The sequence below is a fragment of the Crinia signifera genome, unplaced genomic scaffold (assembly GCF_055691185.1).
Source record: "Crinia signifera unplaced genomic scaffold, ASM5569118v1 HAP2_SCAFFOLD_87, whole genome shotgun sequence".
Classification (NCBI taxonomy): Eukaryota; Metazoa; Chordata; class Amphibia; order Anura; family Myobatrachidae; genus Crinia; species Crinia signifera.
The window spans coordinates 384,212-456,300 of NW_028142785.1; the positions used below are offsets into that span (position 1 = coordinate 384,212).

Genomic DNA, 72,089 nt, shown 5'->3' on the forward strand with positions numbered 1-72,089 from the left:
TTTAAGAGGACACCTATGTTAGGTGAGTGGATGGCGAATTTCTTTTGCTATGTTAGTCAATCTAAATAAATTTTTTTGACCAGCAATTTTTTTTTTTTTTTTTTTTTTTTTTATATAAAAGAGAGTACCCCTGGTGTTAGAGAAAATAATGAGGGAAAAAGACTTTGTCAGCATACAAACATTATCTTATTTTCTGTAAGTCAATTTTTTCGTGTGGTGATCTCACAAGGTCTGCTGCTCTATATCACTTCAAAGAAGTGGAATATGCATAATAGACATAGATTAGTCAAGACTGGAAAATAGATTTAGGTTAGATAGAGATGTGTCAGTTTATCCCTGCAAGATGGTTTTTGCACGGGAACTGCTGCTGATTGTCGTAAATGGATTGGTTTTCCCAATCCCCACAATTGAGCGAGTTTAATCCGTGCTTCAGTTGCAGATATGGATAAGAAAAAATGGGTTATTTCTATCCACGTTAGGGAAGGGACCTCCCTGATTGGCCAATGCCCTTGCAGGGAAATGTCCCCTCGATCGTGGGTAGGTGTACCCAGAAGGTGATGATAGAATAGTAATCAGATAGGTGGCACTTATGGATTACCCCACATGCTGCTTTCTCCCATGTGCTCTTGGCATTGATGGGCGATGAGCGATGTGTCTCGTCTTTTTGTGCCACCAGAAAATTTAATTCTAAGTCAGTTGTTGTGTTAGGTGACTGCCTCATCTTTAAAAGCCATAAGGCACTTGGCAGGTGAGCTTTAAACCAAGAAAAAACACATGTCCACTTTAGCTATGATGTGTCAGCAGTTGGCAGGCTCTTGAGAGACAATTGTTAGTGTAGGACTTGCAGTGAAATGGGGTCCCTTGGCGATGGGCTGCAAGCTTAAATGCATTGATCAATTCATGAACTAAACCCCCATTATTTATTTGATTAATTATATACTAAGGTGAGTTAGTTCATTATGGAGAGTGTTGAGTCCCTGTATTTGTATTTATTAGAGCATGTGGTCACAGGCCACTTCACCCCAACCTGGGAATGGCGAGTGCTGCTTGCACCCCATTCGCAGGGATGGCGAGTGTTGTGGTACTCTGTATGTGTATAAATATATATATAAATATACAGCGCTATTTTTGAGGCGGAACGCCTTTCCTAAAGTTCTGATGAAAAATTACCTCATCAGGAATGGCGTTCCGGAAGTTGTAATCAGCGGCGTTATAACTTCCACATTCTCCGCGGCGGCTGGGTGAATGGAGTTGCAGCGACACCCTCACATCGCTGTGCAGTGCGCACGGCGCTTCCATGGTGAATCCCTGCCCGCAGCCCGCTTGAGACACGCGCTCTCCTGGCCGCTTGCCTACCTGCCCTGTAAGAATAATTACGCTGGACTGACCTCCGCACTCCACAGGCACATTAGTGCTGTTAGTGGAAGCTGAAAGTCTGGAGACCTTCATAAGCAGTGGCTGAGCTGGAGAAGAGGTGCTGTTGGACGTTCCTCAGACGTACTGGAACTGCTGATAATTCTGCACCCATTTTATTTTTGCAATCGAAAATCACAGTGTGTGGCATATGAATAATGGGCATCTCCGTGTGTGGCACATGAATAATGGGCATTACAGTGTGTGGCATATGAATAATGGGCATCTCTGTGTGTGTCATATGTATAGTGGCCATCACAGTGTGTGGCATAGGAATAATGGGCATCACAGTGTGTGGCATATGAATAATGGGCATCTCTGTGTGTGGCATATGTATAATGGGCATCACGGTGCATGGCATATGTATAGTGGCCATCACGGTGTCTGACATATGTATAATGGGCATCATGGTCTGTGGTATATGTATAATGGGCATCACGGTGTGTGGTATATGTATAATGGTCATCACAGTGTGTGGCATATGCATAATGGGCATCACGGTGTGGGGCATATGTATAATGGGCATCACGGTGTGAGGCATATGTATAATGGAGCATAATGGTGTGTGGCATATGTATAATGGGCATCACTGTGTGTGGCATATGTATAATGGAGCATCACGGTGTGCGGCATATGTATAATCGAAATCACGGTATTTGGCATATGAATAATGGGCATCACGGTGTGTGGCATATGAATAATGGGCATCACGGTGCATGCCATATGTATAGTGGCCATCACGGTGTCTGGCATATGTATAATGGGCATCATGGTCTGTGGTATATGTATAATGGGCATCACGGTGTGTGGTAGGTATATGTATAATGGGCAGCACGGTGTGGCATATGTATAATGGGAATCACGGTGTGGGGCATATGTATAATGGGCATCACGGTGTGTGTCATATGTATAATAGAGCATAACGGTGTGTGGCATATGTATAATAGCATCATGGTGTGTGGCATATGTATAATGGGCATCACGGTGTGTGGCATATGTATAGATCAATGTTTGACCAGATAGCATGCCTGAAATCAAACATTAATGTGATAGCTATGTGTATTGTAGCCATTTTCAGAGATAATGTTAGGACCTGCAGAAAAGTGGGGTCCCGTGAAGGGGGCTGCAGGCTTAAATGCATTGATCAATTCATGAACCAAATCTCCACTATTTATTATCAGTTAATTTAGTGTGTGCAGAGCCCCTACAATGTCTGTTTAAACAATGTGGTCACAAGCCATAGGGCACCCCAAAACTAGGAAAGGTGAGTGCCGATGTTACGTGTACATATTGTTTATTAGATTAGTTTTTAATATTAGTCTTATTGTGGTCACATTCTCTCATGCACCCTGTTTAACTAAGATTCCATAGCTTATGTTAACTATTTCCCTAGATGATTAGTGACAGGTGTGTTGGTAGCTGCTCACCTATAAAAGCAAAGTGTGCTGTGAGCTTCAGACCAGATAGCATGCCTGGAATCAAACATTGATGTGATAGCTATGTGTATTGTAGCCATTTTCAGCGATAGTGTTAGGACCTGCAGAAAAGTGGGGTCCCGTGAAGGGGGCTGCAGGCTTAAATGCATTGATCAATTCATGAACCGAATCTCCACTATTTATTATCAGTTAATTTAGTGTGTGCGTGTGTGTGTTAATTTAGTGAGAGCCCCTACAATGTCTGTTTAAACAAATTGGTCACAAGCCATAGGGCACCCCAAAACTAGGAAAGGTGAGTGCCGATGTTAAGTGTGTATATAAATATATATATATATACTAGGTGATTCATCGCGCCCTACGGGCGCTCTTCACACCGTCGTAAGGGGCTCCGCCCCCTTAACATGTGAACGCCTTTATGTAGAGGTGGGTGTGGGTGTACTGCAGGATGGAGAGGGTCGGGTAGCGTGTTTCTGCAGGTAGATGCGGTGTGCTATATGTGGTGGAGGGGTAGGTGCTGTGGTGTTGCCGGTGGGTGGGTGTGTGAGGGTCGGGTGCAAGCGTGCTTGGGAGTGTTGTGGGTGGGGGAGTGGTGGGTGCAGGGATACTGTGGATGGTGGAGTTGCAGGTACGGGGGTGGTCTATGTGGGTTGGTTAGGGGCAGGGGTGCACCGATTAAGTGAGGGGTAGTCTTGGGGTTGCTGTGGGTGTGTGAGCGGGGGTGGTGTGGATGGGGGAGGAATGGACGCGTGGCTATAGCAGGTGGGGGATGGGTGGGGTGGGTGTTGTGTTGTCTTGGCTGGGTGCCGAGGTTCCTGCAGGTTGAGAAGGTCCGGGTTGGGGGGTGCCATGGGTGGGTGCATTAGTACCACAGGTGGGAGTTAGTGGCAGGGGGGTTGCCACAGGTGGATGCGAGTGTCTGGTGGTGGTGTGGGAGGGGCGGGTGTGGTGTGGGTAGTACAGTTGCAGTTGCGGGGGTGGTGTCGGTGGAGTAGATGCATGGGTGCAGCACTTGCGTGGGGGAGGGTGGCGGTGCAGCAGGGATTAGAATGGTGGGCTCGGGGTTGGCGTGGGTGAGGGACAGTGTGTAAGCGTGCTGTTGATGGTAGAGAAGCCGGTGTGCCGTGGGTCGGGGAGGGCCGGGTGTGCATCTAGCAGTACACAGGCTAAATGTTGCTATAAGGTTGGCCATGAAGATAATATGTTAGCAAGGCGGTGGACGGGGGTGTGCTGTGGGGGTGCATAGGTGTTGAATGTGAGGTTGCGTTTGGTGGGTGCGGGTTAGGTGCAAGGGCTGTATGGTTGGGTGAATGTGTTTGGGGGGTGTGTGTGTGTGTGTGTCAGGGATAGTGGTGGTGGTTGAGTTGCAGGTGCAGGCCATGTGTGTTGTGTTGGTTAGGTGATGGAGGGGTGGGTGCAGTGATGCAGCAGTTGAGTGGTGGATGGTTGTGTGTGGGGTGTACCTGGGTGACGGACAGGTTGTGGGTGTGCTGTGGAAATGGGTGAGTTCGTGGGGCATGGGTGGTGGATGGGCAGTGTGGGTGTGTTGGGGTGTGAGATGGTGATGGTTTTGCGTGTGGTGAGGGTGGGGTAGTGTGATTGGTGGTGTTGTGGGTGGGGAAGTTGCAGGTTGGCGAATACTGTTTGGTGGAGTTATAGGTGGGTTTTATCCCCTTGTGGGTAGTGTGTGCTGTGTAGCTATATGTTAGTTTGGAGGTGGATGGTGGTAAGCCGTGGATGGTTGTGGTGTGGCTGCAGGCGTGTTGAAAGTGAGGGTGTATTGGGTGGGTGAGGGACAGCTGCAAAGGATGGATGGTTGAGTGAAGGTGTTTGGGGGTTGTGTGGGTGGGTTGTTTGGATACTGGTGGTGGTTGAGATGCAGATGTGAGGGTGGGGGAGGGGGAGCTGCACACCGGCTGCATTAACCCCCTGCACACTGAGCTGTGCGGGGGGTGTGGAGATGGATGCTCCCGTGAACTAGAGAGGGGAGATGCTGGAGGGAGATGGGGGGGGGGGGGGGGTTATGCTGCCGGCAAAGCGCAGGAGTGCGGGCATGGATGCTGGCAGGGGGGGTGTTTTGCGGCGATGTCCTGTGCCGCTCCCACTACACAGGCGGCGGCGGGTGGCGGCGGGGCGATGTGTGCAGCTGGGGGCATCAGGCACGGGCTTCCGGTGGTCAGGGTAATGTTGATGATCAGAGCGGGTGTGGGGGGTCGTACCTTGCACGTGTGGGCAGTAAGGGGCAAGGAGGGTGGGCGGGGCTAAAGTGCCTGTACAGAGTGCTGTGCAGCCGTGGGGCGGTGTTTGGGGTGTGCTTGGGTGGACATGGGGTGGAGGGGGCGGGAGCTTGCTGTGTAGGACGTAGCCTGTTTAGAACGGAAGTGTCCAGGTTCTGCAGTGTGGATAACGGTGGACGGGCCTGTCAATCACCCGTGGAACCCCGCCCACCGTTCCCTACACTGCTTTTGAGTGACGGATCTGGCTAAATATATATGAGATTAAATTCTGTAAGGGCGGCACTCCCAGTGTGCAATACTGATATAATACAATATAACGTCGGTGCCCTCCGGTAAGCATCGTGCCCGCTGCTAATATATGTGTACTAAAAACCCAACATTAAGATCAATTTCCATCAATTTGAAATTGATTAAATTCATTATTAGGCCAAAAATGTGCTCTTCTCTACCCTGCACGCCTTCGCGTGTTCCATGGAAATACCTTCCGGGACTTTAACACGCCGGCTGATGCAGAGGCTTACCTTCTGGTATCACCCTGGATGACATCAATGAGGACTGATCTATGCACTCACTCTGTGGGACAGCGTATTTTGTCCTTAACCTTCCATAGGTTTTTCAACCTCTACAGTACAGGTTGTGCCCCTCTTGCAGCCTCATAGGTAACGCTGACGCTTCCCTGGAGAAATGTCCCTGTTGTGCTACATTTAATAGCTACTACATATTTATGTTCAAGTGTTCTTTCTTAGTTAATAATAATAAAAATGGGTAATAGGGCCAGGAGCCAATTTAGCTCCATGTTGTCACGGCCTTATTTTGTTTCTCACCGTGAAGTCTATAGACTCAAGGAGACGGTGATTCCTTTTTGTGAATCCCCTCTGGAATGTTACTTTGTTGTATGTGAGTGTGCTGTGTGCTTGCTTCCCTTCCCCCTTTCTCATCACCCCTTCTTTTATGTTATCTTTGTACTTATTGTTGCCTCAATTATAATATATAGAGTATGGTGTTACTTGTTGGAGGGGGTCTCTGATCGCCATTTCTCTTTCATTTTTAAATGATGGCTACCATTAAAGTTGGTTCCTGGAATATTGGAGGTATACATTCTCCGATAAAAAGGAAGAAGTGCCTCTTGTATCTTAAAAAACTGGGTATGGATCTGGTTTACCTTCAACAGACTCATCGTCTCCCCGCGGAAGCACAAAAATTAAATACCCTGGGATGGCGTGTGCTGCCACCGCCTCCTACAATTCGAAAGCCCGAGGGGTGATGATATTGGCCAGGGGCAACCTTCCGATTGAGGTTACAAATACCATTACTGACCCAGAGGGGCGTTGCCTAATTTTAGAAATTTCTCTTTACAGCTGTAATTATGTTTTGTGTTCAGTGTATGCACCCAACTTCTATTCTAAGGCCTTCATGACCGATATATTATCTAAATTGTACCTGTTCTCATCTAAGCCCTTAATTGTTGGGGGCAATTTCAACATAATAACCTCCCCTTATCTAGATACCTCCTCCCGTGCTTCAAAGCGCCTAACCCCCAGGCTTGGCATCCCTCACCTATCACACCAACTCAAAATCACAGATGTGTGGAGATTTTTGCCCCCTACTGACAGTACACGTGCCTGTCGGCGGCCCACGGCTCCCTTTCTAGAATAGATTATCTATTATTGTCTGACTCTATTATCCCCAATGCTAGCCAAGCCGAAATTGAACCCATGGCACTTTCGGACCATGGATTGATTTGGACCACTATTGCCTTAAATGTAGATGTGGAAGCTTTTAAACGATGGCAATTCCCTACTTCTTTTGTCTCCTCAGTCCCTTTTCGCAAGCAGCTTAGACTTTGCTGGGAGGACTACCTCGCTAACAATATACAGTCAGCACACTCAGACCCTTTGGAGTTTTGGCAGGCCGCTAAAGCTGTATTACGAGGCCAACTTATTGAGTATGTGTCTCGGCGTAAAAAGAGGTTTGTCTCAACTTTCATAGTGTCGCAACAGAAACTGACGGCGACAGACAGTCTCCGACCCCCCTCTAATAGACAGAAATATTCTGCAGCTAAATCGCATTTTGATTCAATTATGACCACTATGGGTAATAAACACTCTTTCCACAAAAATCATAGATTTTATCGGTTTGGCAACAAAACTGGTCGTCTTCTTTCTAATTTATTGAAAGGGACTGCACCAAATTCCCTTATCCAGTCGCTCAAATCCCCAGAAGGCTCATACCCTCCAACATTTGAAGGGGTGAATTCGGTACAACTGGAAAAAAGGGGTGTGGCCATGGGAAGGGGGCGTGGTCATACCTCGTTTTCTATACGTTCAATGGTACTGGAGTGGAACATAAAATTATACTAATGCTGCTGCTGCTATGGTACAGTGTCCCCGCATTGGCCCGCTCACATAAGCACACGCGGCAACCGCAACGCAGCCGGCGGTGTAGGAAACTACATCTCCCAGAGTCCCCTTGGCCACCTCGGGGGAGGAAGCGCAGTGCTACTGTATTAAAAATGAAAAAAAAAAACGGTACAATCGGTACAAGGATTTTTAGCCGGTACAGGCCGTTAAAAAACGGTACTGTACCGGCTAAAACGGTACAGTTGGAGGGTATGAAGGCTCCCTAATGACTAAATCTAGTGACATAGCAAAGGTGTTATCAGACTTTTACACAGATATCTTCTCCCAACCCTCCATAAATACCCAGGCTAAATCTACTTTCTGGAACTCTGTTACCCTACCCACTATTAGTGCAGAGGCTGCTGATTCAGTTTGCGCCCCTATTACCTCTCAGGAGGTGGAACAAGTTATTTCTCAACTTAAATCCTTCAAATCACCGGGCCCTGGTGGATATTTCGGTGAATTTTACAAACTCCTCTCCCCTAAGATTATTGACCCCTTGGTACAGGTATTTAATACAATTTTGACTTCTCATACCATCCCACAATATTTCACTCAGTGGCGTCACTAGGCAGGTGCGGGGGGTTGCGGGCCGCGCTGGGTGTCACCAGTCTCTGGGCTGACACCACCTTCTGCAGGCAGCCAGTGCAGTGTTAGTGCACAGCCCTGAGATATCATATGAGCCTTGCAGGGGCGGATTGGTATGCTTGGACACCGGGTAGTTTCCCGGCAGGCCGGTCCCTCACCCCACTTATGAGGCTGCCTGTCAGGCTGCAGTAGAGATGGGTCGTTCGCGAACGAACTGGATCTTTTGAACGGCTCCCACCCAAGAACGAATGATCCGCCGATCCCAAAAAGGTGATCCGTTTCAGTTTACAGTGCATTTTCCTGATCTCAGTGCTGCCACCTGTGGCAGCTGAGATGTCCTACCTCTGGAGACTGAGTACAGTGCTGTGATTACAAGTGATAGAAAGATTAGCTGCTGCAGCCAGGGATGGCCATCGGTGCAGATGCCATCGATGGTTGACATCGATGGTGATTCTACACCCAGCCATCGGTCAGTGTTTTTTACTCGGTCATGTATATTCCCCCTTTTTTTATTAAAAGTGAGCCGAGGTCCCTGTCTAAAAGATACGTATCTTTTCACTTAACGATCCGGCGGATCCCGACTCATACTAATGCGCCGTTTTGCCCATCTCTAGGCTGCACTGCAGTGCCTGAGACTCGGCGGGGGGCGGAGCTACACGGACTTGGCTGGGGGCGGGGCTACACGGACATGGCGGGTGGCGGAGCTACAAGGACAACAAACAAAGGAGAGAAGAGTGCTGCAGTTACTGCTGACTGCAGTACTGCCAGGAGCCACTGGATGTCCCCATATCCATGGAGCCATCTCATCACCTGCCATGAACAATAGAGAGACTGCCCTGGACCAGTACAGAGGAACTAAGTGAGTTTAGTGATTATCTGTCTGTCTGTCTGTCTATTATCTATATGTCTCTGTCTCTGTCTATCTATCATCTACCTATGTATCTCTGTCTATCTATCATATATGTGTCTCTGTATATCTATCTTCTATGTGTCTGTCTATCATCTATCTATGTGTCTCTGTCTATCTATCATCTATGTGTCTCTGTATATCTATCTTCTATGTGTCTGTCTATCATCTATCTATGTGTCTCTGTCTGTCTGTCTGTCTATCTATCTATCTATCTATCTATCTATCTATCTATCTATCTATCTATCTATCTATCTATGTGTCTATATCAATCTACATATATGTAATGATGGATATCTATCTGTTTGTGTGTGTATATATCAGGGTTGCCGACTTTCAGAAAATCCTCTTCGGGAGAAGCCCGGAGAGGAATCTTTCATTACGATTTTTGGGGGCGGGGCTTAACCGTGACATCATTAAGCCCCGCCCCCATTCAGGGAAATAGACTAAATAACTGATATCCATGTAGGGGGCGGGGCTAAAACGTCACGATTGTGCCGTTTTAGCTCCGCCCCCTCCCCTGAGACCCGCGGATTGCGGCATATAAATGCCGCGATCGGGGGGCTCAGTGGGGGTCCCCCTGATTCCGGGAGGGTTGCCCACCCTTCCGGGGGCCGGGAGGAAGGACCCGATTTTCGGGAGACTCCCGCAAATTCCGGGAGGGTCGGCAACCCTGGTATATATTTATAGTGTTCCCAGTAGCCTTGTTTTGTTGTTTTGCAGGGCGCAGCGCCCTGCCCATTTTATAATGTACTGAAATCTCCCTGCCCTTATGACTGTGCCCTGCCAGAGACCTAAGCAGCGCATATGACCAGAGGTGGATTGGCAGCCATCCAATGCGTCTACCAGCGACCCCACAAAAGGCACATGTGTCAGCTCTTTCATTCTGGTGCCCCTCCCCCCGCTAACACAACTCTGATATCTACTGATGGACCGGCTTAGCCGTAAGAACTTCACTGACAGCCGCTCTCATCAGAGGGGAAGTGCGGCATGTCAGCACGGCAGGGTACACACACGGGAACAGCTAACAGCCACTGTGCTGCAGAGGGGATCAGTGGCCACTCGCCTACTTGAGCCAGGTAGAGACTCGGGGCATCCAGCAGGGCTTGCGGTTACCATGCAGCAAGATGAGCTGACAGCCGGTGTAAGCAGAAGGGGGTGGGTGCACCTGGATGATCTGACAAGTGCTTAACGCTGTAAAGCGGCTGTCAGTTCTAGTTCCAGGTGCGCCCTGACACGCTGCTGATCTCCTCTGCTTATAGCAGCTGTCAGCTCTAGTTCCAGGTGACCCCTGCCGCCCTGACACGCCGCTGATCTCCTCTGCTTACAGCAGCTGTCAGCTCTAGTTCCAGGTGACCCCTGCCGCCCTGACACGCCGCTGATCTCCTCTGCTTACAGCAGCTGTCAGCTCTAGTTCCAGGTGACCCCTGCCGCCCTGACACGCCGCTGATCTCCTCTGCTTACAGCAGCTGTCAGCTCTAGTTCCAGGTGACCCCTGCCACCCTGACACGCTGCTGATCTCCTCTGCTTACAGCAGCTGTCAGCTCTAGTTCCAGGTGACCCCTGCCACCCTTACACGCCGCTGATCTCCTCTGCTTAGAGCAGCTGTCAGCTCTAGTTCCAGGTGACCCCTGCCACCCTGACACACTGCTGATCTCCTCTGCTTACAGCAGCTGTCAGCTCTAGTTCTAGGTGACCCCTGCCACCCATGATTCGGCGCCCATAGCCCCTTTGTCAAACATTGGCCGTATATATATATATATATATATATATATATATATTATCCTCCACACTGTTCCCCTTCGACGCTCTAAACCACAACCCTGGCACAAAAATGTGCTGAACGCCTCTGGAGGAAATCTCACTCTGGAAGACTTCCTCCATTTCAAGTTTATTCTCTCCTCCTACAGCGCTGCTCTCTCCTATACCAAACAATCTTTCTTCAAATCTCTCATCTCTTCCCATTCCTCCAATCCCCGACGTCTCTTTGAAACTTTCAACACTCTACTTCGCCCTGCACCACCCCTCCTCCCTTCATCCCTCACTGCCACTGACTTTGCCTCCTTCTTCCTCTCTAAAATTGAGGTAATCCGACATGATATCTCCTTCCATACCCCCTCTGCTGCCCACCCACCCCAATCATCCTCCCCTACCAACTACCCCACTCTGTCATACTTCTGCCCTACTACAGCTGAGGAAGTCCACTCCCTCATCTCATCCTCTCCCCCCTCTACCTGTCCCTTGGACCCTCTCCCCTCCCGTCTCCTCAGTTCCCTCTCCCCCACTGGCTGCTCCCACCTTGCTCACCTCTTTAACCTATCTCTTTCTACTGGCATCTTTCCCTCACCCTTCAAACACGCTCTGGTCTCGCCTATTCTTTAAAAACCTAACCTGGACCCTTTTTCTCCCACAAGCTACCGCCCTATCTCTCTTCTCCCATTTGCCTCTAAAATACTAGAACGGCTGGTTTACAGGCGTCTCACCAGCTACCTGTCTGACCACTCCATCCTAGATCCCCTTCAATCTGGCTTTCGCCCACTTCATTCCACTGAGACTGCCCTAGTGAAAGTCACCAATGAACTGCTGTCAGCCAAATCCAAGGGTCACTTCTCCCTGCTTATCCTTTTGGACCTATCTGCTGCCTTTGACACTGTGGATCACCCTCTCCTCCTCCACACACTCCAAAACATTGGCCTCTCTGGCACAGTCTTCAACTGGTTTTCCTCTTACCTCTTCAACCGTTCCTTCTCAGTCTCTGCCTCTGGCTCTACCTCACCACCTTCTATCCTTCCTGTCGGGGTCCCTCAGGGTTCGTCCTTGGCCCCATTCTGTTCTCTCTGTACACCTCCTCTCTGGGTGCACTCATTAACTCCTTTGGCTTCCAATATCACCTCTATGCAGATGACACCCAAATCTACCTCTCCTCTCCTGATCTGTCCCCCACTGTTTTCTCTCAAGTTTCCAACTGCCTCGCTGCCATCTCTACCTGGATGTCTGAGCGATTTCTGAAGCTGAATATGGACAAAACCGAACTTATTATCTTTCCCCCACCCAGAGCTAGGCCCCCTACTAATTTCTCTATCACTGTTAACAACACCATCATCTCCCCTGTTCCCCAACTCCGCTGCCTGTGTGTCACTCTTGACTCCTCCCTCTCCTTTGCACCCCACATCCAAGGCCTGGCCCATTCTTGCCGGTTCCAGTTACGCAACATTGCTCGCATCAGGCCCTTTCTCTCACAGAGTGCAACTAAGCTGATCATCCACTCATTAGTCATCTCACGGCTTGACTACTGTAATGCTCTTCTCACCGGCCTCGCTCAATCCCAACTAGCTCCTCTCCAATCTGTCCTCAATGCTGCAGCCAGGCTTATCTTCCTCTCCCGCCGCTCTAACTCTGCTACTCCCCTTCAACAAAATCTGCACTGGCTTCCATTCCCCTACATAATCCTCTTCAAACACCTCACACTCACATACAGGGCCATCTCTAATTCCATTGCTCCATATATCTCTAACCTCATCTTCATTCATACACCCTCCCGCCCTCTACGGTCAGCTGACGACTGTCGTCTCTCCTCCACCCTGATCACTGCTTCCCATGCTAGAGTACAGGACTTTGCCCGTGCTGCACCCCTTCAGTGGAACGCACTCCTTCGCTCCATTAGACTCTCCCCGACCTTGCAAAGCTTCAAACGGGCACTGAAAACTCACCTATTCATCAAAGCGTACCCTTCCACTGCATAAACCAGCTGGTTCTCCGACCCCTTGCCTGTTTACATCCTGCTATCTAACCACCACCCCCTCGCTTGCACCTCTTGTAATCTGTCTGTCTCCCCTTCCTACTAGATTGTAAGCTCCTCCGAGTAGGGCCCTCTTCCCTCCTGTTGTCAAAGCCCACTTCTCTTCACATTTCACTCACAGCTCTCCTTTACTCCAACACTCAGTGACCCTCTTCATACTCATCTCCATCATTGGCCTCAAGCCTCTAGTTGTATGTTGATTGGGTCCTCACTACTTACATTTAAGCTGTAATGTGTATTGAACTGTGGTGCTCTTTATTTGTACTGTATTTTTGTTATTTATTCAATGTTATGCCAAGTTTTGTCTCCCTGTATTGTTCCTTTGTACGGCGCTGCGAAACACTTGTGGCGCCTTATAAATAAAATAATAATAATAATTATATATATATATATATATATATATATATATATAGTGGGGCATTATACAGTGGTATGTTATACCGCTACTTCGAGCACTGGAGGGTCACCTATAGTGGGAAGATTTTCTGTGGGGATACTTGTCACTTGTGGCCCCATCCCCTAAGCGCGTTACCCATCACAGCTTTCTTGCATTACAGAAAGCCTGCGGGTACAACTGAAGAGGCTTCAAGCCCCCACCCAGCAGAAGGAAGCTCCACTACACACACCAGTGATGCCGTGCACGTCGGATGCAGAACAGGCCCATGTGCGGCAGTACAGTAAGTTAAGCACTGCACTCCCAGCTGTCAGCCTGCCAAATTTGTTACAAGACAGATTTTGTATGATTTACCGATGTTCAGAAACCAAGCGGTTAGGAGACCGATGTGGGAATCCAGACATTGAGTGCCCTGTGTGCGCTATGTGCTGTGTAATGTGAACAAGATTGTGCTACTGAGTCATTTGAATTGGTACTATTGTATGGCCATACCTCCTTTTTTTTTGCGGTATGCGGTGGGCATTGTCCCTTTATTAAGTATGGGAGAGGAAGCACAAATTTATAGTGTGCAGGAGGGCACCAAACATCCTTGCACCGGCCCTGGGCGGAGCTACACAGAACTGGCCTGATTCCACAGCAAGAGGGAGAGAAGTGGCTGCCCAGAGTGTATGTGTGTGTCAGTATCTACAGGGAGAGGCACAACTGGCTTTGCACTGCTGCCACATTGGGTTTTGTTGTGTCTGCGTTAATAAACTAAACTAGTGTGCGGCACATGTAAATCAGCCAAGGGTGTTGAATTAGGATGCAGTCAGGCTTAGGCTGCAGGGAGGGTGGGTAAGGTGGTGGAGTAAGTTAAGGTTAGGGACTGCGTGACAGAGTGCATGCCTCAAAGGGAGGGAGTGCATCAGTGTGACAGATCACAGGCCATAGGGTGATGGAGCACGTCAGTGTGATAGAGCGCAGGATGAGGGAGCAAGTGAGTGTGATAAAGCTCAGGGGGTGTGATAAAGCGTACGTCTCGGGGAGAGGGAGCGTGCCAGTGTGATAGAGCGTACAACTTGGGGAGAGGGAGCGTGTAAGTGTAGGTAAAGGCCGGAAGGTGAAGGAGAACATCAGTGTAATAAAGCACAGACCGCAGGGGGTGGGAGTGTGTGAGAACACAAGCCATGGGCGAGGGAGTGTATCAGTGTAATAGAGTACAGAATTCAGGGTGAGTGACAGTGACGTAACTAAAAGTAAATAAATTCTGGTGCCATCCCCCTCCTAAACACAGTGACAGAGCAGGTACACACTGACAGCGCAGGTACAGAATGAACAGTACCTGTGCTGCTTTAATCCGTCAGTGAGGCCCGGGAGGAGAGTATCCTGAATTGAGCAGCAGGCTCTCTCCAGTGGCTGACGGACACTCTCTCCATCACGCAGTGAGGAAGGGGGAGCGGCGGGCAGGGTAGAAGTGGGAGCTCTCTGGCTGTCTGTGTGAGGACGCTCAGTGACCCACTCATCAGCGGGTCATGGGGCGGGTCACTGAGAGCCCTCACACAGACAGCCAGAGGCGGACAAGTCTGCGTTTCCTTATTGGCTGCAGCTGCAGAGCTCACACAGGACTCCTGGCCTTTGGCAGCCTCTGTGAGAGCGCTGTGAACCTGCGCCCCGGTGGCGCAGGCACCCTCTGCCACCGTTGGGGCTGCGGAGCCCTAGTTACGCCACTGGTGTGTGATATAGCACAGGGCGAGGGAGTGTGATATAGCGCAGGGGGAGGGAGTGTGTGATAGAGTGCAGGCCGCAGGTGAGGAAGTGTGATATAGCGCAGGGGGAGGGAGTGTGATATAGTGCAGTGGAAGGGAGTGTGTGATAGAGTGCAGGCCGCAGGTGAGGGAGTGTGATATAGCGCAGGGGGAGGGAGTGTGATATAGTGCAGTGGAAGGGAGTGTGTGATAGAGTGCAGGCCGCAGGTGAGGGAGTGTGATATAGCGCAGGGGGAGGGAGTGTGATATAGTGCAGGGGGAGGGAGTGTGATATAGCGCAGGGGGAGGGAGTGTGATATAGCGCAGGGGGAGGGAGTGTGATATAGCGCAGTGGGAGGTAGAGTGTAATAGAGTACAGGATGCAATGGGAGGGAGTGTGATATAGCGCAGGGGGAGGGAGTGTGATATAGCGCAGTGGGAGGTAGAGTGTAATAGAGTACAGGATGCAATGGGAGGGAGTGTGATATAGCGCAGGGGGAGGGAGTGTGATATAGCGCAGGGGGAGGGAGTGTGATATAGCGCAGGGGGAGGGTGTGTGATATAGTGCAGTGGAAGGGAGTGTGTGATAGAGTGCAGGCCGCAGGTGAGGGAGTGTGATATAGCGCAGTGGGAGGTAGAGTGTAATAGAGTACAGGATGCAATGGGAGGGAGTGTGATATAGCGCAGGGGGAGGGAGTGTGATATAGTGCAGGGGGAGGTAGAGTGTAATAGAGTACAGGATGCAGTGGGAGGGAGTGTGATATAGCGCAGGGGGAGGGAGTGTGATATAGCGCAGTGGAAGGGAGTGTGTGATAGAGTGCAGGCCGCAGGTGAGGGAGTGTGATATAGCGCAGTGGGAGGTAGAGTGTAATAGAGTGCAGGATGCAGTGGGAGGGAGTGTGATATAGCGCAGGGGGAGGGAGTGTGATATAGCGCAGGGGGAGGGAGTGTGATATAGCGCAGGGGGTGGGAGTCTGTGAGAACACAAGCCATGGGCGAGGGAGTGTATCAGTGTAATAGAGTACAGAATTCAGGGTGAGTGACAGTGATGTAACTAGAAAAGTAGCTCCACCCAGCCAAAATAAATTCTGGTGCCATCCCCCTCCTAAACACACTGACAGAGCAGGTACACACTGACAGCGCAGGTACAGAATGAACAGTACCTGTGCTGCTTTAATCCGTCAGTGAGGCCCGAGAGGAGAGTATCCTGAATTGAGCAGCAGGCTCTCTCCAGTGGCTGACGGACACTCTCTCCATCACGCAGTGAGGAAGGGGGAGCGGCGGGCAGGGTAGAAGTGGGAGCTCTCTGGCTGTCTGTGTGAGGACGCTCAGTGACCCACTAATCAGCGGGTCATGGGGCGGGTCACTGAGAGCCCTCACACAGACAGCCAGAGGCGGACAAGTCTGCGTTTCCTTATTGGCTGCAGCTGCAGAGCTCACACAGGACTCCTGGCCTTTGGCAGCCTCTGTGAGAGCGCTGTGAACCTGCGCCCCGGTGGCGCAGGCACCCTCTGCCACCGTTGGGGCTGCGGAGCCCTAGTTACGCCACTGGTGTGTGATATAGCACAGGGCGAGGGAGTGTGATATAGTGCATTGGAAGGGAGTGTGTGATAGAGTGCAGGCCGCAGGTGAGGGAGTGTGATATAGCGCAGGGGGAGGGAGTGTGATATAGTGCAGTGGAAGGGAGTGTGTGATAGAGTGCAGGCCGCAGGTGAGGGAGTGTGATATAGCGCAGGGGGAGAGAGTGTGATATAGTGCAGTGGAAGGGAGTGTGTGATAGAGTGCAGGCCGCAGGTGAGGGAGTGTGATATAGTGCAGTGGGAGGTAGAGTGTAATAGAGTACAGGATGCAATGGGAGGGAGTGTGATATAGCGCAGGGGGAGGGAGTGTGATATAGCGCAGGGGGAGGTAGAGTGTAATAGAGTACAGGATGCAGTGGGAGGGAGTGTGATATAGCGCAGGGGGAGGTAGAGTGTAATAGAGTACAGGATGCAGTGGGAGGGAGTGTGATATAGCGCAGGGGGAGGGAGTGTGATATAGCGCAGGGGGAGGGAGTGTGATATAGTGCAGTGGAAGGGAGTGTGTGATAGAGTGCAGGCCGCAGGTGAGGGAGTGTGATATAGCGCAGTGGGAGGTAGAGTGTAATAGAGTACAGGATGCAATAGGAGGGAGTGTGATATAGCGCAGGGGGAGGGAGTGTGATATAGCACAGGGGGAGGTAGAGTGTAATAGAGTACAGGATGCAGTGGGAGGGAGTGTGATATAGCGCAGGGGGAGGGAGTGTGATAGAGTGCAGGCCGCAGGTGAGGGAGTGTGATATAGCGCAGGGGGAGGGAGTGTGATATAGTGCAGGGGGAGGGAGTGTGATATAGCACAGGGGGAGGGAGTGTGATATAGTGCAGTGGAAGGGAGTGTGTGATAGAGTGCAGGCCGCAGGTGAGGGAGTGTGATATAGCGCAGGGGGAGGGAGTGTGATATAGTGCAGGGGGAGGGAGTGTGATATAGCACAGGGGGAGGGAGTGTGATATAGTGCAGTGGAAGGGAGTGTGTGATAGAGTGCAGGCCGCAGGTGAGGGAGTGTGATATAGCGCAGGGGGAGAGAGTGTGATATAGTGCAGTGGAAGGGAGTGTGTGATAGAGTGCAGGCCGCAGGTGAGGGAGTGTGATATAGCGCAGTGGGAGGTAGAGTGTAATAGAGTACAGGATGCAGTGGGAGGGAGTGTGATATAGCGCAGGGGGAGGGAGTGTGATATAGTGCAGTGGAAGGGAGTGTGTGATAGAGTGCAGGCCACAGGTGAGTGTGTGTGATATAGCGCAGGGGGAGGAAAAGTCATATATCGCAGTGGGATGGAGTGTGTGATAGAGTTCAGGCTTCAAAGGGAGGGAGTGTGATCTAGCGCAGTGGGAGGTAGTGTGTAATAGAGTACAGGATGCAGTGGGAGGGAGTGTGATATATAGTAGAACAGGGGACAGAGTGTGGGGCCGATATGTTTTAATCATTCCAGTAGGGACCAATGGGACCAAGGTGTTTTATTTTACCTGTAGGGGCCAATATTTTTATTTGTAATTTCCTTCCGGGTGCCAGTGTGTATTATTTATTCCTTTTAAGGCCAATATATCTGTTTATTTTTCCTGTATCAGCAAATTGTTTTTTCCCATGGAGGGACATTGCGTGTGACATGGGGCGTGTCAGGGAAGAGTTTAGTAGCAGCATTATCATAGTAACATACTGTATGCAACTGCAGCAAAAGATGCTAGGACAGCTGCGACTGTGTCCAACAAAGGCCACATGAGGAGGGATCCCGCTCCTCGTGACAAACCCCACACCTAAACAGATCCCGCCTCCATTAGGGCTGCTCCCAGAAATTTCCCGGGCTGGTTTTTCATCCCAATCCGCCCCTGCATCACGGTGTGCAGCTTATTGTGTAATTGGCATCACGGTGTGTGGCATAATGTGTAATTGGCATCACGGTGTGTGGCGTAATGGGCATCACGGTATGCGGTGTAATGGGCATCACGGTGTGCAGCTTATTGTGTAATTGGCATCACGGTGTGCGGCATAATGTGTAATTGGCATCACGGTGTGTGGCGTAATGGGCATCACGGTATGCAGCTTATTGTGTAATTGGCATCACGGTGTGTGGCATAATGTGTAATTGGCATCACGGTGTGTGGCGTATGGGCATCACGGTATGCGGTGTAATGGGCATCACGGTGTGCAGCTTATTGTGTAATTGGCATCACGGTATGCGGCATAATGTGTGATTGGCATTACGGATAAACAGTATTTTATGATTTATAGCCAATGCAGGGTAGAACTAAGCTGAACTGATCAATCAATTCATCTATAAACTGGAAGATTAGAATAGGTGCGCTGGCACAATCTGCAGTTACACAATACAATCACGTTACAGGCTACACCCCCTTCTGATAGGCCACACCCCAATTTTTCAGCATGCACAAGCATCCTATCTCCAACTTATGGAAAGTTGGGGGGGGTGACACCATGAGTTACTACACCGGGTGACACCAACCCTAGTGACGCCACTGATTTCACTGATGCATTCATTCATCTCCTCCCCAAACTGGGAAGAGACCCACACTTGCCGGGATCATACAGACCCATATCACTTCTCAACGTTGATTATAAGTTGTATACCAAAATTCTGGCAGATAGGTTGAAGTTAATTCTTCCTTCTGTGGTCCACTCAGATCAGACGGGCTTCATTAACCCCTTACCGACGCAGCATGTTTTTGCCTTCCTGACAGAGGCCTTTTTTTTTCAAATCTGACAGGTATCACTTAAGTGGGGATAACTTTTTTTTGCTTTTACTTATCCCAGTGATTTTGAGATTGTTTTCCCGTGACACATTGTACTTTAAGTTAGTGATAAATTTTGGTCGATACAGTTTTTTTTTTTTGTGAAAAATACCAAAATGTCGTAAAAAAAATGAACATTTTGCAATTTGCAAAATGTTACATTTTCTGCTTGTGAGACAAATAATCATACCACTCAAAATAGTTAATAACTAACAAAAGACCATATCTAAACTTTATTATTACATCATTATTTCAACTTTCTTTTATTTTTTTTTGGACGCTAGGGGGCAGCAGAGTCTAAATTTTACACATAACACAGTAAACGCTGCTTTTGGCTGTTCACGTTTGAACAGCCAATCGCATCGATCGCCCATGACGGGGGGCATCGCTGCCCCCCCTGGGCAATGAGGGAAGATGTCTGCTGTCAGGGACAGCAGACATCGTCCCTCTGTCACCGCGTCTCTAGACGCGGTGACAGTTACAAGTCATGACGTACATTTATGCCATGTGTCGGGAAGTACATCCCGACCATGACGTAAATGTACGTCAAATGTCGGGAAGGGGTTAAGGGTCGTCATTCCACAGGGAACATTAGAAAGGTTCTGGCTGCTTCACACTGGCCGAACTCCACGGCTAACCCAGACGCACATTTCATTCTTTCTCTCGATGCAGAGAAAGCCTTTGATTATGTCAGTTGGGACCATCTGTACACCACGCTCACACGTTCTGGGTTTCCGCCGGGCTTCTCCAGTGTCTTAAACGCTTTATATACAGCCTCTAGTTCTCGGATTATATGCAATGGGTATATATCTGATCCAGGAATTCTAAAAAGAGGTACCAGACAGGGCTGCCCACTCTCGCCCCTATTATTTTCCCTTGCTATTGAACCATTAACGATTTCCCTAAGACAATTGTAGTCGTTTACAGGGGTTCACGTTTATTTGCGGACGACATGCTCCTTTTTGTATCCGACCCTTTAACCCCTTCATGACAGAGCCAGTTTGTGCCTTCATGACAGAGCCCTTTTTTTCAAATCTGACATGTCTCACTTAAGTGGGGATAACTTTTTTTTGCTTTTACTTATCCCAGTGATTTTGAGATTGTTTTCTCGTGACACATTGTACTTCAAGTTAGTGGTAAATTTTGGTCAATACAGTCTGTGTTTTTTTGTGAAAAATACCAAAATATCGTGAAAAAATGGAAAATTTAGCAATATGCAAAATGTCACATTTTCTGCTTGTGAGACAAATAATCATACCACTCAAAATAGTTAATAACTAACAAAGACCATATGTCTACTTTATGTTGCAATCATTATTTCAACCTCCTTTTCATTTTTTGGGACACTAGGAGGCTTCAAATATGACTAGCAAATTCTCAAATTTTCAAGAAAATTTCAAACACTGATTTTTTTAGGGACCAGTTCAGTTCTGATGTGACTTTGAGGGACTTGTATGTGAGACACCCCCATAAATGATGCCATTTCAAAAACTGCACCCCTCACAGTATTCAAAACAGCATTTTGGAAGTTTGTTAACCCTTTAGGTGTTTCACAGGAATTAAAACAAAGTGTAGGTGAAATTTCAAAATTTCTTTTTTTTTGCAGAGTTTCAATTTTAATACATTTTTCTAACGAATACAGTAGATTTTACTAGAGAAATGTGACTAAAAATTGATTCCCCCAATTCTTCTGTTTTCAAAAATATCCTATATGTGGCCCTAGTGTGCACGTTGACCAAACCACAGGCTTCATAATAGAAGGAGCACCTACTTGATTTTGGAGCCTCCTTTTTATGAGATTTTTTTTTAGGCACCATGTAGGTTTCTAGGCACCATAAGTGCTAAAAGTTAGGAACCTCCCCCACAAGTCACCCCATTTTGCAATCTACACCCCTCAGGGAATTCATCTAGGGGTATAGTGTACATTTCAAACCCCCAGGGGTTTCACCAATTTTGGTACAACTGGGATGTGAAAATGGAAAATTAAATTTTTTTACACAAACATGCAGTTCTGGCTCAAAATTTTTCATTTTCACAAGGAATGAAGGAGACAAAGCACCCCAAAGTCTGTGCCCCAATTTCTCCCGAGTACGGCAATGCCTCACATGTGACCAAAAAATACCAGTTGGGCGCATGGCAGGACTCAGAAGGGAAGGAGTGATTTTTGGATTTGGCAGCACAGATTTTGGTGGAATGAATGGTGGGTGCCATGTTGCATTAGCAAGACTCCCAAAGCACCAATACAGTGGAACCCCCCCACAAGTCACCCCATTTTGCAAAGTACACCCCTCAGGGAATTCATCTAGGGGTATAGTGTACATTTCAAACCCCCAGGGGTTTCACCAATTTTGGTACAACTGGGCAGTGAAAATGAAAAATTACATTTATTTACACAAAAATGCAGTTCTGGCTCAAAATTTTTCATTTTCACAAGGAATGAAGGAGACAAAGCACCCCAAAATCTGTGCCCCAATTTCTCCCGAGTACGGCAATGCCTCACATGTGACCAAAAAATACCAGTTGGGCGCATGGCAGGACTCAGAAGGGAAGGAGTGATTTTTGGATTTTGCAGCACAGATTTTGGTGGAATGAATGGTGGGTGCTATGTTGCACCAATACAGTGGAACCCCCCCACAAGTCACCCCATTTTGCAAAGTACACCCCTCAGGGAATTCATCTAGGGGTATAGTGTACATTTCAAACCCCCAGGGGTTTCACCAATTTTGATACAACTGGGCAGTGAAAATGAAAAATTAAATTTTTTTACACAAAAATGCAGTTCTGGCTCAAAATTTTTCATTTTCACAAGGAATGAAGGAGACAAAGCACCCCAAAATCTGTGCCCCAATTTCTCCCGAGTACGGCAATGCCTCACATGTGACCAAAAAATACCAGTTGGGCGCATGGCAGGACTCAGAAGGGAAGGAGTGATTTTTGGATTTGGCAGCACAGATTTTGGTGGAATGAATGGTGGGTGCCATGTTGCATTAGCAAGACTCCCAAAGCACCAATACAGTGGAACCCCCCCACAAGTCACCCCATTTTGCAAAGTACACCCCTCAGGGAATTCATCTAGGGGTATAGTGTACATTTCAAACCCCCAGGGGTTTCACCAATTTTGGTACAACTGGGATGTGAAAATGGAAAATTACATTTTTTTACCCAAAAATGCAGTTCTGGCTCAAAATTTTTCATTTTCACAAGGAATGAAGGAGACAAAGCACCCCAAAATCTGTGCCCCAATTTCTCCCGAGTACGGCAAGGCCTCACATGTGACCAAAAAATACCAGTTGGGCGCATGGCAGGACTCAGAAGGGAAGGAGTGATTTTTGGATTTGGCAGCACAGATTTTGGTGGAATGAATGGTGGGTGCCATGTTGCATTAGCAAGACTCCCAAAGCACCAATACAGTGGAACCCCCCCACAAGTCACCCCATTTTGCAAAGTACACCCCTCAGGGAATTCATCTAGGGGTATAGTGTACATTTCAAACCCCCAGGGGTTTCACCAATTTTGGTACAACTGGGATGTGAAAATGGAAAATTACATTTTTTTACACAAAAATGCAGTTCTGGCTCAAAATTTTTCATTTTCACAAGGAATGAAGGAGACAAAGCACCCCAAAATCTGTGCCCCAATTTCTCCCGAGTACGGCAATGCCTCACATGTGACCAAAAAATACCAGTTGGGCGCATGGCAGGACTCAGAAGGGAAGGAGTGATTTTTGGATTTGGCAGCACAGATTTTGGTGGAATGAATGGTGGGTGCCATGTTGCATTAGCAAGACTCCCAAAGCACCAATACAGTGGAACCCCCCCACAAGTCACCCCATTTTGCAAAGTACACCCCTCAGGGAATTCATCTAGGGGTATAGTGTACATTTCAAACCCCCAGGGGTTTCACCAATTTTGGTACAACTGGGATGTGAAAATGGAAAATTACATTTTTTTACACAAACATGCAGTTCTGGCTCAAAATTTTTCATTTTCACAAGGAATGAAGGAGACAAAGCACCCCAAAATCTGTGCCCCAATTTCTCCCGAGTACGGCAATGCCTCACATGTGACCAAAAAATACCAGTTGGGCGCATGGCAGGACTCAGAAGGGAAGGAGTGATTTTTGGATTTGGCAGCACAGATTTTGGTGGAATGAATGGTGGGTGCCATGTTGCATTAGCAAGACTCCCAAAGCACCAATACAGTGGAACCCCCCCACAAGTCACCCCATTTTGCAAAGTACACCCCTCAGGGAATTCATCTAGGGGTATAGTGTACATTTCAAACCCCCAGGGGTTTCACCAATTTTGGTACAACTGGGATGTGAAAATGGAAAATTAAATTTTTTTACACAAACATGCAGTTCTGGCTCAAAATTTTTCATTTTCACAAGGAATGAAGGAGACAAAGCACCCCAAAATCTGTGCCCCAATTTCTCCCGAGTACGGCAATGCCTCACATGTGACCAAAAAATACCAGTTGGGCGCATGGCAGGACTCAGAAGGGAAGGAGTGATTTTTGGATTTGGCAGCACAGATTTTGGTGGAATGAATGGTGGGTGCCATGTTGCATTAGCAAGACTCCCAAAGCACCAATACAGTGGAACCCCCCCACAAGTCACCCCATTTTGCAAAGTACACACCTCAGGGAATTCATCTAGGGGTATAGTGTACATTTCAAACCCCCAGGGGTTTCACCAATTTTGGTACAACTGGGATGTGAAAATGGAAAATTACATTTTTTTACACAAACATGCAGTTCTGGCTCAAAATTTTTCATTTTCACAAGGAATGAAGGAGACAAAGCACCCCAAAGTCTGTGCCCCAATTTCTCCCGAGTACGGCAATGCCTCACATGTGACCAAAAAATACCAGTTGGGCGCATGGCAGGACTCAGAAGGGAAGGAGTGATTTTTGGATTTTGCAGCACAGATTTTGGTGGAATGAATGGTGGGTGCTATGTTGCACCAATACAGTGGAACCCCCCCACAAGTCACCCCATTTTGCAAAGTACACCCCTCAGGGAATTCATCTAGGGGTATAGTGTACATTTCAAACCCCCAGGGGTTTCACCAATTTTGGTACAACTGGGCTGTGAAAATGAAAAATTACATTTTTTTACACAAAAATGTACTACTGGCTCAAAATTTTTCATTTTCATAAGGAATGAAGGAGACAAAGCACCCCAAAATCTGTGCCCCCATTTCTCCCGAGTACGGCAATGCCTCACATGTGACCAAAAAATACCAGTTGGGCGCATGGCAGGACTCAGAAGGGAAGGAGTGATTTTTGGATTTTGGAGCACAGATTTTGGTGGAATGAATGGTGGGTGCCATGTTGCATTACCAATACAGTGGAACCCCCCCACAAGTGACCCCATTTTGCAAACTACACTCCTCAGGGAATTCATATAGGGGTATAGTGTACATTTCAAACCCCCAGGGGTTTCACCAATTTTGGTACAACTGGGCTGTGAAAATGAAAAATTACATTTTTTTTACACAAAAATGTACTTCTGGCTCAAAATTTTTAATTTTCACAAGGAATGAAGGAGACAAAGCACCCCAAAATCTGTGCCCCCATTTCTCCAGAGTACGGCAATGCCTCACATGTGACCAAAAAATACCAGTTGGGTGCATGGCAGGACTCAGAAGGGAAGGAGTGATTTTTGGATTTTGGAGCACAGATTTTGGTGGAATGAATGGTGGGTGCTATGTTGCATTACCAATACAGTGGAACCCCCCCACAAGTGACCCCATTTTGCAAACTACACTCCTCAGGGAATTCATCTAGGGGTATAGTGTACATTTCAAACCCCCAGGAGTTTCACCAATTTTGGTACAACTGGGCTGTGAAAATGAAAAATTACATTTTTTTTACACAAAAATGTACTTCTGGCTCAAAATTTTTCATTTTCACAAGGAATGAAGGAGACAAAGCACCCCAAAATCTGTGCCCCCATTTCTACAGAGTACGGCAATGCCTCACATGTGACCAAAAAATACCAGTTGGGTGCATGGCAGGACTCAGAAGGGAAGGAGTGATTTTTGGATTTTGCAGCTCAGATTCTGGTGGAATGAATGGTGGGTGCTATGTGGCATTAGCAAGACCCCCGAAGCACTGTGAAATGATGAACCTAATAATCCATAGATGTGTGGTATATTTTGAAACACTCCTTTATACATAGGCCGGGTTTGTCGGGGCAAGTTTCACAGTGGAAAATAGTTTCCTTTCTTATTCCCTTTTTATAGCAAACTTTGCACCTTTTTTGTGTCCTGCCCTTTCTTGCAGTGGAGGGGATTTCGTTGGGAAAATGCTGCCCTGGTACAATACGGGGGCCAGTACTAGAAGTACTGGGGCCCTCTGCCTGCTGGTTCCCAAATATTAGGCCCTTTATGACTTCCTCTTGAAAGTGCATAAATGTCCCCCTCTGGCCGGTGGAACGGAATAGCACGTAAGCGTTATACAGTGCCATCTGGATGATATACACGGCCAGCTTCTTGTACCAGATATTTGTTTTCCGCAGGGCACTGTACGGCTTCAGTACCTGATCTGAAAGATCCACTCCGCCCATGTACTTATTGTAATCTAGGATACAATTTGGTTTTGAGGTGTGGGTACTGGTACCTCGTACAGGGATGGAGGTGGTACTGTCTCCATGAATTGTTGTCAGTATAAGGACATCCCTCTTGTCCTTATATTTGACCAACAACATATTTTCGGTGCATATTCCCCTGCTTTCACCCCTTCTCATTACTTGGGCAATGTGCGTTTTTGGGAGGCCTCTTTGGTTCTTACGCACAGTACCGCAAGCTGCTGTACCTCTTGAACCAAGGGCCTTAAACAGGGGGATGCTGGTGTAAAAGTTATCCACATAGAGGTGATAACCCTTATCCAGGAAGGGGTGCATTAAATCCCAGACAATTTTTCCACTAACACCTACGAGGGAGGGGGGGCATTCTGGCGGTTCAATTCTTGAATCCTTCCCTTCATATACCCTAAACTTGTGGGTGTACCCTGTGGTGCTTTCACACAGCTTATACATTTTTATGCCATACCTTGCCCTCTTACTGGGAAGGTACTGGCGGAATTTAACCCTTCCTTTAAAATGTATAAGGGACTCGTCGATGCTAATACATTTATCAGGGATGTATAGCTCTGCAAATTTGGCACTGAAATGATCAATGACCGGCCTGACTTTGAATAGCCTGTCAAAGGTGGGATCATCTCTGGGTGGGCACTGTGCATTATCGGTGTAATGTATAAATTTATGGATTGCCTCAAAACGAGCCCGGGGCATGGCCATACGGTAAAATGGGGTGCTGTACAGAACATCTGTACTCCAATATTGCCTAATTTGTGGCTTTTTTACTATGCCCATATGAAACACCAGACCCCAAAACGTCATCATCTCTACTGCATCTACAGGGGTCCACCTAGCAAATGATGACGTGAGGTTTTGAGCAATAAACTGCTGGGCATATAAATTAGTTTGGTCCACCATTAAATTTATAAAATCATCAGAGAAAAATAATTTGAAAAAGTCAATTTCTCTGAGACCTGTGGAATCAAATTGGATTCCTGGCATGGCCAAAAACTCAGGAACCTGGGGCTCAAAATTGTCTGGTGGTGGGGTCCATACGAGATCAATTATTGGGGGGGGGGGGGTCTCAGCTGCTCTACGGGGGCGTCTTTGAGGGGGTCCCTCATCACCAGAGGAGGAAGAGGAGCTTAAGACGAATCCTTCAAATTCCCCGCTTGCCTCACTGGCTGTGTCAGAATCAGAAGCAAGCATGGCATATGCCTCCTCCACTGAATACATTCTTCTGGATGACTGGGATGACATTTGGGATGACATTTTTATTTTTGTGTTACTGGTAGTGAAATGTTTCAACACGTGTATAGTGTAGGGGGGGGGGGTACAAACTTTATTTCAACCCGGGGGGTATGTAGTGTGTAGTGTGTATGTAGTGCAGAAAAAAAAAATACTTTATACAAAAAAAAAAAATTGATGGGGTTAAAAAAAAAAAAAATTGAAGGGGTTAAAAAAAAAAAATTGAAGGGGTTAAAAAAACAAAAAAAAAGGTCCTGCGCCAAAAATTGAGCACATATGTTGGTCAGTAACGTCCGTCACTGAACAGCGCTCAAAGGCAACAGGAATTTGATCAAAACAAAAAAAAAAATAGATCAACCCTGTGCCGAAAAAGCTGATCAGTGATGTACGTCACTGATCAGCGCACAGTGGCCACAGGACACCCACAAAATCACAATGTGTGTAAAAAAAAAATAAAAAAAAGACCACACAGCACCCACAAAAAAAAAAAGGGTGATCAGTGATGCGACACTGATTACCAGTGAGGGGCAGCAGGTGCACAACCTTTGGTGCAACTGGCAGCAACTGACAGGTATATATAAAAAAAAAAAACCTCTGCGCCCCCAAAAAGTTGCTGATCACCTCAGATATAGTGATCAGCACAAAAGGCGGGGGTAGCAGACACAAAATATACACTCTCTATCACTCTCTGTCACTATCTCTCTCTATCTCTCACTATCTATCACTATCTATCACTATCTATCACACTGCAGCAGCAGCACTGACAGTTATATGTATAAAAAAAAACCTGCACCCCCAAAAAGGGGGGGTAGCAGACACAAAATATACACTCTCTATCACTCTCTGTCACTATCTCTCTCTATCTCTCTATCTCTCACTATCTATCACTATCTATCACTATGACACTGCAGCAGCAGCACTGACAGTTATATATATAAAAAAAAAAACCTGCACCCCCAAAAAGGGGGGGTAGCAGACACAAATCTCTCTATCTCTCACTATCTATCACTATCTATCACTATCTCTCACTATCTATCACTATCTATCACTATGACACTGCAGCAGCAGCAGTGACAGTTATTTATATATAAAAAACCCCTTCACCCCCAAAAAGGGGGGGTAGCAGACACAAAATATATCTCTCTCTGTCACTATCTCTCTATCTCTCTCTCTCTATCTCTCTCTCTCTATCTCTCTATCTCTCTATCACACTGCAGCAGCAGCAGGAAGTCTCAGGAAGTCAGATCCAGGAAGCGTCCAGCACGCAACAAGCAGTGATCAAGTGATCAGGTAAGGTATTTGCAAGGATCAGGTAAGTATTAGCAAGGATCAGGTCAGTATCACGGCAGATAGGCACGGTGACCGCTCTGCACGCTATTCCAGACCGGAATGGCGTCTGCAGCGCAGTCACCGTTAGTTTAAATGTCGCGCCTTGGCTGTGATTGGTCCGTGGGTCCCACGGACCAATCACAGCCTTGGGGGCAGGTGGGGTGAGGGTGGGGTGAGGTGTCATCGTCACCAAAGACCCCCTCATGCCCCCTGACGCCCGGCGGTGATTGACACCTGTGTTACCAAGCGTCTGATTCGCTGGTAACACAGGAAAACGCTGTGAATGGCTGTTCACACTGAACAGCCAATCACAGCGATCGCCGACGGGGGGGCGGCATCGCAGCCCCCCCTGGGCATGCAGGGACATGTCTGCTGTCAGGGACGCAGTGACAGTTTAAAGTCATGACGTATATATACGTCATGTGTCGGGAAGTACTTCCCGGCCATGACGTATATATACGTCAAATGTCGTGAAGGGGTTAAAACCCATCCCTAATATTATGTCCGTCATTGATAACTTTAGTTCTTTTGCCGGTTATAAGGTAAATCCCTCTAAATCTGACCTGCTTCCACTCACTCCTTCCGCCCTCACATTTGCTTCTAATCCTATCCTCTCTCAGTTTTCCCTGAATAAAATGAAACTAACATATCTAGGTGTCTTTGTCCCTGCCGACCTGACTAAATTATACGCAACAAATTATAACCCGATTATGTCCAAAATCTCTCAGTTATTGACCTCTTGGTCTTCCTTACCGATTTCGTCACTGGGGAGGGTGGCGACTTTAAAAAGTATCATATTTCCAAAAATATCTTACTACAGATGCTGCCTCTGAGACCCAACAGGAAAGACTGTTCAGCCTACGATAAACTATTTACAAAATTTTAATGGAATAATAAATAACCCCGTATAGTCTTAACAAAACTGAAGCTCCATAAGGAGCATGGTGGCCTGGCCGTCCCGGACCTTCTATCCTTCTCTAGAGCCGTCGCCTTTCGGTACATTTCGGATTGGTTATTAGACTCCTTTATTTATACTAATTATAATTTGCAACAAGCACTAGTGGCCCCATATGATCTCAAAGCCCTGCTACACACCCCGAAATCCCTTATACCGCCCACTTTAAAAAAATTATATTCTGTTTTGGGATACATACCAGGCCTGGGGGGCCATACATAAAGCTTGGGGCAGAAACCCTACACATTCCAAATTTATATCTATAGGAGGCAATCCTTGTTTTACCCCACCTCTTACCAATTCTAGATTCACTGTCTGGAAGCTTAAAGGAATCTCTGCAATTAGAGATGTGTTTGACCCAGGTGGTTCTCTATATTCTTTCACTGATTTAGTAAATCTTTTTGATTTACCTTGGTCAGATTTTTTCATGCACCTACAACTGCGACACTATATACAGTCTCTTCCAATCCCCTGGCCAAATGAAGAAACACCGGACCCTCTCACCTCACTGATTACTAGAATTAGCAAAACACATTATAAAACGCAATGGCTATATGGCGACATACTTATCTCCATTATAAACATGGGTAAGCTATGGTCCCCCCTCCTCGAGACTTGGTCTTCGGAATTCTCTTCCCCTGTGACTAGACGAGACCTAACTCATTCTATACCATCCATATTTAACATTTTGCACTCAGCGCCATTACAGGAGATCCATTTGAAATTTCTGTACCGAGCATATATTTCACCGGGCCAGAGAATGCACATGGTTTCTTCAGACTCAGGTAGATGCCCTAAGTGTCATTCTCCAAAAGCCCTATTTCTACACAACTTTTGGCACTGTCCCAAAATGGCAAAATTTTGGTTCAAAGTGAAATGGTATATACATAACTCATTTGATATTGATATATATCAATATTGTTCAATATAAAAGCTCTTTTAGGTTTACAAACTGCTGCTTGGCAGATACCCCAGTCCGCACACCCAATGATCCCCCTTCTGATAATAATCCTTACAGTTGCAAAAAAGCTCATAGTTAAGCAGTGGATTTCCCCTGTACCCCCCAGGCTTGAGCATTTACAATCTGAACTGACCACAATACTTTGATACGAGTCTACTCTCCCAGATGTGGACTGTAAAACCCAGAAATTCTTATCTAAATGGTCCCCGCTAATTGAAACGTTAGCACCTTAATTTAGAGAACATATACTTGAGGTTACTCTGAGATAATATACCCCCCCCCCCCTTATTTCCCTCTGGTGTGAATGATGGATGAATGAGTCGTTACTGTTTTGTAGGTTTAACTAGCTCAGATGATTTATTGAATTGGTTTTGGTGCACGTTGCGATTTCATATTTGTCCAAAGCTTTATAACACACTCTTGACATTGATGGTATCACATGTACCTTAGCAATTTTCTAGGCATCACAATATATATATATATTTATTTATTTTTTGGACTCTTAAGGTTCATATTTTTCAGTAATTTTTCTGATGATGTAAAGAGTAATCTGCGGGGAATGTTTATACTGCGACACTGACGGCGAGATCCTCCTTCTGTCGATGTTGCATTCTGTACCTCGTTTGTAGGCATATTTTTTCCTTTTGGAATATTTGCTATGTATATGTGAAAATCTCAATAAAACATAAAAAAAAAAAAATCATTATTAAACCATTATTAAATCATTAATAAATAAACCACAAGAATAATCATCCATGTGACATAGCATCTGTGAGCTAACAGCACATTCTTGTGATAACAGCATTTTAATCTCTGCCAGTTATTTTTAAAACACATCAGTTTATAATTTCCCTGCACAGATTCCAGCCACTTCCTAACTGTCATTGTAACATATAGCATAACAATGCAGCTGAGTCCAGGGTGATGTCACAGACAGTGTGATGATGTCACAAAGAGGGGTGATGTCACTGCTTCTACTGGGGACATGTTATGTAACCGGCACTACTGGGGACATGTTATGTAACCGGCACTAGGATACCTATGATATGGAAATAAATCGGTAATGTACATTTGTATGTAATACAGGGGCTGTGACTTTTCTGTAGGACAATGTCTCTGGGGAATAGTTATTTTGGTTACAGCAACTTATTTTCTATATGACATTAGTTTTATTATTTCATTTATTCAAAAAGATTAAATGATAAGAAATATCATTACAGTAATGTACAGTAGATCCATATAATAATATATGAAAAGTTCACATACTCTATAAAACAATTTAACCTTCATTACACATATACATACAGAAACACTCAGCGAGGCACTGGAAGAGGGATGTCAGAAAATGCAGGTACACAATAAGCAGAGAAACCAATAATATGAACATGGGGGACATTGAGGTTCTTGGCACAAAAATGTGAGCCCACCTACCACGTCAAGGTGACCTCATCAGGTGGGTGGAGGGGGAGGGAGGGGAGGAGCCTGTGCTATACTATTCTATGCTATGCTTAGCTATGCTATACTAAGACCATAGTCTTAGCATAGCATAGCTAAGCATAGCATAGAATAGCATAGATAGTCTTAGCTGAGACTATGTTAGGACTATGCTAATCTATGCTATGCTTAGCTATGCAATACCAAGACCATTGTCTTAGAATAGCATAGCTAAGCATAGCATAGAATAGCCTAGTCTTAACATTGTCTTAGCTAAGACTATCTATGCTAAGCTATTCTATTCTATGCTGTGCTTAGCTATGCTATACTAAGACCGAAGTCTTAGCATAGCATAGCTAAGCATAGCATAGAATAGCCTAGTATAGTTCAGGTGGGTTGGGGAGGGGAGGGAGGGGGGGGGGGGAGGGATTTTTTTTTTTGCAGGAGTCTGTTGTTGTCTAACTCGTGCAGCACCCGTTTTTCATGAATTTGGAGACTCTTGACCTGAACGAGCCAGGTTTCTTCTGCTGGGCTGGGCGATCATCCACAGACAGGGGTGTGCATTTGGCAGCATTAACCATATCTGCCAGTTTGGGAATGACCGGGTCTGCCGGCTTGGGAATGACCGCGTCTGCCGGCTTGGGAATGACCGCGTCTGCCGGCTTGGGCATGACCGTGTCTGCCGGCTTGGGCATGACCGCGTCTGCTGGCTTGGGCATGACCAGGTCTGTTGTTTTGGCCATGATTGGGTCTGCCAGCTTTTGCTCGACCGGGGCTGCAGGCTTTGGCTTGACCAGGTTTGTTGGTTTGGCCTTTATTGGGTCTGCCAGCTTTGGCTTGTCCAGGGCTGCCCGCTTAGACTTGATCGGGGCTGCAGGTTTTGGCTTGACAGGGCCTGCCAGCTTTGGTTTGACCGGGGCTGCCAGCTTAGGCTTGCCCGGTTCTGCCAGCTTTGGTTTGAATGCGTCTATATAGCAAGAGGGGGGCCCTAGACTGCACACCCTGTAAGGAGGGGGGCTCAATGGCTTGACTGGTTCTGCCAGCTTTGGTTTGACCGGGGCTTTTGGCTTGATTGGTTCTGCCAGCTTTGTTTTTTTGTGTGTGTCTATATAGGAAGAGGGCCCTAGACTGTACACATTGTAATGAAATGTGCTCGGCGGCTTGGCCTTGACCTGGGTCGCCGCTTTGACCCGCTCAGATGTTGGCCCAGATGTCGCCAGCTTGGCCTGCTCAGATGTTGGCTGCCTTCGCACAACATGTTTTGGTGCCACAGGCCGATACTGAGGCCGGGATGGTGTGCCTGGCCCTTGAGAGACCGGCATATTAGCTTCTCTGCTTTGACTTCTCTAGACTGTGACTTATCTTGTCGAGAGGCTGCAGCAAAATGAGGTCCAGCAGTCTGGGCACCCTTATTTATACCCCGTTAGGCTCAGCCTATGCCCATATATGGTCATAGCTCAGCCTATGCCCATATATATATAGTGTGATGATGTCACAGTGTGATGATGTCACAGTGTGATGATGTCACAGACAGTGTGATGATGTCACAGACAGTGTGATGATGTCACAAAGAGGGGTGATGTCACAAACGGTTACACTTTCAGCCCTTTGGCACTGCTACTACTGGGGACATGTTATGTAACCGGCACTACTGGGGACATGTTATATAACTGGCACTACTGGGGACATGTTATGTAACTGCCACGACTAGGGACATGTTATGTTAATGGTACTACTGGGGACATGTTATGTAACTGGTACTACTGGGGACATGTTATGTAACTGGCACTACTGGGGACATGTTATGTAACTGGCACTACTGGGGACATGTTATATAACTGGCACTACTGGGGACATGTTATGTAACTGCCACGACTAGGGACATGTTATGTAAATGGTACTACTGGAGACATGTTATGTAACTAGGGCACTTCTGGGGACATGTTATGTAACTGGTACTACTGGGGACATGTTATGTAATGGGCACTATTGGGGACATGTTATGTAATTGGTACTACTGGGGACATGTTATGTAATTGGTACTACTGGGGACATGTTATGTAAATGGTACTACTGGGGACATGTTATTACTACTAGATTGTAAGCTCCTCTGAGCAGGGCCCTCTTCCTTCCTGTTGTCAAAGCCCACTTCTCTTCACATTTCACTCACAGCTCTCCTATACTCCAACACTCAGTGACCATCTTTGTCCGCATACTCCTCTCCATCATTGGCCTCAAGCCTCTAGTTGTATGTTGATTGAGTCCTCACTACTTACATTTAAGCTGTAATGTGTATTGATCTGTGGCGCTCTCTATTTGTACTGTATTTTTGTTATTTATTCAATGTTATGCCAAGCTTTGTCTCCCTGTATTGTTCCTTTGTATGGCGCTGCGAAACACTTGTGGCGCCTTATAAATAAAATTATAATAATAATAATAATGTTATGTAACTGGCGCTACTGGGGACGTGTTGTGTAACTGGCGCTACTGGGGACGTGTTGTGTAACTGGCGCTACTGGGGACGTGTTGTGTAACTGGCGCTACTGGGGACGTGTTGTGTAACTGGCGCTACTGGGGACGTGTTGTGTAACTGGCGCTACTGGGGACGTGTTGTGTAACTGGCGCTACTGGGGACGTGATGTGTAACTGGCGCTACTGGGGACGTGTTGTGTAACTGGCGCTACTGGGGACGTGTTGTGTAACTGGCGCTACTGGGGACGTGTTGTGTAACTGGCGCTACTGGGGACGTGTTGTGTAACTGGCTCTACTGGGGACGTGTTGTGTAACTGGCGCTACTGGGGACGTGTTGTGTAACTGGCGCTACTGGGGACGTGTTGTGTAACTGGCACTACTGGGGACGTGTTGTGTAACTGGCACTACAGGGGACGTGTTGTGTAACTGGCACTACTGGGGACGTGTTGTGTAACTGGCACTACTGGGGACGTGTTGTGTAACTGCCACTACTGGGGACGTGTTGTGTAACTGGCACTACTGGGGACGTGTTGTGTAACTGGCACTACTGGGGACGTGTTGTGTAACTGGCACTACTGGGGACGTGTTGTGTAACTGGCACTACTGGGGACGTGTTGTGTAACTGGCACTACTGGGGACGTGTTGTGTAACTGGCACTACTGGGGACGTGTTGTGTAACTGGCACTACTGGGGACGTGTTGTGTAACTGGCACTACTGGGGACGTGTTATGTAAATGGCACTACTGGGGACGTGTTATGTAAATGGCACTACTGGGGACGTGTTATGTAAATGGCACTACTGGGGACGTGTTATGTAAATGGCACTACTGGGGACGTGTTATGTAAATGGCACTACTGGGGACATGTTATGTAACTGGCACTACTGGGGACATGTTATGTAACTGGCACTACTGGGGACATGTTATGTAAATGGCACTACTGGGGACATGTTATGTAACTGGCGCTACTGGGGACATGTTATGTAACTGGCACTACTGGGGACATGTTATGTAGATGCCTCGTGCATGTGTGCATAATCTATTTAGTGATCACCGAAGCAGAAGTAATCCTAGGCTCCCCCCAACTGTCCCCGCCCCCTATCCGTAGAACACTGCAACCTGCCGGTAGGACAGTGTCCACTTAGCAGGACTGTCCCGCTGTTATCAAAACAGTTGGTAGGTATGTGGTCTTCCAGCTGTTGTGGAACTACACATCCCAGCATGCCCACAGTTTTACTATTAGGATATGCTACAGAGGAAATGTGTACAGCTATTATCTAAGTAGGGAATTTATTGTTCTGTTCTTTATCCAATAGGAACAAAAGAGAGAGACTCAGAGCCAGAGACTACTACCCCAGTTGCCCGGTGGCATGCAGTGCCTGGCCTGTATTTGAAACACTGATAGGACTGATTAGCAGCTGTTCCCAATTTCTACCACTGGGTGGCACTCACAGCAGAATATCACCAACAGCAAATTAATTGACCTAAGGAAGAACAAGAGCATCATCTGTATCCCACGGCAACAACTACAGCCAAAGCTGTGATTGGCGACCTTGCAAGTGACATAATCAGTACTCCTGCAGACCTGAGGCCTCAGATTACATAGGCAGTTGTGCTGTATGATAGACTGGTGTCTGCAACCAAGGGACATTGATGTGGATCTTGAGCTATTCTAATAAAATTAAAATAAAAACCTAGAAAGATGACTACATATTGTTACTCGTATGGATTAGCCAGGCACCGTTTGAAGTGCACATATTGCGGAGGCAGCCGGTTTGCTAGTTGGACAATTTTTCTGGTTAGTTGCTTTCCATCTTCCCTAAGCAACGGAGATTTTGTGGAGATGATCTGGAAGACCCTTTGTTTTCCCAAGCAAATTGGTTATTGTAGTTCAGTGATGGCTAACCTTGACACTCCAGCTGTTGTTGAACTACACATCCCAACATGCCCAGCATCAGTTTTAGCATGGCCAAATAGTAAAACTGATGCAGGGCATGCTGGGATGTGTAGTTCAACAACAGCTGGCGTGTCAAGGTTAGCCATCACTGTTGTAGTGAGTGCGAGGTTATGGGAGCCGTTAGGTAGAATATAGTACTGAATAGCTTTTCTTAGGAGATTGGCGTGATGCAATAGTACTGGGCAGACTGGCATGCATGTACAGGCAACGGGGGTGAGGGTGTCAATAACAACCCTTGGGCATGCTAATTGTTCATTGCTCAATGTGTAAACACTGGACAATAGCATGTACAATATAGCTCATGCAGACGGAGACCCTGTGCCCCTCCAAAAATGGCCACCGCTATGAAGAAGACAGACGCTAGAGGTGCTCCTTTACCTCTAGCGTTTTCCGGGGAAGTGCAGAGTGCCCAGCGCTACCCGGAAGTGCGGATTCTGGGAGCACTGTGTGCATGCAACCCCTGGCAAAGAGCAAGTAAACCCCCCTGGCATGGAGCAAGTAACCCCCCCTGGAATGGAGCAATTAAACCCCTGTCAAAGAGCAAGTAAACCCCCCGGCAATGAGCATGGATCCTACCATGACAACAAGCATGTAATCCCACCTGGCAACGAGCATGGAACCCCTGGCAATAAGATTTTAGGTAAGCGGCACTTAAGTGCCTATCAGTGCAATTAATCTCAGTTAATCGCCAAAATTTCACGCAATTAAACATTTCAATCGTTGCCCACCACTAATTATAACAGTAATGTGGGGACGCGCATCTTTTACACCGCTGTACAGAGAAATGCAAGCATGCGAGACGCAGGATTCTGTGTGTTTCCACCTTATTCATAAAGAGGGAACAATTTACCAGACAATATCAACTTAGTTTTGCCTTTTAAGTGATTCTGGCTAAAGCAGTACAACATAAATTACTACAGTGTGATTAACACTGCAGATGGTAGCCTCCAGCCATAGCTAAAGCTGGGCCCACACACCATACAATTATCTGGCAGACCATCTGTCCAAGCTGCGGTTCCAAAGTCATCAGCAAAGGATTACTGTGTCTAGGTAGGTAATTAGCCAACATGTGAAAAAGGATGACAGAAATAGTCAACACATTAAAAGGTCAACACAAATTTTTTTTATTTTGGGGGGTGTCAAACTGTAGGTTTGAGCACATAATACCCCAATTAGTGTATGCCATGCCGCAGAGGTGCGTTCCTGCACTAGTAATGTTCCCAACCATAGACCACGCAGATGGTAAGATGGGACAGAGATAAACAAAATGTGCCTAAAATTCCACAAACTGACCTGTGTGCCCCAATCTGGCAGATAATTGCATAGTGAGTGCCCAGCTTAAGCTGCAGAACAGCGGCGATACAATATTCAGGTGACAAGCTGCCCTCCACGAATTAGCATTTTTCATAACTGCTGACGTCTTTGCCTTAAGAGCTGTGATTGGAGAGCAGCTGCCACTATCCAGGTATTGGTAACCTGAGGGGGTGATTGGGCGCTACATATGGGTATCAGCAGACTCCTTTTAAAATTTACAGCTGCAATTACAATGCTTAAGAGCAATGATTCTCCACTCCAGTCCGGATGCATCTCCAACAGGTCAGATTTTCAGGGCTTCAGGATAATACCCTTTCACACTGACAAATATTTCCCAGGTTATTGCACATGAACGCGCAACAACCCAGGACATTGTGCAGTGTGAAAGCGTCATGAAAGATAATCCTGGTATTTCAACACAGGTCTTGACCAGGGTTGGACCCAGGACACTCACGGTTCCAGGGGTAAATGGGTAACCCAGGTCAACGCGACCCAGGTCCTGTTCACTGCAGTGTAAAGGCGCTGCTGGAAGATGCTGTCATCTCCTCCAGATGATGTCACCCACTTATCTTTATGCCGGGACGGGCGACTAATGTGAACGTGCTTGCAAGCCGGGTACAACATCCAGGGTGCGACCCAGCTTCTTAGCGTGAAAAAGGTATTTGTGTGATCATTACAAAAACAACAAAACAGATGAATTCACCTGTGCATGAATAAAGAAATCCAGAAAACAGGACTGTTGCTTTAAATTGGCTAAATCTCTGAAGTCACACCAGTGCCTGCTACTGGCTGATTGTTACATTTGGGCCATTGGGGCAGATGTATTATGCCTTAACAAGAGATAAATACAAGGGTGATAAAGAGAGATAAACGTCCAGCCAATCACCTGCTAACTGCCATGTTACAGGCTGTGTTTGAAAAAAAGTCAGTAAGGAGCTGATTGGCTGGACGTTTATCTCTCCTTATCACCCTTGCATTTATTTCTTGTTAAGGCATAATACATCTTCCCCATTACGTCCTGCACAAGGCTTGATGACTTGTCACGCATAGAACAGCACCACAGTAAGGATCTGGACATAAGCATTAATGCTGGATACACAGTATAATATCTGTCAAATTAATCTAAATATGGCCACAATTATCCAAACCCCCCCCCCCCCCCCCTTTTTCTTCTTCCTTTCGGTCCGCCAGTGACACAGGCTTTTTTGGACCTTACGTTGTTTTTGTTTTCCTCTCTTTTTCCTTGTTTCTATTGTTTTATTACATATTTAAAAATCAGATGATGTGTGTTTTGTAATCTGGATCCATCTATAATGGTGTAATTGAATTGCTATACTATTACATTTTAACTGTACGGATCTCTGTTTATGCTACTATATCCAATAAATATTTTTAAATATATATACACATTATCTGTCAAATATTTCTGGTTGGAATGAAATTTTGGTCCTGTCGAGGAGCATATGACAATTGACCATTTTGCCCCCAAACACGGGAAAATAGATATAAATGGACCATCAACCAATAGACAAATTAGTTACCTGCATTTCATTAAACCAATAAATCCAAATGACCCATTTTTGCCCAATTCCTGGCTTTAAGAAGTAAAGGGTTGATATTGTAATAGTGTGTATACAGCGTAATATCTTTAAATAAAAAACACCCAAGCAGTTTGTATACATAATGTAATGATAGGTTTGTTTTGTAACCCTAAATAGTATTTATTATGTAATTATCCCAATAATACATCAAAATTACAGCAAATTGTTGCATTAATTACAGATATGGAACCAATATAATGTAAAACAACTTGACTGCCCAACTTACTGTACCTGTGATATCTGAAATCACAATGCAGTTAGGGAACACGGTATAAAAACAAAGAAAAAGGGTTCTAAAGGGTCAATCCAATTCTCAGCACTGTGAATAGCGCCAGGAGGGGGCGGATCTACTCAACTCGCCGCTAAGTCGGAGAATGCCAGAACTCTCGGGTGGTTAGTCGCAAGTACCGGCCTTTTCCAACTTGAATGCCTCCCGCAATGGTATTTGCACCGCGCTAGAGCACAAAACAGCATCGCCGCCCTAGTTTTGTCAGATTTCTTGGTGATGGCAATCCTACATTACCAGAGAAGCCCAGGAACAGAGCATTGTGTCCCTCATGGAGAGGGTCAGGTAGGCAAGTACGACCTGCTTCAACGTTGCTTCGGCTCCAGGTTTGTTAGGTGCCCAATGGACAGGACAATGAGGTGCTGGTATATGGTCGTTAGGTCAACACTATTAAGGTCGCATACATTGGGTCAACCACTGAGTGTCTACATGCAAGGGCAGTGGTTCCCAACCCTGGTCCTCAAGTACCCCCAACAGTGCATGTTTTGCAGGTCTCCACACAGAATCACAAGTACTATAATTAGCGCCACCTGTGGATCTTTTCAAATGTGCCTGAATGAGTGCACCTGCTACACATCCCAGCATGCCCACAGTTTTACTATTAGGATATGCTACAGAGGAAATGTGTACCGCTATTATCTAAGTAGAGGATTTTTTGTTCTGTTCTTTATCCAATAGAAACAAAAGAGAGAGACTCAGAGCCAGAGACTACTTCCCCAGTTGCCCGGTGGCATGCAATGCCTGGCCTGTATTTGAAACACTGATAGGACTGATTAGCAGCTGTTCCCAATTTCTACCACTGGGTGGCACTCACAGCAGAATATCACCAACAGCAAATTAATTGACCTAAGGAAGAACAAGAGCATCATCTGTATCCCACGGCAACAGCTACAGCCAAAGCTGTGATTGGCGACCTTGCAAGTGACATAATCAGTACTCCTGCAGACCTGAGGCCTCAGATTACATAGGCAGTTGTGCTGTATGATAGACTGGTGTCTGCAACCAAGGGACATTGATGTGGATCTTGAGCTATTCTAATAAAATTAAAATAATAAAAACCTAGAAAGATGACTACATATTGTTACTCGTATGGATTAGCCAGGCACCGTTTGAAGTGCACATATTGCGGAGGCAGCCGGTTTGCTAGTTGGACAATTTTTCTGGTTAGTTGCTTTCCATCTTCCCTAAGCAACGGAGATTTTGTGGAGATGATCCGGAAGACCCTTTGTTTTCCCAAGCAAATTGGTTATTGTAGTTCAGTGATGGCTAACCTTGACACTCCAGCTGTTGTTGAACTACACATCCCAACATGCCCAGCATCAGTTTTAGCATGGCCAAATAGTAAAACTGATGCAGGGCATGCTGGGATGTGTAGTTCAACAACAGCTGGCGTGTCAAGGTTAGCCATCACTGTTGTAGTGAGTGCGAGGTTATGGGAGCCGTTAGGTAGAATATAGTACTGAATAGCTTTTCTTTTTTTTTTTTATATTGAATTTTTATTGAATTTACAAGTTCAGATAGGGACAAGTATCAAAAACAAAGGAAAAATGATAGAGAAAAATACATACAAACAAACAAACCAAAAAAAAAAAAATATATATATTTACATATATATGTATAGGTGTTACATCATTACCAGTATCAACTGTAGACTAGTACATGCCAGGTTGACTAAAGTAAACTGAGTAAAGGAGAAAAATAGATACAGGGACTCTGTTAAAGGACACAGTTTATGCAGAAACATAGAAACAGGAGTGGTTCGGGTTGCTCGTAATTAATGAACAGAACTGGGATTTTGCCCAGGCGAATCAAGTATAGATAGGTCTATAACGGCATTATGGGAACATGGTTGGCCTGTTCTCCCTCCATCTGTTCCATTTAAAGTGGATGGAAGATGCCTTGGAGGAATATACGACATCAGATGTCTTAAATATGAAGTGTTTATGGATCTTGTTTTCGATCATATGGATGGTTGGTATGTCAGGTGATTTCCAGAATTGGGCAATAGAGGCTTTAGCCGCGATCAAGATATGACCAAGGAGGTAATTATCGCTGCTAAGAAGCACACCTGGGCAGTAGTGGAAGAGAGCAATAAGAGGGTCCATATGTATGGATTGATTTAATACATTGGAGATAAGGAGAAATATTTCCTTCCATAAGGAATGTAAGACTGGGCAAGCCCAAAAAATATGCAGAATGTCTCCAACTGAGCCACAACCTCTCCAACACCGGGCGGAGACAGAAGGCCAAAACTGATGTAGTCGGTCTGGGGTAAGATAGGCCCTATGGACCAATTTATAGTACATCTCTACATGGTTGATGCATTTAGAAATCTTGAAGCTTGAGCGGAAAATAAATTTCCACACCTCATCTGAAAAGACGTTTGGCAAATCCTTCTCCCATCGGCGTTGTGAAGGGAACTTACTTTTCAAACAACTGGAAATCAGATATTTGTACCAGCGAGTGATACCACCTTTTGTGGCTGGAGTTTCAATGAGAGCAAGTAGTATTTTAGGTATTGAGAGCTGGGCAGGGGGTTTGGGAAGGAAGCTACTGAGCCAGTGCCTAATCTGTAAATACTTATAGAAGTCCTGCTTCGGGACATGGTATTGTGATTGTAGGTGGGAAAAGGGAACTACTGTTCCATCGGCAAGAATGTCATTCAGAGATAATAATCCTAGGGCCACCCAAGAGTCTACATTAAGGTCTGGGATTAAATTTGCGATGGATTTCAATGCTAACTGAGGGGAAGGCAATGAGATGTTGGTGCTAGAGGCCACCAGCAGGGCCGGTGCAAGGCACCGGAGCGCCCCAGGCGAGTCGGGGTGGGGGCGCCCCGGTGCCGGGGGGAGGGAGGGGTACCTGTGTAAAAAAATTGCTGCCCCAGCGTCCCTGCAGTGCTGGGGCGGTCAGGGGTGTCCGTGCCATAGGGGTACCTGCGGCGCCGTCATGTGTATAAAGCTTTCTGCGGCCGGCGGGGTCCCTGTAGTGAATAGCAAATAACTAGCGCTTCCCACGCCGCCGCGCGCATAGCGCTAGTTATTTGCTATTCACTACAGGGACCCCGCAGCCAGCTTTATACACATGACGGCGCCGCAGGTACCCCTACGGCACGGACACCCCTGACCGCCCCAGCACTGCAGGGACACCGGGGCAGCAATTTTTTTATACAGTTCGCTGGGGGTGAGGGGCGAACTGCCGCCCTCCAGGTGCCGGCGCCCTAGGCAAATGCCTAGAGCTGCCTAGTGGTGGCGCCGGCCCTGGCCACCGGCCTATGCCATATAAGAAGTGTAGTATGAACAGCTTTACATGTACTGCTTTTAGATGTGGCAGCTGTAGGGGGCAGTCTAAACAGTTCAGGGAGGTCAAGAGGATACACAGCGGCTCTTTCAATTGCCACCCAGGGTTTGGCGCAATTCCCCAACTGCCAATCCCTCGCTTGATTCAATATACACGCCGAGTGATATTTTTCTACGTTTGGGTATGCTAGGCCACCGTCTATTTTAGAAAAGGATAGGGGGGTTTTCGCTATTTTAGGTTTAGCACCTCTCCAAATGTAGGAGGACAGTAACTTATTGAATTTTTTACTTATCGCGGATGGAAAGGGTCGAGGAATGGTCCGAAACAAATACATTAATTTGGGTAGGAGTACCATTTTTGCTGCAGCTATTCGACCAACCCAGGACACCTCCTGCATCAACCATTCTTTAGTAAGGGTGTTAAAAGCACGTAACAGAGGGTCATAATTTAGGTTCATAATGTCAATGTCCCTAGCTAAATTAATCCCAAGGTATTTAATCGATTTGTCTTTCCAAATATATTTAAATTTGTCTTTCAGGCGTATTAACACACTGTCTGGCACATTAAGCGGAAAAGCTTCAGTCTTAGTGGTGTTCAGTTTGTAGTAGGAGATTTTCGAGTATGCATCAAGAATGTTGTGTAAGTGGGGAAGAGAGGATTCAGGATCCTCAAGACAAACTAGCACGTCATCCGCAAATAGGCTGATTTTGTGGGAGACCCCACCTATGAGAGGACCTTTGATATGGACTTGGGAACGAATACACTCAGCCAAGGGCTCTATTGCCAACGCAAAAATTAGAGGGGAGAGGGGGCAGCCCTGACGGGTGCCATTTGTAATATCGAATTGGGAGGAGGAACATCCATTCGTAAACACTCTAGCATTTGGAAGGGAATACAGGGCCAAGATGGAGCTAAGTATCCTACCCGAGAAGCCAAAATGCTGTAAAGTGGAGCGCAGGTAGCCCCAGTGAAGCCTGTCAAAGGCTTTTTCTGCATCGAGTGAAAGCACTAATAGAGGGTGTTTACGGGTTTGGCAGAATTCTATGACATTAATAACTCTGCGGGTGTTATCCGATGCCTGCCTACCTACCACAAAGCCTACTTGATCAGGGTTGATTAGACTAGGTAATAAGGGGGAGATTCGATTAGCTATCAGTTTGGCAAATAATTTTATATCTACATTAAGGAGGGCTATGGGGCGGTAATTTTGTACATTAGTGGGAGATTTACCAGGTTTAGGAATAGTAATTATACGGGCCTCAAGCATTTCCTTAGGGAAAGTTGTCGAGGAAGAGGCTTCATTAAAAACCGCGACAAGTATTGGGGCAATCTTAGCTTTAAATTTCTTATAAAAGTTGGAAGGGTATCCATCAGGGCCTGGAGCTTTATCTAGGGCAGGGGTCTTCAACCTTTAAGACAGCGTGGGCCACCTAAAAAAATCCAGTGAAGCCCGAGGGCCACTAAAATCGCCTACAGAATTTTGGACAGCCCCATAGAATCACAGCTCCCCTATAACATCAGCACAGTCCTTCATAGATAGTTGGCACAGCCGCCCATACTCAGCACATAACCCCCCACACACACACACACACACACACACACACACACACACACACACCCTAATAGTTATCAGCAGCCAATTTGGGTTCCAGTGCAAACAGTAAAATATGTGCCCCCCCCATATATAATTTGATATTGAATAAATTGCACGCGCCGTAGGCGCGCTCCCAAAAACGGGTGTGACCTAATTATAAGGGGCGTGGTCTAATTATAACGAGTGTGAACTAGCAGGAAAACAATTACCTGACACCTCTTTTGCAACCTGCATGATCAGACATTGGTTAACGCAGGAATGGTCGTTGTCCTCACACGCTTAAGTTGACTGAAGGCTGCACAATGACATATAAACATGAAGGCCCACACAGTGAAATAGTATGCCTCACAGATCAAACCCAAACAATGAAAGGCTACTTAAATCAATATACACTGTTACACTGTTTATCTGTAATGCCCCTTACACATTGTGCATCACACCATAGTGTCCATTAGACATTATGCCACACACCGTAATACCTGTTGTACATTATGTCATACACCATAAAGCCCATTACACATTATGCCGCACCGTGATGCCCATTACACATTAATCCACACAAAATTATGCCCATTGCACATTATGCCCCACAGTGATGCCCATTATGCCACAGACCATAATGCCAGCAGTACTCCTGCTTATACATATGGTGCCCCAGCAGTGCCCCTCACACAATGCCCCAGCAGTGCCCCTCACACAATGCCCCAGCAGTGCCCCTCACACACAATGCCCCAGCAGTGCCCCTCACACACAATGCCCCAGCAGTGCCCCTCACACACAATGCCCCAGCAGTGCCCCTCATACACAATGCCCCAGCAGTGCCCCTCACACACAATGCCCCAGCAGTGCCCCTCACACAATGCTCCAGCAGTGCCCCTCACACAATGCGCCAGCAGTGCCCCTCACACAATGCCCCAGTAGTGCCCCTCACACACAATGCCCCAGCAGTGCCCCTCACACACAATGCCCCCAGTAATGCCCCACACACAATGCCCCCAGTAATGCCTGCAGCTTTGCCAGGTACCCTGCTCCCGCCAGATGTACCTCCTCATCCTGCAGCTTTGATGGGTCACCTGCTTCCACCATCCATGCCTCCTCCTGCAGTTTCGCCGTGTCCCCTCTGCCAGCTGTGCCTCCTCCTCCTGCAGTTCCAGTGCCGGGTCCCCTGCTCCCGCCAGCTGCGTCTCCTCCTCCCGCAGCTTCGCCGGGTCCCAACTCCCCAGCTCGTGACCAGACGTGCCTCCTCCTCCCTCAGCCGCGCTGGATCCACTCCTCTGCCCTGCCTGCAGCCAATGGAAATCGGGTAGGCGGCACCCAAGGGGACTCCATTACACTGCCTCCCTCGGCAGCATTTTCTTTTACTTAAAAAAGAAAAATCCTGTGCATGGCGGGCCGGCGGGCAGGGGGCCACTGAGATCAGCTCCGCGGGCCACTCGTGGCCCGCGGGCCATGGGTTGAAGACCCCTGATCTAGGGGAAGAGAATCTATGGCTTTCTCGACTTCACTCAACGTCCACGGCGTGTTAATTAAGTCTCGAGCACTGGAGTCAAGTGCAGGGAGGGACAGACTCTGAAGGAAATTGTTTATGACAGGTATGGTTGGTTGGGGGGTGTCCGGGTCATATTTTAAATTATAGAGTTTCGAGTAGTACTCAGCAAAGGCATCCGCTATTTCTGTTGGGTCTGAAACCTTAACGCCTTTAGAGGTGTGTATGGCGTGGATCCGATCTTTAGACCTGCGTCCTCGGAGTTTACGCGCCAGGAGGCGCCCTGGTTTGTTTCCTAAAATATAGTACTTCTGGTGGAGCCGATGTATGTTACGGTGCACCTCCGCTAGTGAGAATGTATTGACCTTTTCTCTAGCCGCTAGTAGTTTGTTAAATAAAGCTTTATTAGAGGGGTCAGCCTTATGGGCTGCTTCTAGAGTAGCAGCGTCTTGCTCCGCACTCGCAAACCGCTGGTTATGTTCTCTTTTGAGCCTGGCTGCAATTTGTATCGCCGAACCCCTCAGTACAGCCTTTAGTGCACACCAGTGTATGAAAGTGGATGTATCCTCAACACGATTCGTATCAGTGAATACATCTATGGACTCCTGTAATGCTTTTTGGGCCAGAGGCTGATTTAACATGAGTGTATTCATCCTCCAAGGTCCTGGGGATACTTTACATTTATCTACCTGCCACAGAATTGCTAATGGGGAGTGATCAGACCAGCTAATCGGTAGAATGTCAACTCTCCTTACAGTAGCTAAGGTCCATCTGTCAACCATTGCTAAGTCTATGCGAGAATATGAACCATGGACATGCGAGTAGAACGTGTAGTCACGTTCAGAGGGGTGTTTAGCCCTCCACAGATCGTATAGCTCATATTCAGCTAACAGAGAGCGAAACCGTGCCGAACTGTCAAGTTGTCTAGGTAGACTTTTGTGTTGTAGCGATCTAGACTTGTCTAAGACGGGATCTAGGACCATATTGAAGTCACCTAAAATTAATAAAGCTCCCTTACACTGCTTCCGTAGAGTGTCAAGGAATTTTCTGCAGAAGGACACCTGCTTAGAATTCGGGGCATAACAGGAGGCAAGGGTCACTTCTACATTGTCTAGTTGTCCCGTCAAAATCAAGAACCTTCCCTCAGGGTCAGCATGCTGGGTGGATAAAACAAATGGGCATAGACGAGCAAAGAGGAGTGCCACTCCAGCTTTTTTACTCGGTCCATTGGCGGTATAGCAATGGGGGTATCTTGAATCTGTAAAAAGGGGAGGGGATTGTTTATTGAAGTGGGTCTCTTGAAGAGCAACCACTTGGGCTTTCAGTTTGTGAAAATAATTTAGGGCCAGCTTCCTTTTTTGGGGGGAATTTAACCCCTTTGCATTTAGTGATACTATCTTAACCATATTCTAATATGGAGGGGTCGATGGTGGTAGCGATTTTTTGTGAGGATGTATATTCACCTGTCCTATAGCATGTAACTGCATAGTAGAGAGCATAGAAAACAAAATACATAACATAGAAAGACACTAAACTAAATGAAAAATAAAGTAATAGAAAGAGTAAAACCTGATCCCGAGAGGGATCCAAGCCGACCATCTCTAACAGGTGGTCGGGAGTTGAAACTACAAGGGGGGTAGCAGCCGGTCTCCTACCTCCCTCAACAAAGGAAGGGGATTCCCCTTAAATTAGGAACCGAAACTTTGGGAGAGAAATACTAGGATTAAACATAACGTCGTTACAACACATATTGAAGGGAATAGCCTGAATCTGATGGAAAGATTATATATATCTATATAAACAAATATATAGAGAGGACTCTGCTCAAATATGCAGCCCATTTAGCTGTGCTTTAGGTCTCAGACGAAAGTATATGGGAAGGAGCAGATTTCGCAGGCAAAGAGAGGAGAAAAAAAACAACAACAGTGGCAACTCTCTCTTTACCTTCCCCTTTCTTTTTACTCTCTTTTTTCTTTTGAATGTAACTAAACTGCAGAATACACAAACCGTCAGTTAACACAGAGAGGTCTAACCAGCATCCGCAGCAGCCCAAGAATATCAAAACTTTGCTTCAACAGAGAGAGTATTATATATTGAGAATGTAAGCTGGGACTGCGGGAGAGTATTTTGCGTCAGGCGCATCATATGACATATAGATATACGACACAAATGCTTTTGCTATCCGGCCTCACCCCACCACCGACCAGTCCTGCTGAAGTCGACGAGGGGGGGAGGTGCCGGCAACAGAAATGGAGATGTTCCAAGAGGCTAAGATTTTCATCCCATCGTCAGCGTTGAGGATAGCCAGGGGTTAAAGTGGGCCGGAACGCACCGGAACTGAGTTCCGGCAGTTCAAATTGAAGCCGGAACTCAGTTCCGCCTCCTTCGCCCAGCCAGCCTGCTGCTGGTGCCGCCCTGCCGAGAATCCATATGGATCTCTCAATGCGGGGACACGCCGATGGCCGATGCAGCACTGCTGTATTTTTAATTGATTAAACAGATGATACCTGCTGCGGCTTCCCTAGGCTACTACAGGGCACTTCCGCCCTGTGCAGTCCACGCCCCCCTCACTATTACACGTCCTGCGTGACGCTGATGCTCCTTCGCCGACCTCCTCCCCCCCTCCCTGCTTCCTCTCCTCCGCGCGCAGCACACGTGACGCGTCTGTCACACAGCGCGCCTTGCCCTGCCACCTTCTGCAGTCTCGCTGAGTCGCCGAGAAAGTCTGAAGGGAGCCCAGTCTGAAGGCGGCACCAGCTTACCCAGTCCCTTGCCCGGCTCTCTGCGGCATTCACTGCCCAGGACAGTGGAGCCTGGTCCTTGTCCCAGTCCATTGGGCGGCAAGTATTAACCTTTATTTCCTTTTTTGCTGTAACAGATTCAGTTGCAGTTACCCCCCCCCCCAAGCCATTTCATATCTATATAATCTGTATTAATCACTGCACAAGTATATAGTATGTGCAGCCAGGGCTGGAACAGGGCTCTATGCTGCCCCTAAACTTATGATTTATTGACTATGGAGTGGAACTGCTGGTTCTATCAGGCTGAGCACTGCTCTGGAGCATCACTTGGATGCTCAGAGAAGCTGTGCAGTGTTGGCGATATCTGTGATGTGATGGGTTATGGTATATCAGACTCCTCCCATCACTCTGTGCCCCCACAATGCTGCCATGTATGTGCTGTCTGCTGACTACACATGTGATGTGATGGGTTATGGTGTATCAGACTCCTCCCATCACTCTGTGCCTCCACAATGCTGCCATGTATGTGCTGTCTGCTGACTACACATGTGATGTGATGGGTTATGGTATATCAGACTCCTCCCATCACTCTGTGCCCCCACAATGCTGCCATGTCTGTGCTGTCTGCTGACTACACATGTGATGTGATGGGTTATGGCAGCGTTCGCCAACCCGTCGCTCGCGAGCGACGGGTAGCTCGCCGGGTGTTTTAGAGTAGCTCAGTGACCTCCTGCCACGCAGCGAGTCCTTGCTTGGCGGCAGGAGGTCAGGAAGTGAGTTAATGCCGCGTTTCTGGACCTGGCGGCGGCAGTGACCTCCTGCCACGCAGCGGGTCCTTGCTTGGCGACAGGAGGTCAGGAAGTGAGTTAATGACGCGTTTCTGGACCTGGCGGCGGCAGTGACCTCCTGCCGCGTAGCGCTTCCTCTCTTGACGGCAGTGTGACCTCCTGACGTCCCCAACATGCCGCACTTATCGACGCCACAGCCTCTGCTTAACTCTGTTAGGTAATTTTTTTTTTAAACTGTGTGTGCGCAACTGTTTACTGCTTGAGGTATAATGGGAATCATGTGGATGACATATGTTTAATGAGTCATTAAACATATGCCACACAAATAATGCCCATTAAACATATGCCCCACACCTTGATACTCATTAATTAATAATCATCAAGGTGTGTGGGGCATATGCCACACACATGATGCCACACACTTGATGCTCATTAATAATGAGCTTCACGCTGCGGGGCATTTGTATAATGGGCATCATGTGTGTGGCATATGCCCCAGATACCTTGATGATTATTAATTAATGAGCATCAAGGTGTGTGGCATATGTGTAATGAGCATCACGGTGTGGGGCATTTGTATAACGGAGTATCACGTTGTTGGGCATATGTATAATGGGCATTGTGTGTGTGGCATATGTATAATGGAGCATCACGGTGTGGGGCATATTTATAATGGGTATCACGGACTGCACTATTGGGGTCATGTGTATCTGGCACTGCACTATTGAGGGCATATGTATATCATACCCCCATTTTCCATGGCCGCACCCCATGTGGCTACAGCTCTTAATTTAAAGTCCAATAGCAAATGGGTAAACAATGAATATACTTAAAGGGGCGTGGATATGGGCGTGGCTTCTGCCAGGTGGGAGGTGCTAGGGGTGTGGCCCACAAGGGTGGGTCTAGAGGGGTGAGTTCCACCACCTCCCTTGGACCACTTTAAGCACTGAGGATAGCTATGGTGGAGCCTTCCCGAGATACCAGCAGCTTTGTAGGGAATCCCCAGCGATAGGGGATGTTAGCCTTCCTGAGGGCTGAAGTAATTGGTTGGAAGGAGCATCTTTTGAGAAGAGTGGCTGCCGATAGGTCACCAAATAGCTGAAGATCCCCCAGCAGAGCCGATGATTCAGCCGAGGGTCTTGCCGCTTTCAGTAAGGCTTCCTTGATGTGATAATAGTGCATTTTCAGAAGCACATCTCTAGGTGCACCATTCGGGGCAGCTCGAGCCCTCGGCAGCCGGTGTATCCTGTCAATAAGGAGGTCCGCTGATGTAACAAGAGGGAGGAGTTTCCTGAACAGATCCATTGCATAGTCGTGCAAGCTGCTATTAGAAACAGTTTCCGGGATACCCCTCAGCTTTAGGTTACACCTCCGGGACCTGTCCTCTAAATCCGCCACTTTGTCCCTTAGCAACTTGACTTCTGCTTCCAGGGAGTCGTGTGAATCTATCAACCCATTATGCGAGCCGACAACCTCCTCCATCTTGGTCTCAAGGAGATCCGTGCGCGTACCCAGTTCGTTCACAGCATGCTGACAGTCCTGCACCGCAGCTCGGATTTCTGCTGTGACTTCATTCTTGAAACTTTCGAATAGTTGCTTCAAGGTGCCCACCGTAAGAGCGTCAGTGTCTCTAACAGGAGCAGATGTTGGGCTGGATGTCGCAGCAGGGGGTGACGCCGCCATAGTGTGTATGGCTGGAGAGTCAGACTTGACAGGGATAATCTCCGTATTTTTAGGTCGCGAGCTGTGAGGCGAAGCTTTGAAGAATGGAATCTGCGGGATAGGCTTTGACACTTTACTTCGTTTGGAAGGCATAATAAATTGCACAGATCATTAGAAGTGCTGAGTGTGGTAGGGTATGGAGAATGGGCTGATCCTCACAGAGCTTTGATGACAGTTCGTTCCGTTTTAGATTTGGGAGGCAGGAGACATTGGAGAGTCTATGTGAGCATGTTGGGATACTCTAGCATAATCAGTGGGGTTGTATGCCCATCATCCCAGAAAACACAGGTGTAATAACACAATTGACCACAGGGTGGAGCTCTTGATGTGAAGATGAAGTAGCCTTGCTCTAATAAGTGGAGGAAAGGGTACATTTACACATCCAGTGCCCCGACTTCTGAAGATAAAGGTGGGGGATCAGGAGCAGTGAAGGTGAGCACAAAATAGCCCAATACAGTTGCCGCTGCTGGTTTAACACTCCTTTTTTTTTTATTTTATTTTTTTATTTATATATATATTTTTTTTTTATATTTTTATTTTATTTTATTAACTTTTGTTATTTTGTGGAGGCTTAGAGAGTTGCAGGAGGGCTGTATAGACGTTATGGGCACCTTCCGAAGGCTAGGATGCCTGTGGGGGGCTGCAGATAGGCAGGGAGCAGGGACCAGACCTCCGCTGTGAGAGACAGTATGCAGAACAGCCTCCTGTGAGGACGCAAGATGGCCGCCGCAGCAGGAGGGGAAAGGCAGGGGAGATATCTATGGCGCTCACGGTCTCCTCACCTTCAAACCCCCAGCGCCAGGCAGTCCAGTCCCGCAGGAGTCACAGGGAGAAGGGCTCCGGCGCTAGTGCGCGCTGAACAGGTCCCCCGCCGCTCAATCTGGGTGGGCGCACGGCACCTCCGTCCCGGAGCCCGGCCAGCAGCTGCACCAGAGGTCCCGGCTTCAGTGGGGGAGAAGGCCGCAACCTGCAAAGACACAGAACTGTGTCCCCCGGCTCCGCAGCGCGACTCCACCCGCTCTCTGAAGTGGCTGTAGGTAGGGCAAGGAGTGCTGGTGCTTTTTCCTTTCTGGGAGAGAGGGCTTTTTGGCAATAAAAACAGATTAGAAGCAGGAGCTATGTAGATACGTGACTACCTGCGTTCCCGTTCAGGCCACGCCCCCTGAATAGCTTTTCTTAGGAGATTGGCGTGATGCAATAGTACTGGGCAGACTGGCATGCATGTACAGGCATCGGGGTGAGGGTGTCAATAACAACCCTTGGGCATGCTAATTGTTCATTGCTCAATGTGTAAACACTGGACAATAGCATGTACAATATAGCTCATGCAGACGGAGACCCTGTGCCCCTCCAAAAATGGCCACCGCTATGAAGAAGACAGACGCTAGAGGTGCTCCTTTACCTCTAGCGTTTGCCTGGGAAGTGCAGAGTGCCCAGCGCTACCCGGAAGTGCGGATTCTGGGAGCACTGTGGCCATGCAACCCCTGGCAAAGAGCAAGTAACCCCCCCCCTGGCATGGAGCAAGTAAATCCCCCCTGGCAACGAGCAAGTAAACCTCCCCTGGCAATAAGCAAGTAAACCTCCCCTGGCAACAAGCATGAAACCCCTGGCAAGCATGGATCCTACCATGGCAACAAGCATGTAATCCCACCTGGCAACAAGATTTTAGGTAAGCGGCACTTAAGTGACTATCAGTGCGATTAATCGTAGTTAATTGCAAAAATTTCATGCGCTTAAAAATTTCAATCGTTGACCACCACTAATTATAACAGTAATGTGGGGACATGCATCTTTTACACCGCTGTACGGAGAAATGCAAGAATGCGAGACGCAGGATTCTGTGTTTTTCTACCTGATTTATAAAGAGGGAATAATTTACCGGTACTTATATGTTAGTTGGGCACCCACTAAGCTATTTGCTTAGTTTTCCATGTCCCCTCGCGGGGCTTGCCACACTTCGTGCTCGGTGGCTCGCTGCGCTCCCCACACTGTATAAAATCAACTCGACATGGATAGTGGGGGTATGAGCGTACTAACTATAGTGGGCGTCCAACTAACATATAAGTACCAATTTACCAGACAAAACCAACTTAGTTTTGCCTTTCAAGTGATTCTGGCTAAAGCAGTACAACATAAATTATTACAGTGTGATTAACACTGCAGACGGTAGCCTCCAGCCATAGCTAAAGCTGGGCCCACACACTATACAATTATCTGGCAGACCATCTGTCCAAGCTGCGGGTGCGGTTCCAAAAGTCATCAGCAAAGGATTACTGTGTCTAGGTAGGTAATTAGTCGACATGTGAAAAAGGATGACAGAAAAAGTCAACACATTAAAACCTCAACACAAAGTTTTTTATTTTGGGGGGGTGTCAAACTGTAGGTTTGAGCACATAATACCCCAATTAGTGTACCGCTTGCCTTGCCACGCCGCAGAGGTGCGTTCCTGCACTAGGCACAGAGTAATGTTCCCAATCGTAGAGATAAACAAAATGTGCCTAAAATTCCACAAAATGACCTGGGTGCCCCAATCTGGCAGATAATTGCATAGTGAGTGCCCAGCTTAAGCTGCAGAACAGCGGCGATACAATATTCAGGTGACAAGCTGCCCTCCAGGAATTAGCATTTTTCATACCTGCTGACGTCTTTGCCTTGATTGCTGTGATTGGAGAGCAGCTGCCACTATCCAGGTATTGGTAACCTGAGGGGGTCATTGGGCGCTACATATGGGTATCAGCAGACTCCTTTTAAAACTCACAGCTGCAATTACAATTTATTTTTTCCTGCACTTACAAAGAGCAATGATTCTCCACTCCAGTCCGGATGCATCTCCAACAGGTCAGATTTTCAGGGCTTCAGCATAATACCCTTTCACACTGACAAATATTTCCCAGGTTACTGCACATGATACCAGGTAACTGGCATGTAACTACATTTTAACCCGTTGGGCGCCAAGGTTGCTGTGAGAGATCCTCAAAATATTCGCTAAAAATGCCGGCATCGCTCACAGCGACTGTTCCTGTAGTATAAATAAATACAAATTACGCCGCGTCAATTAATGGAAGTTTAGTTAAATCTTGCACCCAAAAAAAGAACAATCGCTGTGAGCGGCGCTGGCATTTTTAGTGGATATTTTGAGGATCTCTCACAGCGGCATTGGCACACAAAGGATTAATGTACTGTACCATATTCAGGTACCAACAATGAATGAATTAATTAATACAGTAAATTAAAAGATTGTGCTATATAAATATTAGTGATATGGAAGTAAAATGGGGAAATATTATTGTTGTTATTATTATTATTATAGATGTTGGTGTAATCATATGGAATTCAATGGCCATAAGTATGGATCCACTTCATTCATTGTCAAATCCCAAATTCGGTCCTCGGCATTAGGGTACTTATGTATTAGCATCCTCGGCATTAGGGTACTTATGTATTAGCATCCTCGGCATTAGGGTACTTATGTATTAGCAGTACATAAGTACCCCAATGCCATCTTCCTCCTCTGGGGTGTCACCTCTTCTTTTTAACATACTGTGTTGTGCAGTTATTTTTTAGTCAGTTCACTATTAGGAAAAGAATTTTAATGTTCACTTTGTCAACTTTGTTGATTAAAATGGAATTTGTGTTAATTAAACTGGAAGGTGTCATCACAATGATCTTTTATCACTGGTGTAATGTACTCCTCTATCTGTGCAACAATGGCTGTGTTTTTCAATATGCCTTTCTAAGGCAATATGCACATAGTGGCCCACAGTATTCAGACTGCACATGGATGGTTGGAGTCAAAAACGATTGCGCTAATAGTACGATAACAAAATAAGGATTGTGGTTGTACATTTATTGCCATGATCTATGTTTAGTATAGATCAATTATTTCTGGCTAATCCTGAATGTAGTGAAACCACCAGAAGTGTCTCATTGATGTACAGAGTGAAGCCCTACTGTCAGTGACATATCTGCCCTTTTATAAGTTTACTACAGTACTGAGGGCTCAAAAATTTGTCATAACCCCTTTAGCATTCAGTGAGGGGGTAAAACACACATTCAGTGTTTAGCAAACAGCAGTAGGTTTGGGTTACCCCTTCGCATGTGCAGATGGCTTTTGCACATGCACATTGGGCCTTATTCAGGTTCATTCACTGGGACACACATTTGCATGCCGGGGAACGAAAGGCACCCACTCGCACACGGCCAGCGAAGGCACGCCTTTAAGCCATGCAAACCCATTCTTTCACATCCAAAGATAAAGGGGAGTGGAGTGGCGTTACACTACACATACGCTAAAGTGTTCGCACGTAACTTAGCCTCTTTACTCGGATATCCAGTGGGTGGCCGAGGGAATACGGTCTGCGGGCGATTCACACACCCCAGCACGAATGCGCTTGCAACCCATTGTCTTGTTCTTAGAAGCACCAGCTGTAGAATAACGGAGGCTAGGTGCTTTACCGTATGGGGGTTGCATCCACGATAGAAGGGAGTGAAACAAATAGGATAAAATGAATTTAATTTAATAAAGATATTGCAAGACAATGATATTGATGGCACAAATGATGTATGGCAGATTATGCAAATGTAAGGTCAATAGTCCAATATGTTATTGTAGAATATGATGATGCTTGGTACTTGAAAGAATATTGTAATGTTGCTTGAAGAGTTGAAGAATGAATGAAAAGGATTTGATTGGATAATTGAAGATTGGATGATTGGTTGAAGATTGGATGATTGGATTGAGGATTGGATGATTGGATTGATGATTGGATGATTGGGTTGAAGATTGGATGATTGGATTGAGGATTGGATGATTGGATTGAAGATTGGATGATTGGATTGAGGATTGGATGATTGGGTTGAAGATTGGAATGAAGATTGGATGATGAAAGAATAATGAAGAATATAAATGAAGAAGACTTGTCCTTGCTGAATAGGATCGTGGCTGCAAACAGAGGTGACCGTGGGAAATAAACGTCGGGAATATGGAGCAAGGTAATACCCCTTTGGAGGGCTAACCTTGCTGGATCCGCTTTGGCGGCAATGGAGTCCGTGGCACTTGATGCAGTTGACGACCAGCAGGAAGACTTCCTTGAAGACGCTCAGGAATGTAGTGGAAACTACAGAGCCAGACCGGAGCAATGATGCATAGGGTTAGACATCATTGTACTGACTGCCGGTCTAACCCGGCCAGTCAGTACTTAACAGGTGGACTGTGCAGCGATTGGTCAGGCAATTGACAGGGGAGGCGGAGCCGCACAGGAGAGACTGAGGGAACCAACAAGATGGTGCCCACCAGAGAGGGCGACAGATTTCAGCCGGCCAGGATTGTACGCAGCTGCACAAATGCCAGCATTCAGTCACAGGGCTAACCAGGCACAAACACACATGGTGGCACGCCACTCATACCCTGCATGGAGTCAGAGCACACATCACCGGTGTCACCACGCGGTGACAGCGCGGACACATGTACCCCACCGGAACCAGGGACATCAGCAGAGGTGAGAGCCATGGTATTATCAGTGCAGTTAGAGAGCCTAGGGCTGGGCACAGCACAGGGGATTGGAGTAAACGCCATGGTGGATGTGACACCCATCAACTATTTACTCTCATTTCATGGTGTTTATTGGTTTTAATTCATTAATAGCCTACCCAAATTGACCTGGTAATTAACCGTTATTACGGTAAACGTTTTCTCCTGCCAATATCAGAAACATATTGTGTTTTTGTCACTACTCTGCACCTTGAAAATGGGGAGTTTCCCTGAAAAATTGGTTTACTTGCTGCACTTTAATATTTTTATGTAAAGAAAAACTTTTTTACCAAGTCATCGAGTACCACCATCTCTATCTGGACTTTATATATATATATATATATATATATATATATATATATATATATATATATATATATATATATATAGTCAATGTATAAGGGCGGCACTCCAAGGTTTTTCAAATAAATACCAAGTAAGGCTGTCAGATGTTACCAACGTTTCAAAATCGTTTACTGGATTTTTCGTCAGGGATGACGAAAAATCCACTGGATATCCAAGGTTGAAAAACCTTGGAGTGCCGCCCTTATACTGTACATTGACTATACTACAGCAACGCGGTGCGTGGAGCTGAGGGAAGGCAACCAGGTGATATATTCCTATTCACAGAGTGCCAGTCCTTTGGTCATATATATAGACAGCCTCATAGTAAAGTTTTTTCTCACGCAAGCCCCGGAGTGACGCCTCATTTGTTTGTATTATATATATATATATATATGTATATATATATATATATAAATATACAGCGCTATTTTTGAGGCGGAACGCTCCGGAACGCCTTTCCTAAAGTTCTGATGAAAAATTACCTCATCAGGAACGGCGTTCCGGAAGTTGTAATCAGCGGTGTTATAACTTCCACATTCTCCGCGGCGGCTGGGTGAATGGAGTTGCAGCAACACCCTCACATCGCTGTGCAGTGCGCACGGCGCTTCCATGGTGAATCCCTGCCCGCAGCCCGCTTGAGACGCACGCTCTCCTGGCCGCTTGCCTGCCTGCCCTGTAAGAATAATTACGCTGGACTGACCTCCGCACTCCACAGGCACATTAGTGCTGTTAGTGGAAGCTGAAAGTCTGGAGACCTTCATAAGCAGTGGCTGAGCTGGAGAAGAGGTGCTGTTGGACGTTCCTCAGAGGTACTGGCACTGCTGATAATTCTGCACCCATTTTATTTTTGCAATCGAAAATCACAGTGTGTGGCATATGAATAATGGGCATCTCCTTGTGTGGCACATGAATAATGGGCAATACAGTGTGTTGCATATGAATAATGGGCATCTGTGTGTGTGTCATATGTATAGTGGCCCTCACAGTGTGTGGCATAGGAATAATGGGCATCACAGTGTGTGGCATATGAATAATGGGCATCTCTGTGTGTGGCATATGTATAATGGGCATCACAGTGCATGGCATATGTATAGTGGCCATCACGGTGTCTGACATATGTATAATGGGCATCATGGTCTGTGGTATATGTATAATGGGCATCACGGTGTGTGGTATATGTATAATGGGCATCACGGTGTGTGACATATGTATAATGGTCATCACGGTGTGTGGCATATGCATAATGGGCATCACGGTGTGGGGCATATGTATAATGGGCATCACGGTGTGAGGCATATGTATAATGGAGCATAATGGTGTGTGGCATATGTATAATGGGCATCACAGTGTGTGGCATATGTATAATGGGCATCACTGTGTGTGGCATATGTATAATGGAGCATCACGGTGTGCGGCATATGTATAATCGAAATCACGGTGTGGCATATGAATAATGGCCATCACGGTGTGTGGCATATAAATAATGGACATCTCTGTGTGTGGCATATGAATAATGGGCATCACGGTGCATGGCATATGTATAGTGGCCATCACGGTGTCTGGCATATGTATAATGGGCATCATGGTCTGTGGTATATGTATAATGGGCATCACGGTGTGTGGTAGGTATATGTATAATGGGCAGCACGGTGTGGCATATGTATAATGGGAATCACGGTGTGGGGCATATGTATAATGGGCATCACGGTGTGTGTCATATGTATAATGGAGCATAACGGTGTGTGGCATATGTATAATAGCATCATGGTGTGTGGCATATGTATAATGGGCATCACGGTGTGTGGCATATGTATAGATCAATGTTTGACCAGATAACATGCCTGGAATCAAACATTGATGTGATAGCTATGTGTATTGTAGCCATTTTCAGAGATAGTGTTAGGACCTGCAGAAAAGTGGGGTCCCGCGAAGGGGGCTGCAGGCTTAAATGCATTGATCAATTCATGAACCAAATCTCCACTATTTATTATCAGTTAATTTAGTGTGTGCAGAGCCCCTACAATGTCTGTTTAAACAATGTGGTCACAAGCCATAGGGCACCCCAAAACTAGGAAAGGTGAGTGCCGATGTTACGTGTACATATTGTTTATTAGATTAGTTTTTAATATTAGTCTTATTGTGGTCACATTCTCTCATGCACCCTGTTTAACTAAGATTCCATAGCTTATGTTAACCATTTCCCTAGATGATTAGTGAAAGGTGTGTTGGTAGCTGCTCACCTATAAAAGCAAAGTGTGCTGTGAGCTTCAGACCAGATAGCATGCCTGGAATCAAACATTGATGTGATAGCTATGTGTATTGTAGCCATTTTCAGCGATAGTGTTAGGACCTGCAGAAAAGTGGGGTCCCGTGAAGGGGGCTGCAGGCTTAAATGCATTGATCAATTCATGAACCAAATCTCCACTATTTATTATCAGTTCATTTAGTGTGTGCAGAGCCCCTACAATGTCTGTTTAAACAATGTGGTCACAAGCCATAGGGCACCCCAAAACTAGGAAAGGTGAGTGCCAATGTTAAGTGTGTATATAAATATATATATATACTAGGTGATTCATTGCGCCCTACGGGCGCTCTTCACACCGTCGTAAGGGGCTCCGCCCCCTTAACATGTGAACGCCTTTATGTAGGGGTGGGTGTGGGTGTACTGCAGGATGGAGAGGGTCGGGTAGCGTGTTTCTGCAGGTAGATGCGGTGTGCTATATGTGGTGGAGGGGTAGGTGCTGTGGTGTTGCCGGTGGGTGGTTGTGTGAGGGTCGGGTGCAAGCGTGCTTGGGAGTGTTGTGGGTGGGGGAGTGGTGGGTGCGGGGATACTGTGGATGGTGGAGTTGCAGGTACGGGGGTGGTCTATGTGGGTTGGTTAGGGGCAGGGGTGCACTGATTAAGTGAGGGGTAGTCTTGGGGTTGCTGTGGGTGTGTGAGCGGGGGTGGTGTGGATGGGGGAGGAATGGACGCGTGGCTATAGCAGGTGGGGGATGGATGGGGTGGGTGTTGTGTTGTCTTGGCTGGGTGCCGGGGTTCCTGCAGGTTGAGAAGGTCCGGGTTGGGGGGTGCCATGGGTGGGTGCATTAGTACCACAGGTGGGAGTTAGTGGCAGGGGGGTTGCCACAGGTGGATGCGAGTGTCTGGTGGTGGTGTGGGAGGGGCGGGTGTGGTGTGGGTAGTACAGTTGCAGTTGCGGGGGTGGTGTCGGTGGAGTAGATGCATGGGTGCAGCACTTGCGTGGGGGAGGGTGGCGGTGCAGCAGGGATTAGAATGGTAGTAGTAGTAGTAGTACGTTTATTTATAAGGCGCCGCAAAGTGTCCGCAGCGCCGTACATAGCAAACAAAAAAAAAAATTACAAGGTAACGTACAGGGTGTGTTGAAAGATACAGTATAAATAGGGGTATAGCTGGTAGAACTAAAATCAGCATCAGTTCAGAAGTAGGTGTCAAAATTGTCAAGGAGACTGAAGATGAAGTAGAGAAAGGGAAGAACAGGACAGGAGCACAGGTGAGGTAATGAGGTAGGGTGAGTACGTGAGGAAGGAGGGCCCTGCTCATAAGAGTTAACATACTAAAAATAGGTGGGTGGACTAACGAAATACAATAGGATAAGTAGGAACGGAGGGGAACGGAGGCAGGATAGGAGGATCAAAAGAGGTTAGGAGGAGGGATAGGCTAGTCGAAAAAAGTGGGTTTTGAGGGAGCGCTTGAAGGAGGTAAGGGAATCAGGTAGCCTGATGGGTGGCGGGAGGTTGTTCCAGTGCAGGGGGGCAGCGCGAGAGAAATCTTGGACACGGGAGTGGGAGGAGGTGATTAGGTGAGAGGTCAGTCGGCGGTCAGCGATGGAGCGAAGAGGACGGGAGGGAGTGTGGATAGAGATCAGTGAAGAGAGGTAGGGAGCTGTGGAGGAGGAGAGAGCCTTGTAGGTGGTGGTGAGGAGTTTAAAGAGAACTCGGAAAGGAATGGGGAGCCAGTGAAGAGATAAACAGAGGGGGGAGGCGGAGGTAGAGCGGCGGGAGAGGAAGATGAGCCTAGCAGCAGCGTTAAGAATGGATTGGAGAGGTGCGAGGCGGGTGAGAGGTAGCCCAGAGAGAAGGATGTTGCAGTAGTCAAGGCGGGAGATGACAAGAGAGTGAATGAGAATTTTGGTCGCGTCAGTGGAGAGGAATGGTCTGATGCGTGATATGTTGCGTAGGTGAAAGCGGCAAGACTGTGAGAGAGCACGAATGTGGGGGGTGAAAGAGAGGGAGGAGTCAATGATGACACCGAGGCAGCGCGTTTGGTCGGTGGACGTGATCTCGGTTTCACCAATGCTGATGGAGATAGTGGGAGAAGAGGGGATGTTCGGGGGATGGAAGATTAGAAGTTCAGTTTTAGCCATGTTTAGTTTCAGGAAGCGTTGGGTCATCCAGGCTGAGATGGCCGTGAGGCATTCGGAGACCTTGGACAGGAGTGATGGGGATAAGTCGGGGGAGGAGAGATAGATTAGGGTATCATCAGCATAAAGGTGGTAATGAAAACCATAGGAGCTGATGAGGGTGCCCAGAGAGGTGGTGTAGAGGGAGAAGAGGAGAGGGCCAAGGACTGACCCTTGGGGAACACCGACTGGCTGGGGGGTAGTAGGAGAGGAGGAGCTCGGAGTGGAGACGGAGAAGGAGCGATCGGAGAGGTATGAGGTAAACCAGGAGAAGACCGTGCCAGTGATGCCAAAGGAGCGGAGGGTGTTGAGCAGGAGAGGGTGGTCAACAGTGTCAAAGGCAGCCGACAGATCAAGCTGGATGAGCTCCATGGTGGGCTCGGGGTTGGCGTGGGTGAGGAACAGTGTGTAAGCGTGCTGTTGATGGTAGAGAAGCCGGTGTGCCGTGGGTCGGGGAGGGCCGGGTGTGCATCTAGCAGTACACAGGCTAAATGTTGCTATAAGGTTGGCCATGAAGATAATATGTTAGTAAGGTGGTGGACGGGGGTGTGCTGTGGGGGTGAATAGGTGTTGAATGTGAGGTTGCGTTTGGTGGGTGAGGGTTAGGTGCAAGGGCTGTATGGTTGGGTGAATGTGTTTGGGGGGTGTGTGTGTGTGTCAGGGATAGTGGTGGTGGTTGAGTTGCAGGTGCAGGCCATGTGTGTTGTGTTGGTTAGGTGATGGAGGGGTGGGTGCAGTGGTGCAGCAGTTGAGTGGTGGATGGTTGTGTGTGGGGTGTACCTGGGTGACGGACGGGTTGTGGGTGTACTGTGGAAATGGGTGAGTTTGTGGGGCATGGGTGGTGGATGGGCAGTGTGGGTGTGTTGGGGTGTGAGATGGTGATGGTTTTGCGTGTGGTGAGGGTGGGGTAGTGTGATTGGTGGTGTTGTGGGTGGGGAAGTTGCAGGTTGGCGAATACTGTGTCTGGTGGAGTTATAGGTGGGTTTTATCCCCTTGTGGGTAGTGTGTGCTGTGTAGCTATATGTTAGTTTGGAGGTGGATGGTGGTAAGCCGTGGATGGTTGTGGTGTGGCTGCGGGCGTGTTGAAAGTGAGGGTGTATTGGGTGGGTGAGGGACAGCTGCAAAGGATGGATGGTTGGGTGAAGGTGTTTGGGGGTTGTGTGGGTGGGTTGTTTGAAAACTGGTGGTGGTTGAGATGCAGATGTGAGGGTGGGCCGTGGGGGGTGTTGTTGTTTTGGGTAGGTGCTGTCGGTGATAGAGGGGCAGGTGCAGTAATGCTGCATTTTGCTGGGGGATGGTTGTGTCTGGGTGTGAGGGCAGTGTTGGAGTGAGTGTTGCGGGTGTGCGTGGGTGATGGATGGGCTGTGGGTGTGATGTAGAAAGGGATAAGTCTGGTGGGGCGTGGGCTGTGTGGAGGTGTTGTAAATGTGGTGATGGGGTGGGTGGGGTAGGGAACATAGAGTTGGTGTGGGTGGGTTAGTGGCAGGTTTTGGGATACTGTGGGTGGTGTAGGTACAGGTTACTGGTGTGGTCCGTGTGGGGTGTTCATGTGCGGTAAGAATGAGGGACAGTTGCGTTGATGTTGTGGGTGCTGTTTTTTTTTGTGGTGCTGGTGTGGTAGAGATAGGTGTGTGTGTGTGTGTGTGTACTGCTGGTGGGGGATGGGCATGTGCACATACAGCAGTTTACAGGCAGAAAGTGCCTATGCTGGGAAATTGCTATGCAGTAGGGGATTGTGTAAAGTGCAGTCTTGGGTCAGAGCAGCAAGGGGGTCCCCAGGGTAGCACGTACCTGTGGCTTGTATAGCTGCTATCCCTAGATGCAGTTCAGCTGGACAGGGGGCAGCAGTGCTGTGTGGGCACAGCATGTATTTCCTGACCCCCTGTAGCGGGCAGCGTAAGTACTGTGCGCTATTGCGCCCCCCCCCCATGTTCCGACCTTTTTTTTTTTACATTTTGCGGGGCCCAGGGGGAGATTACCGAAGTTCGCGTTGGGTCTTGGATGTGTGCCAGCCCCGGATCAGCTGAAGGCGCAACCTTGCCTGCGCGCTTGAGAAGGGTGGAGGGAGCCGAGCCACCAGGCAGGACTTCCGTGCACTGCAGCCCTGGAGTATTGCCGATGGCTGCAGTGAGGCAGCTGAAGTGTAGGTTTGGAACTCAATGGCAGGAGGTAGCGGCAGCGGCACATAAGTAAGCTGTGTGCACCTGGGAAGGGGGGGGGGGAGCTGCACACGGGCTGTGCGGGGGGTGTGGAGATGGATGCTCCCGTGAACTGGAGAGGGGAGATGCTGGAGGGAGTTGGGGGGGGGGGTTATGCTGCCGGCAAAGCGCAGGAGTGCGGGCATGGATGCTGGCAGGGGGGGGTGTTTTGCGGCGATGTCCTGTGCCGCTCCCACTACACAGGCGGCGGCGGGTGGCGGCGGCGCGATGTGTGCAGCTGGGGGCATCAGGCACGGGCTTCCGGTGGTCAGGGTAATGTTGATGATCAGAGCGGGTGTGGGGGGTCGTACCTTGCACGTGTGGGCAGTAAGGGGCAAGGAGGGTGGGCGGGGCTAAAGTGCCTGTACAGAGTGCTGTGCAGCCGTGGGGCGGTGTTTGGGGTGTGCTTGGGTGGACATGGGGTAGAGGGGGCGGGAGCTTGCTGTGTAGGACGTAGCCTGTGTAGAACGGAAGTGTCCAGGTTCTGCAGTGTGGATAACGGTGGACGGGCCTGTCAATCACCCGTGGAACCCCGCCCACCGTTCCCTACACTGCTTTTGAGTGACGGATCTGGCTAAATATATAAGAGATTAAATTCTGTAAGGGCGGCACTCCCAGTGTGCAATACTGATATAATACAAAATAACGTCGGTGCCCTCCGGTAAGCATCGTGCCAGCTGCTAATATATGTGTACTAAAACCCAACATTAAGATCAATTTCCATCAATTTGAAATTGATTAAATTCATTATTAGGCCAAAAATGTGCTCTTCTCTACCCTGCACGCCTTCGCGTGTTCCATGGAAATACCTTCCGGGACTTTAACACGCCGGCTGATGCAGAGGCTTACCTTCTGGTATCACCCCGGATGACATCAATGAGGCTTGATCTATGCACTCACTCTGTGGGACAGCGTATTTTGTCCTTAACCTTCCATAGGTTTTTCAACCTCTACAGTACAGGTTGTGCCCCTCTTGCAGCCTCATAGGTAACGCTGACGCTTCCCTGGAGAAATGTCCCTGTTGTGCTACATTTAATAGCTACTACATATTTATGTTCAAGTGTTCTTTCTTAGTTAATAATAATAAAAATGGGTGATAGGGCCAGGAGCCAATTTAGCTCCATGTTGTCACGGCCTTATTTTGTTTCTCACCGTGAAGTCTATAGACTCAAGGAGACGGTGATTCCTTTTTGTGAATCCCCTCTCGAATGTTACTTTGTTGTATGTGAGTGTGCTGTGTGCTTGCTTCCCTTCCCCCTTTCTCCTCACCCCTTCTTTTATGTTATCTTTGTACTTATTGTTGCCTCAATTATAATATATAGAGTATGGTGTTACTTGTTGGAGGGGGTCTCTGATCGCCTTTCTCTTTCATTTTTAAATGATGGCTACCATTAAAGTTGGTTCCTGGAATATTGGAGTTATACATTCTCCGATAAAAAGGAAGAAGTGCCTCTTGTATCTTAACCCCTTCCTGACAGAGCCAGTTTTTGCGTTCCTGACAGAGCCCTTTTTTTCAAATCTGACATGTATCACTTAAGTGGGTATAACTTTTTTTTGCTTTTACTTATCCCAGTGATTTTAAGATTGTTTTCTCGTGACACATTGTACTTCAAGTTAGTGGTAAATTTTGGTCGATACAGTCTGTGTTTTTTTGTGAAAAATACCAAAATGTCGTAAAAAAATGGAAAATTTTGCGATTTGCAAAATGTTAAATTTTCTGCTTGTGAGACAAATAATCTTACCACTCAAAATAGTTAATAACTAACATAGACCATATGTATACTTTATGTTGCCATCATTATTTCAACCTCATTTTAATTTTTTTGGAAACTAGGAGGCTTAAAATATGAATAGCAAATTCTCAAATTTTCAAGAAAATTTCAAACACTGATTTTTTTAGGGACCAGTTCAGTTCTGATGTGACTTTGAGGGACTTGTATGTGAGACACCCCCATAAATGATGCCATTTCAAAAACTGCACCCCTCACAGTATTCAAAACAGCATTTTGGAAGTTTGTTAACCCTTTAGGTGTTTCACAGGAATTAAAACAAAGTGTAGGTGAAATTTCAAAATTTCATTTTTTTTGCAGAGTTTCAATTTTAATACATTTTTCTAACGAATACAGTAGATTTTACTAGAGAAATGTGACTAAAAATTGATTCCCCCAATTCTTTGGTTTTCATAAATATCCTATATGTGGCCCTAGTGTGCACGGTGACCAAACCACAGGCTTCATAATAGAAGGAGCACCTACTTGATTTTGGAGCCTCCTTTTTATGAGATTATTTTTTAGGCACCATGTAGGTTTCTAGGCACCATAAGATGCTAAAAGTTAGGAACCCCCCCACAAGTGACCCCATTTTGCAAACTACACCCTTCAGGGAATTCATCTAGGGGTATAGTGTACATTTCAAACCCCCAGGGGTTTCACCAATTGTGGTACAACTGGGCAGTGAAAATAAAAAAAATTAATTTTTCATTTTCACAGCTCAGTTGTATCAAAATTGGTGAAACCCCTGGGGGTTTGAAATGTACACTATACCCCTTGATGAATTCCCTGAAGGGTGTAGTTTGCAAAATGGGGTGACTTGTGGGGGGGTTCCACTGTATTGGTGCAACATAGCACCCACCATTCATTCCACCAAAATCTGTGCTGCAAAATCCAAAAATCACTCCTTCCCTTCTGAGTCCTGCCATGCACCCAACTGGTATTTTTTGGTCACATGTGAGGCATTGCTGTACTCGGGAGAAATTGGGGCACAGATTTTGGGATGCTTTGTCTCCTTCATTCCTTGTGAAAATGAAAAATTTTGAGCCAGATCTGCATTTTTGTGTAAAAAAATGTAATTTTTTACAGAAAAATGCAGTTCTGGCTCAAAATTTTTCATTTTCACAAGGAATGAAGGATACAAAGCACCCCAAAATCTGTGCCCCAATTTCTCCCGAGTACGGCAATGCCTCACATGTGACCAAAAAATACCAGTTGGGTGCATGGCAGGACTCAGAAGGGAAGGAGTGATATTTGGTGGTGGAATGAATGGTGGGTGCTATGTCGCATTAGCAAGACCCCCGAAGCACCAATACAGTGGAACCCCCCCACAAGTGACCCCATTTTGGTCACCAGCTTTGGGAGGGGGGCTGGCGCTGCGGCAGCCGGGTGGGTGGGAGTGAGGGGGGCTGCCGGGTGGGAGGGGGGGGGGGCTGGCGATCGGTGGTGATCGGTGCTGTACTTAACAGCACCGATCACCACCGATCACTGTGTTACCGAGCGGCTTAGCCGCCGGTAACACAGAAAACGCTGCAATTGGCTGTTCACATTTGAACAGCCAATCGCAGCGATCGCCGCGAGGGGGGATGTCTGCTGTCAGGGACAGCAGACATCTCCAAACTGTCACCGCGTCTATAGACGCGGTGACAGTTTAAAACCATGACGTATATATACGTCTTCGGTCGGGAAGTACCTCCCGACCATGACGTATATATACGTCATATGTCGGGAATATCTTTCTATATATGTGTGTGTGTGTGTGTGTGTGTGTGTGTGTGTGTGTGTGTGTGTGTGTGTGTGTGTATGTATATATATATATATATATATATATATATACACACACATATATATACACACATATATCTGTCTATATATATATATATATATATACATATATATATATATATATACATATATATATATGTGTGTATATATATATATATATACATATATACACATACATATATGTGTGTATATATATATATATACACATACACACATATATATATATATATATATTTATATATATATATATATATTTCAGTACCTTTTTTTTATTTTTTTAACTCATTGCTGGGGTGGGAGGGGGGAAGCGCTGCGTGCGCTGAGGCTCCGTGCTGCTGCTGCTGCCGGGGGACCTGGCGTGCTGCTGCTGCTGCCGGGGGTCCTGAGGGAGCTGCCGGGTGAGTGCCGGGTGGGTGGGAGGGGGGTGCTGCTCATCGGTGGTGATCGGTGCTGCACCGATCACCACCGTTTTCTGTGTTACCGAGCGGCTTAGCCGCCGGTAACACAGGAAACGCTGTGAATGGCTGTTCAGATTTGAACAGCCAATCACAGCGATCGCCGACCGGGGGGGGCACCCCTGCCCCCCCTGGGCGGCGAGGGGGGATGTCTGCTGTCAGGGACAGCAGACATCTCCTAACTGTCACCGCGTCTATAGACGCAGTGACAGTTACAAGCCATGACGTACATGTACGTCAAATGTCGGGAAGTACTTCCCGACCATGACGTACATGTACGTCAAATGTCGGGAAGGGGTTAAAAAACTGGGTATGGATCTGGTTTACCTTCAACAGACTCATCGTCTCCCCGCGGAAGCACAAAAATTAAATACCCTGGGATGGCGTGTGCTGCCACCGCCTCCTACAATTCGAAAGCCCGAGGGGTGATGATATTGGCCAGGGGCAACCTTCCGATTGAGGTTACAAATACCATTACTGACCCAGAGGGGCGTTGCCTAATTTTAGAAATTTCTCTTTACAGCTGTAATTATGTTTTGTGTTCAGTGTATGCACCCAACTCCTATTCTAAAGGCCCCCATACACTAGCCGATTTTGGTCAGATTTCAGCCAGATCAGTCGGATCTGGCCGAAATCGGACCAAAATCGGCTAGTTTTGATGTCCCCTCAGATCCGATGCGCGGTCCCGTGCGCATCGGATCTGCGTCGGGTGGTCGGACCTGCTGCACGTCCGACCACCCGACTTGGGACCTAGTGGGGCGGCGCGGCGGTGGAGGGAGCAGGGGGGGCTGGGGACGCTGCGGGGGACACGTCTGTGTCCCCCGCTGCTGGGGACGCTGCGGGGGACAGCGTCTGTGCGGCGAGAAGGTAGAGGGAGCAGGGGGGGCTGGAGACGCTGCGGGGGACACAGGCTGCATAGAGCCGGGCAGGGGGAGCCGGCCGGGAGCTGTCAGTAATGAATAAAAAAAAAAAGCCCATACAATGAATGGGCGGCCTGTGATTGGCTGAGCGCTCTCTCAGCCAGTCAGCAATTGGCTGAGAGAGCGCTCAGCAGCCAATCACAGGCTGCCCATTCATTGTATGGGCTTTTTTTTTTTATTCATTACTGACAGCTCCCGGCCGGCTCTATGCCGCCTGTGTCCCCCGCAGCGTCCCCTGCTCCCTCTACCGCCTCGCCGCACAGACGCTGTCCCTCGCAGCGTCCCCAGCCCCCCCTGCTCCCTCTACCTTCTCGCCGCACAGACGTGTCCCCCGCAGCGTCCCCAGCCCCCCTGCTCCCACCTCTTAGCCCCCCCCCCCCCTGCTCCCCGGGTTTTTTACATGTGATAAATCGAGACGATTTATCACATGTAAAAAATGGCACATCAAGTGCCAATCTAATCAAGCTCCCCCGGGGAGCAGCCGGGGAAGCTCAGGGGGGAAGTCGGGGGCGACTTGTCCTAAGGACAAGTCGCCCTAGTGTATGGGGGCCTTAAGGCCTTCATGACCGATATATTATCTAAATTGTACCTGTTCTCATCTAAGCCCTTAATTGTTGGGGGCAATTTCAACATAATAACCTCCCCTTATCTAGATACCTCCTCCCGTGCTTCAAAGCGCCTAACCCCCAGGCTTGGCATCCCTCACCTATCACACCAACTCAAAATCACAGATGTGTGGAGATTTTTGCCCCCTACTGACAGTACACGTGCCTGTCGGCGGCCCACGGCTCCCTTTCTAGAATAGATTATCTATTATTGTCTGACTCTATTATCCCCAATGCTAGCCAAGCCGAAATTGAACCCATGGCACTTTCGGACCATGGATTGATTTGGACCACTATTGCCTTAAATCAGGGGTGTCAAACTCATCGGGGGCCGCATCAGCAGTTTGGTCAACCTCAAAGGGCCGGTGTATAATAATAATGCAATGACAGCACAGGTTGCTCCCGCTGTATAATATAACAATAGTAATGCCATGACACAAATGATTATACAGGGGGAGCAGCCTGTGGTGTCATTGCATTATTATTATACAGAGGGAGCAGCCTGTGGTGTCATTGCATTATTTTTATACAGAGGGAGCAGCCTGTGGTGTCATGGCATTACTTTTATATTATACAGGGGGAGCAGCCTGTGGTGTCATGGCATAATGAAATAAAGGGTGAAGGCTGGCGGCGGCTGCGCGGGCCACATGACGAGGTCTGTCGGGCCGGATTTGGCCCGCGGGCCTTGTGTTTGACACCCGTGCCTTAAATGTAGATGTGGAAGCTTTTAAACGATGGCAATTCCCTACTTCTTTTGTCTCCTCAGTCCCTTTTCGCAAGCAGCTTAGACTTTGCTGGGAGGACTACCTCGCTAACAATATACAGTCAGCACACTCAGACCCTTTGGTGTTTTGGCAGGCCGCTAAAGCTGTATTACGAGGCCAACTTATTGAGTATGTGTCTCGGCGTAAAAAGAGGTTTGTCTCAACTTTCATAGTGTCGCAACAGAAACTGACGGCGACAGACAGTCTCCGACCCCCCTCTAATAGACAGAAATATTCTGCAGCTAAATCGCATTTTGATTCAATTATGACCACTATGGGTAATAAACACTCTTTCCACAAAAATCATAGATTTTATCGGTTTGGCAACAAAACTAGTCGTCTTCTTTCTAATTTATTGAAAGGGACTGCACCAAATTCCCTTATCCAGTCGCTCAAATCCCCAGAAGGCTCATACCCTCCAACATTTGAAGGGGTGAATTCGGTACAACTGGAAAAAAGGGGTGTGGCCATGGAAAGGGGGCGTGGTCATACCTCGTTTTCTATACGTTCAATGGTACTGGAGTGGAACATAAAATTATACTAATGCTGCTGCTGCTATGGTACAGTGTCCCCGCATTGGCCCGCTCACATAAGCACACGCGGCAACCGGGGTCTAAGTCTAACACAGCGCAGCAACCACTATACCTGACAGCTGATAGAACTGACTCCACATGGGCAGCAGAATTGGAGCAAACACAGACGGCGCTGCACATTTTCATTCACCCGGCGCCCGCCGATGCTCTCCCACCTCTCAGTTTGTTGCCATGTTATTGGCTTGCGGCACGCTCCGCCTCCGTCCCTTCTCCCCCCGAGGTGGTGCACCTCGGGAGTTGTAGTCGTGTCAGCTGGCTACCCCTCACGCTACCCAATAAGCAGCCGGCGGTGTAGAATACTACATCTCCCAGAGTCCCCTTGGCCACCTCGGGGGAGGAAGCGCAGTGCTACTGTATTAAAAATGGAAAAAAAAACGGTACAATCGGTACAAGGATTTTTAGCCGGTACAGGCCGTTAAAAAACGGTACTGTACCGGCTAAAACGGTACAGTTGGAGGGTATGAAGGCTCCCTAATGACTAAATCTAGTGACATAGCAAAGGTGTTATCAGACTTTTACACAGATATCTTCTCCCAACCCTCCATAAATACCCAGGCTAAATCTACTTTCTGGAACTCTGTTACCCTACCCACTATTAGTGCAGAGGCTGCTGATTCAGTTTGCGCCCCTATTACCTCTCAGGAGGTGGAACAAGTTATTTCTCAACTTAAATCCTTCAAATCACCGGGCCCTGGTGGATATTTCGGTGAATTTTACAAACTCCTCTCCCCTAAGATTATTGACCCCTTGGTACAGGTATTTAATACAATTTTGACTTCTCGTACCATCCCACAATATTTCACTCAGTGGCGTCACTAGGCAGGTGCGGGGGGGTGCGGGCCGCGCTGGGTGTCACCAGTCTCTGGGGTGACACCACCTTCTGCAGGCAGCCAGTGCAGTGTTAGTGCACAGCCCTGAGATATCATATGAGGCAGGGCGCGGATTGGTATGCTTGGACACCGGGTAGTTTCCCGGCAGGCCGGTCCCTCACCCCACTTATGAGGCTGCCTGTCAGGCTGCAGTAGAGATGGGTCGTTCGCGAACGAACTGGATCTTTTGAACGGCTCCCACCCAAGAACGAATGATCCGCCGATCCCAAAAAGGTGATCCGTTTCAGTTTACAATGCATTTCCCTGATCTCAGTGCTGCCACCTGTGGCAGCTGAGATGTCCTACCTCTGGAGACTGAGTACAGTGCTGTGATTACAAGTGATAGAAAGATTAGCTGCTGCAGCCAGGGATGGCCATCGGTGCAGATGCCATCGATGGTTGACATTGATGGCGATTCTGCACCCAGCCATCGGTCAGTGTTTTTACTCGGTCATGTATATTCCCCCTTTTTTTATTAAAACTGAGCCGAGGTCCCTGTCTAAAAGATACGTATCTTTTCACTTAACGATCCGGCGGATCCCGACTCATACTAATGCGCCGTTTTGCCCATCTCTAGGCTGCACTGCAGTGCCTGAGACTCGGCGGGGGGCGGAGCTACACGGACTTGGCTGGGGGCGGGGCTACACGGACATGGCGGATGGCGGAGCTACAAGGACAACAAAGGAGAGAAGAGTTTGAAGAAACTCAGGGAGCCCGAGGTGTGCTCCCACCACCACCAGTGACGTGACTAAACGCGTGCACAGGGGGCAGCCGTACAGAACTTGTGGCCCTCTCCCAAAGGAGAAAGGCCCCATGGTTCCCCTAACCCCCCTCAACCATAAGGCCGAGGAAGG

The 72,089-nt window shown here is 47.4% G+C and overlaps 1 long non-coding RNA gene across 1 annotated transcript; it reads left to right on the forward strand.

Moving 5' to 3' along the window:
- Window positions 1-8,795: 8,795 nt before the first annotated feature.
- LOC146056731 (uncharacterized) lies at window positions 8,796-40,420 on the forward strand. The gene is made up of 3 exons (XR_014469382.1): window positions 8,796-8,929; window positions 13,334-13,453; window positions 40,030-40,420. It is a non-coding gene; the product is annotated as an uncharacterized LOC146056731 (long non-coding RNA).
- Window positions 40,421-72,089: the final 31,669 nt, after the last annotated feature.